This window comes from Prionailurus bengalensis, chromosome X (assembly GCF_016509475.1).
Source record: "Prionailurus bengalensis isolate Pbe53 chromosome X, Fcat_Pben_1.1_paternal_pri, whole genome shotgun sequence".
Taxonomy (NCBI): Eukaryota; Metazoa; Chordata; class Mammalia; order Carnivora; family Felidae; genus Prionailurus; species Prionailurus bengalensis.
In genome coordinates this window covers 116,499,858-116,571,946 of record NC_057361.1, presented here as the reverse complement: position 1 = coordinate 116,571,946, position 72,089 = coordinate 116,499,858, and the positions used below count along the sequence as shown (strand labels likewise).

General features: G+C 44.5%; 1 non-coding gene across 1 annotated transcript; it reads left to right on the top strand.

Annotated features, from left to right (window-relative positions):
- Positions 1–30,331: 30,331 nt before the first annotated feature.
- LOC122478100 lies at positions 30,332–30,433 on the top strand. The gene has a single exon (XR_006295860.1). It is a non-coding gene; the product is annotated as a U6 spliceosomal RNA (small nuclear RNA).
- Positions 30,434–72,089: the final 41,656 nt, after the last annotated feature.

Sequence of the window (72,089 nt, the reverse complement as noted above, 5' to 3'; positions counted from 1 at the left end):
GAGAGACTCTTGAATACAGACGACAAACTGAGGGTTGCTGGAGAGGTACTGGGTGGGGGGGATGGGCTAAATGGGCAAGGAGCTTTAAAGAGGGCACTTGTTGAGATGAGCACTGAGTGTTATATGTAGGTGATGAATCACTGGATTCTACTCCTGAAATTATTATTGCAGTATATGTTAACTAACTTGGTTGTAAATTTTTTAAAGTTAATAAATGAAAAAAAACAAATCAATAAACTTACAAAAATTAAAAATAAATAAATAAAAGTATTGTTGTTGTTGTTGTTGTTGTTGTTTTACTGTGACCTTGAACCTCTGGTTGGCCTGGCCAGTGACAAACCAAAGAACAATCATGGTTTTCTTTGAAAAAAAAAAAAATAGATCGAATTTAACATAATATCTTATGCCAAAAAGAATTTAAACTAATTATAGAGCAAAAAGTAAAAAATGAAACCATAAAAAAAGAAAATATTTACCTAATATTTAGCTGACCCCCTGATAGGCAAAGACTATCTAAGAAATTTTCCAAAGAAGACAACATAAAGAAAAGGAGTGGTGTATTCAACATTAGTAAATGTAGATCTCTTACAAATAAATAGACCATCATAAATAAAGTTAAAAACCAATAATATAGAGGAAATAATATCTGCACTGATATCCTTTCAATATAAAGAGCTATTACAAATATTATAAATCAATAAATTGAAAAATGAATAAAAGGCATGCAAAAGTAAATTAAATTAAAAAGGCATGTGCACATATAAAAAGATACTCAAGTACACTAATAATCTAATAGGTATATATTAACACGAAATTGAAATACAAATTTCAGCCTATCAAACTGAAAAAAGAAAAAAGTATCATTGGGGAGGTTGGCAGGGAGACAGAGAGATAGACACTCAAACATTGCTAATAGGAATGTAACTGTTACAACCTTTCTGGAAAGCAATTTGTAGTATGTCCAAAGAACCTAAAAAGTCTAAAATACCAAAAGCTTTTAACCCAGTGAATACACTTCTAGGAACACTAGGAATATAGTCTATTAAAATCATCATAGCTGTAGAAAAATATTTCTGTTGAAGGATATTTATAAAAAACATTATCTATGATAAGGAAAATTTCTTGTCCATATAAATGTCCAAAGATAAATGAATAATGTAAATAAATGTGGTATATCCATATAATAGACCCGTATGGGGTCATTAAAAACTGTAAAGTTCTGGGGCGCCTGGGTGGCTCAGTCGGTTAAGTGTCCGACTTTGGCTCAGGTCATGAACTTGCGGTTCGTGGGTCCAAGCCCCGCATCACATGGGAGGGCTCTGTGCTGACAGCAGGAACCCACTTCAGATCCTCTGTCTCTCTCTCTCTGCCCCTCCCTCACTCATGTGCACTCACATGCTCGCTCTCTCTGTCAAAATAAAAAAAAAACATTAAGAAAAACCCCTGTAAAGTTCTGCAGCCACCCAGTTCTCCTCCCTACAGATAATGATGCTACTTACTTTTTGTTTATTCTTCTCTAGATTTTTGTTACAAAAGTCAGAAGCATCATTGCCCACAGGGAAGAGAACAGAGTGGCCACAGAACTGCTGATTGTCTATCTTCTAATACTCTCTGAATTTTAAGTTTAATAAATTAATTCAATATATGTTTTTTAAATGGAAGCCTGCTTAACTCATAAAAGGACTGCTATACTTCATCTATAGTCACACCTATCCTTATGTCCATTTCCAGGGAATAGGGTGACCCTCCTCCCATTCAAGACCAACCCCTCATCTGTGTCTTTAACATCATCCCTTCTTTTTAAAAAAATTTTTTTAAATGTTTTATTTATTTTTGAGAGAGAGAGAGAGAGAGAGACAGAGTACAAGTGGGGAAGGGACAGAGAGAGAGGGAGACACAGAATCCAAAGCAGGCTCCAGGCTCTGAGCTGTCAGCACAGAGCCCAACGTGGAGCTCGAACTCATGAATTGCGAGATCATGACCTGAACTGAAGCCGGACGCTTAACCGACTGAGCTACCCAGGAGCCCCTCCCTTCACTTCTTTAAAGGAAAAATATATAGTCTACATTTGGCATCTAAGTGTTTAACACCTCATTCATTCTAAAACACACTACAATATGGCTTTTGGCCCCATTATGCTACTGAACCTGTTCTCCATAAAGAGACCACCGTCTCTCAACTATGAATTCAATAAATAATTTCCAGCCCTGATTTAACTGGAATTTCTGTTGACATTTTTGAGATTCTATTCTTGGTCCTTGCAACCTGGCTGCCTGGAGCCTAACAACCTACCATCCACTGCTGCACGGACTATCCCCGGGGACCAAGACTGCTGCGTTTCCCATCACTATGACGATTATTGCTGTTCATCATTCTCCAGCATCTAAACCAGAGACCCAAACCATAAGTTGGCACCTAATGGCGCGGTGACCATATATCCTACTTACCATAAGACAGCCTTTGTTGATACTGGTATAATTATTAATAGTCCCCCTGTGCATTCAAGTCTGAATGATAAATTGTGTCATCACCCTGCTACCTAAGGAACTCCAACATTCAGAAAGTGAAAGAGTAAAATACTGCCAACAGTAAAATAGGTAAAATATTCAGTAAAATAGGCCTCCTTTGGAGAAGAGGAAAAAAATCAGTACTTGATCAAAATAAAACATGTGCAGTTAAGAAAATCCAATTATAAATATGAAATATTTAAAAGACTTCCAGCACTAAAGAAAGTATATTTGATGTTTAAAACTCAGTTAAATTAAAGAAGGCAAATTCAGATAAATTGAAGGAGAAGCCGATTGCTTGTCAAGTAAAAAATCATATGCCAGGAAGACAGAGGAGAAGAAATCTTTCAAAAATAGACGAAAATACAAAAAGGTACAAAAAGGACTTAGAAAACAAACGGATCTAGAATACCTAACCTGTGAATGAAAGGAATTTCAGGAGGAAGAAAAAGAACATGCAAGAGGGGCAGTAATTAAACAATAGAAGAAAAAAATTGCCCTAAGTAAGGAAAACTAAAGTTTGCAAGCTGAGAAGGGCTCACTTGAGTTCTGGGCACGATTAATGTTTTATTGTATTAGAAATATAAATCACATACAGCAACATACCTAAATCCTAAAGGTACAACTTTATGAATTGCTACCTATGTAAGACCCGTGTAACCAATACCCAGGGGAAGACACAGAATGTTACCATCACCCAAGAGAATCCTTCATGACCCTTTCAGAGTCCAAATCCACCTCTACCCGGAGCTGATCATGACGATTTCTAATCCCATACGTTAGTGTTGTCAATACCTGGATTTAGAATCAATGGAAGCAGACAGAGTGTTTTCTCTGAGTCCAGCTTCTTTCACTATTTATGTTTCTGATGCCTCCATATTAATGTATCAGTAGTTTGCTTTTTTTATTGCTCCATAAAATTCCATTGTTTGAGTATACCATAGTTCATTTCTCTGCTCTCCTCTTGAGGAATATAAGGGTTGCTTCAGTTTTTGCTATTATAAATAAAGCTTCTACAAACATTCTGGACATATATCTTGACAGACATATACACTCGTTTCTCTTGAATGTTTGGGTAGGAGTTAAAATGCTGGGTTATAGTACAGATGTATGTTAAGTTCTGATAGACACTGCCAAACGGTGACTAAATGAACTTAAACTCACGCCAGCAACATATGAGAGTTCTGGGGACTCCAAATCCTTGCCCCAAATGAAGATTTTCATGTTTTTATAATTTTAGCCGAAAAATAAAAGAAATGGGAACATTCTCACCTCATTGTCATGAGGCCGTCATTACCCTGATACCAACACCAATCAAAGACATTGAAAGAAAACTACATAGCAATATCCCTCATGGATGTACAAACTTTCAGCAAATCAAATCTAGCAATACATAAAAATGTTACTATACTATGATCAAATGGGGTTTGTCCCAGAAATGCAAGGTAGATTTAACATTTGAGATTTACTCAGTGTTAGATACTATAGTAAGAGAATAACAAAGAAGAATTAAATGATCAGCCCAACAGATACTAAAAAAGCATTTGATAAATTTCAAATCTCATTCGTGGTGATTAAAAAAGCTCTTGGGACACCTGGGTGGCTCAGTCGGTTAAGCATTCAACTCTTGATTTTGGCTCAGGTCATGATCTTACAGCTCATGAGTTCAAGCCTTGCGTAGGGCTCTGCATTGACAGGGCAGTGCCTGCTTGGGATTCTCTCTCTCTCTCCCTCTTTGTCTGCCCCTTCCCTGTGCTCTCTCCTTCAAGATAAATAAACTTTTTTTTAAAAAGCTCTTAAGACTAGAAATAGAAGAAAACTTTTTAAAAATGTTTATTTATTTTGAGAGTCAGGGAGAGAGCATGTGGACAAGCAGGTGAGGGGCAGAGAGAGAGGGAGAGAGAGAAACCCAAGCGGTCTCAATGCTATCAGCATGGAGCCCAAAGCGGGGCTCCATCCCACAAACCATGAGATCAAGACCTGAATTGAAATCAAGAGTCAGATGCTTAACCGACTGAGCCACCCAGGTACCCAAAGAAAACTTCTTTAAATTGATAAAGGGCTTCTACCAAAAACTCAACAGTAAACGTTATACAAACAATTAAACACTAAATGCTTTCCCCTTCAGATCAAGGAAATGTCAAGGATATTGGCTCTCACCTCTTTTATTCAACAGTGTACTGGAGGTTCTAGCCAGGGTATTAGGTAAGAAAAGAAAATAAAAGCACAGAGATTGGAAAGGAAGAAGTAAAACTCTGTTTTGCAGAGGACATTATTTGTCAAACTCATCGAACTATGCAGTTAAAATAGATGAGTTTTGTTATATGTTATACTTCAAAAAAGCTAATTTTAAACAAACAAATGCTCCACAGAGAAAACTCCTGACTCAGAACTAGTGAGTTTCATGGTTTCACTGGTCAATTCTATTGAACATTTAAGAAATAAATAATATTCCTAAGAAAAACATAAAAATACCTTGGGACGCCTGGGTGGCTCAGCGGGTTAAGCATAGAACTCTTGACCTCAGAGTCATGAGTTCAAGCTCCCCATTGGGCTCCATGCTGGGTGTGAAGCCTACTTAAAAAAATGTTAAAAGAAACAAAAAGAAAAACATAAAAGACCTAAATAAATGGTGATATATACCAAATTCAAAAATGAGATGACTCAATATCATGAAGATGTCTATTTTCTCCAAATTTGGTTAATGCTATCACAATCAAAATCCCAGCAGACCTTTTGGAAGAAGTTGACAAGCTGATTCTAAAATTTTACATGAAATTGCAAAGGATATAAAATATCCAACACAATCTTGAAATAAAAGAGCAAAGTGGGAAAACACACAACATGATGTCCAATACAATCTTGAAATAAAAGAGCAAAGTGGGAAAACACACAACATGATGTCACTATTTACTTTAAAATTACAATCATCAAGATAATGTGCTACTTGCATAGAAACTATAAATTAAAAACACAGGACCAGGATACCAGGCTGGCTCAGTTGGTAGAGCATGAAATTCTTTTTTTTTTTTTTTAATTTTTGTTAACGTTTATTTATTTTTGAGAGACGGAGAGAGACAGAGCACAAGTGGGGCAGGGGCAAAAAGAGAGGGAGACACAGAATCTGAAGCAGGCTCCAGGCTCTGAGCTGTCTGCACAGAGCTCGACCCTGGGTTCAAACCCACGAACTGTAAGATCATGACCTGAGCTGAAGTTGGACGTTTAACTGACTGAGCCACCTTGGCACCCCTAACATGCAATTTTTAATCTCAGGGTCACGAGTTTGAGCCCCATGTTGGGGGTTGAGTTTACTTAATAAAAAAAATTTTTAATAAAAATATAGAACTGAATATAGAGCCCAGAAATAAACCCACACGTATAAATTTTTTTGATATTTGATAAAGGCACAATGGCAACACAAAGAAGAGAGGTTGAACACAGAGTTATATGATCCAGCTATTCTGCACCTAAGTATATACCCAAAAGAATGGAAAATATACGTGTATACAGGAACTTGTACAAAAACATTCATAGCAGCATTATTCATAATAGCTAAAAAGTAGAAACAACATAAAAGTCCATTAACTGACGGATAAACAAAATGTGGTATGCCCATACAGGGCAATCAATATTAGCCTGCCACAAAAAGGAATCAAGCACTGATACATGCTAAAACATGGGTGAACACTGAAAATATTATGCTAAATAAAAGAAGCAGACACAAAATGCCATATACTCCATGACCATATTTATATGAAATGTCAAAATAGGCAAATCCATAGATATAGAAAGTCGATTAGCAGTTGCCAAATGCTGAGGACAAGGGAGAATGATGAGTGACTGCTAATGTGTACAGGGTTTGTTTTGCAGGAGATGAAAATGTGCTGGAACTAGATAGCGGTGATACTTGAATAACCTTGTGAATATACTAAGATCTACTGAATTGTACACTCTGAAATGCTGAATTTATGGTATGCAAATTATAGCTCAACTTAAAAAATTCATTTGCGATGGATTATAGACCTAAATATAAAAACTAAATCTATAATGCTTCTAGAAAATAAAGGTGCGTATCGTCACAACTTTGAAGTAGATAAAGATTCCTTAACAAGAGTACAAAAGGCAGTAAAGCATCAAAGAAAAAAAAATGATAAATTGAAAGTCACTGAAAATTGTAAACACCTATTCTTCTAAGTACATGGATGAGAAAACAAACTTCCAGGGTGGGTAAAAATATTCTCAACACATACAACTGGCAAAACACTGACAAAAGAACTCTAACAAATAAATAATTAAAAAACAAATAACTCAGAGCACCTAGATGGCTCAGTCAGCTAACCATTCATCTCTTGATTTCGGCCTAGGTCATGATCTTGCGGTTTCTGAATTCGAGCCCAGCGTTGGGCTCTGCACTGACAGTGCGGAGCCTGCTTGGAATTCACTCTCTCCCTCTCTCTGTCCCTCCCTTGCTTGTGCGCTCTCTCTCTCTCTCTCAAAATAAATAAACAAAAATAAATAAAAGCAAATAAAAAACAAATAACTTGACTTTAAAAATTAGCAAAAGAGGATTACTTTGGGGCACCTGGGTGGCTCAGTCAGTTAAGCGTCATTCTTGATTTTGGCTCAGGTCATGACCTCATAGTTTATGAGTTCAAGCCCCGCATGGGGTTCTGCACTGACAGTGCAGAGCCTGCTTGGGATTCTCTCTCTCTCCGCCCCTCCGCCACTAACACTATCTCAAAATAAATGAATAAACTTTTAAAAAAATTAACAAAAGATTTTGGAACACTTCCCAAGGAAGAACAACAAATGGCCAATAAGTACATGAAAAAGTGTTCAACAGCAGTAGTCATTGGGGAAATGCAATTTAAAACCACAATGAGATACCACTTCACACCCACTAGAATGTCCAAAATTAAAAAGACTGACAATATGAAATGTTGACCTCGATGTAGAGTAAATGGAATTACCCTACAATGCTGGTGGGAGTGTAAAAATGGTATAAACCATTTTTTTACAGTTGGGCAGTTTCTGATAGAATTAAACATACATCCTAGGAGAATTTCCACAGGTAGGTCGTTAACCAAAGAGAAATGCAAACATATATCTGCGTTTTTAAAACCTTGTAAAAAGTTGTTCACAGCAGCTTTATTCATATCAGCCAAATGTCCATCAACAGGTGAATTGATAAATAACTTGTAGTACATTAACTACACAGAAATACCACTCATAATCAAAGTGAATAAATGCTTATATAAACAACAACACGGATGAATCTCACATACATTAAGTTGAGCAAAAGAAATCAAGTGGAAATGGGAGAAAATATTTCATTGACAATAGCATGCATATAAACATTAGGAATAAATATGGAAAGTGCAGAAACTAGATAAAGAAAACCATAAAAATTTTATTAGAGGGTATAAAATTCAATCTGAAATTATAGAAAGACATACTATTTTCTTGGATAAGCAAATATTATAAAAATATAAGTTCTCTCAAAAATAATATACAAATGTAACGTAGTACCCATGAGAACCCCCATAGGTTTTTGTGTTTTTAATTAAATAACTAATATTAGGAGTCCCTGGTAACTGAGTCTGTTAAGCGTCTGAGTTTGGCTTAGGTCATGATCTCACAATTTGTGAGTTTAAGCTCTGCATCAGGCTCTGTACTGATGACTCAGAGCCTGGAGCCTGCTTTGAATTCTGTATCTGCCTCTCCCCCACTTGCTCTGTCTCTCTGTCTCAAAAATAAATAAGTAAACATTTAAAAATTAATTAATTAATTAACTAATATTAAAATCCACATGGGAACATACATGTCTGAGACTATCCAGGATAATTATGAAGGAGAATGATGAGGCAGAATTTGATTCATTAGATATTACACTCTAACTAAACAATATGATGTTGGCACAGAAACAGACAACTAGATCAGTGTAACAAAGTGCCCAGAAACAGATCCCAGTATTTATGAGAGCTTAAGACAATGGCAATATTTTAATTCAATAGGAAAAAGATACTTTATGCATCCACTGGCACATATATCTGGCACTGCACTTGGAAGAAAATCGAGTTTATGCCCTCCCTCACGCCACATATAAAAATAAATTCTAGGTGGATCAAATATTTAGACATAAAAATATAATAATAACTGGTACAAAAAGAAACTAAGAAATCATATGTATATTCTAGAGGTGCAGGGAAACATTTTAATCAAGACCAGAAGAACAGACACTTGAAAAAAAAAAAAAAACCTATTGAGTATTTTAAATTTTTGATCATTTTTAATGGGTACGGCATTTCATTTTGGGCTGACGCAAAAGTTCTGGAAAAGGATAGTGATGATGGCTGCCCAACAATGTGAATGTACTTAATGCCACTGAACTATGTGCCTAAAAATGGTAAATTCTATGTTATGTACATATTACCACAATGGAAGAAAATAAGATTTTACATGACAAAATATATCCTAAACGAATTTAATAGACAAATGGTATATTAGTTAAATATACATATGCACCTACATACACATATATTTTAAACACTTACGAGACTAAAAGACTTAGCGTCTATAAATTTTTTAAATGCTCAAAGAACTTCAAAAGACATTAATAAGAGAAGATACATAAATGGCCAGTAAGCACATGAAAAGGTACTCAATGTCATGAGTTATCACAGAAATGCAAACTAAAACTATAATCACATGCCACTTCAAACCCACTAGAAAGGCTAAAATTAAACTAACTGACAATACAAAGTATTGGCCAGGAGGTAGATATTCTTTAAAATAATAAAAAGAGAGACGGGCATAGAAGGAGAGAAAGCATGTAGGGAAGCAAACAATTCACAGCAGAACAAATCCAAATGGTTGGTAAACATCTAAGATACTCACCAGTAGTGGAAGAAATGCAAATTAAAGGAACGGTGAGTAGGCCCATCCATTGTTACTGGAAATGAAAATTACTATTTCATTCTTGAAATGCATATCCCTGAGCCACTCCTAGGAATTTATCTCACAGAAGTAAAAGTACCAGTACATGAAAAGTATATATAAACAATTATCCTTATTTGTGGATCAGGAAATGACCAAAAAGTAAAGCAAGCATGCAAATTCTGTGTACGTGTGCGATTTGGAGCCAATGGGCCTAGGATCACCACTCTTTGCACTCTTTGTGGGTTGTTTCCTCTGTTTTCAGACTGCTCACTGCGCAGTTACCCCGAGGGCCCCCAAAGTAGGGCTAGGTAAATAATTTGCGGGGCCCAGTGACAAACGAAAACGCAAGCCCCGTGTTCAAAAAGCAGGGAAAAGTGCCATTTAAAGTGCAAAGATATAAAGCTTTTTCCTTTCCAAGTACTTCATTATTTATCAAGTGTAATAGGGCTAACAGTGACAAACTGGTAAAATAACTTCCTGATACCGCTGTAACATCTTACCGCAAACTTAGTGGCGCAAAGTAACACAAATGTATTACCTCCCATTTCCGGAGGTCAGAAGTCCTATAGCCAAACTGTCAGCAGGACTGCATTCCTTCTGAAGGCTCTAGGGAAGAATCTCTTTCTCTGCCTTTTCAACTACTAGAGGCATTCCTTGGTTGGTGGCCCCTTCCTCCATTTTCTCGGGTTCTCCCTTCTCCCTCTTTCCTTTGTAAGGATCCTTGCCATGACACTGGGTCCGCCTGGATCTCAAGGTCCTTAACTTAATCAGGGCCACAAAGTCTTTTTTTTTTTTTTTTTTTTTTTTTTTTTTTTTGGCACGTAGGGTAACATATTTACAAGGTTCCAGGGATTAGGGCATGGACATCTTTTGGTGTGTGTGTTGAAGTTGGGGACATTATTCTGTCTACCACAATGACTGACAACATAAATTCACAAGTCGCAAAAAGCATTTTTGAGGTCATATTATATAACACAATAAAGACTGATATTTTGTTAATGTGACGCCTTGATCAAGCACAAGATTCTTCCGGCCAAGTTTTCTAGAAGCTTGTTTATTAGGGCATCAAAACTTATGCTTTTAGCGAATTCCTTTTCAACCAACATAACCGAAAGTCTCATCAGTCTTTCTTGGCAAATGCAAGGTGGCAAATAATTTTGGATAATTTCAAATTTAGGGAAGGCTCTTCTTGCTGATATAACTGTTACTGGAGCTCATAAGAATGGTTTGTGGCCTGTGGCAACACTGGGATTAATATATAAATTTTAATACATCTATAGAGTTGATGATTCTCATGGAACAATTTCTCTGAAAAGCTTTCACTCCTAACATTAACCAGTTTCATACCTGAATGTAATTTTAAATGTACATTTATACAATAGTACTTTCATTTTTCCTCTGACATTTTCTATAACTGTAGGGGGTTGTAGAACACATTGAAAGTGGCTTCACCTGTTTCCTGTTTATGCATTCTATTGCTGCATATTCAGTTACAAGGAAAATTAATTTAAAAATCGTCTTATTAATAACTGTTTCATTCGAAGCTTCATATGAAAACAGCGCTATTTTCTGTTGAATGGAATGATCTTTAAGTTTAATTTAAATTTCTAAACCTGTGGGTATTTGCTTTCCAATGTTGCATCAGTTTTCAAAACCAAAGATTCTAAACTCTTTGAAGAATTCTAATAGGTCCTTTATATATGCATAATTACAATTCCGTGTGTATACTTTTATTTTGTAATAACTCACCGACAAAGTTCAATGCCCGAGTGCAAGCAGTTCTTGTCCCAGAACTTAGGCTGGAGAGTTAATATTTGTGTAAATCTCACAGGACTGGGCTCCGGGAACGGCCAGGCCAGCCCGTCTCCCACTGCGAGCCCCACTCCCTCCCCCTCTGCCCCCATCTGGATCCTGCCCCCATCTGGATCCAGTTCTTAGCCTGACTACCTTGGGGCCCCACGTGCCCCAGACTGCACAGAAGGCTGATTCGTGCACACGTTACCCTCCATGCCCGCACACACGCGTGTGCGTGGTGCCACCTAGCATATCTCCGCTGTTCATGTGCATGTTTCGTGGTCTCGTCCCAGACTTCAGTCACAAAGCACAGATCAACCGGTGACCGCACAGGTTGCACACCCAGGAAGACGGCCCTGGTGCCAGTTAGGTCTCTTGGTATCTAATCAGCTGATGCACATATATCAGGTCCCTGCCACAGAGATGGGTGTTCACTCGTGGTACCCGCTTCCAGCCTCTCTTAAATGTGCCCTACATAAGGAGGAGCATGGGAGTAGAAACAAGTGACTGTTTCTACTGCCAAAATAATTGTTCCGATGGCGGTATGCCCTTGTGTTTTCGTATCCATTATCTCACCAGAGCACCACAACTCACTGATGTAGCAAAAGAAAGGATTATTGGCGGTAATTAATTAAACCTCACAGCGACCCACAGTGGTCTGGAAGTATTTTTAATGCTGTCTGACAGACGAAGTCAGAGGTTAAATGACTCTCCTGTCTACCTCACCAGGCTGTTGGAAAGACTGGAGGAAAGAGTGGTTTTATCAACAGTGAAGTGAAGAGCACATGTAGGTTATTATTATTCTTCCTTAGGAAGAATCACATGGAGAGGATGGAAGAATTCAATTCTGGTTTACCTCTAACTAATTAAGATCTCACCTTTTAAGTGCTAAATCCTTTCAGATTGGGTTACCTGGCCTACTAACATAGGATCACTATACCTTAATCCAACCTTGTCTCCATGGCCTGAGTCCATTCAAAAAGTGCAATTTGCCAATTCCGGAAAAATAAAATTGTTACAACCAGCTAAAAATATCTCAAGTAAATTAGAAAAAGAGTCTGAGAGATTAAAAAAGACAACACAGTACTCTCATAAGTTTAAGTGACATATTACTATAAAAATAGTGGGGTAAAAAGGTAAATCAAATAAAATTATGAAATTCTTAGCACTCAAGGGCAAACAAAACATCATATGTCAAAAATTTTGGAGACACAGAAAGAACCTTAAGGCTTTCAATATACTTATCAGGAAACAAAAATTTTATTTTTGTTTAGTTTTGAGAGAGAGACAGAGCATGAGCAGGCGAGGGGCAGAGAGAGAGGGACACACAGAATCCAAAGCAGGTTCCAGGCTCTGACCTGTCAGCACAGAGCCCCACACGGGGCTCGAACTCATGAACCACAAGTTCATGACCTGAGTCAAAGTCGGATGCTTAACCAACTGAGCCACCCAGGAGCCCTGGGGAACAAAAATTTTAAATGACCGAAGCATTTACATCAAGAACTTGGAAAAAGGGCAAGGGTAAACCCAAATTAAAATATGAGAAAGAAAATAATACAGGTAGAGGAAGAAATTAGTAAAACGGATTTAAGAAAATGGAAATTAAAGATTAGAAAAAAGAAAGCTAGTCCTCGGAAAAATAATAAGACGGACAGGCTTCGGGCAATAATAATATTTTTTTGAGGAGAGATAGAGATACACACACACGTGCCACCTCTATGGCCAAAACAAAACTATGAGAAAAGACATAGAAAGTGAACTCATAAACAGAAAGCCATTCCAGCATCTTGGATAGGACAACTTCATACTGTCAATTGTCAATTCATCCCAAACTGATATACAAATTCAATGAAATTCCGATCAAATTACAGTTGCATTCTTTGAAGAACTGAAGAAACGAGCTCTAGAATTCACATGGAAAGATAAAGGTCCACAAACAGCTAAGTCAACTGTGAAAAATAAGGACTAAGAGTTAGGAACGTTCGAGGAGATATTGAGGCCTACTAAAAACCTTGCAATATTTTTTTAATGTATGGTCCTCTGACTGTAGTCTTCAAATGCCATTTCCCACTAAGCAAAACCAGGGCTCCTTAGGGAAATGGCTGGTTGTTGGTCTGAACTGACAATGTACAAGACAAAGCTGGAAACACCTTGGCCTGCCATGTAGGAAGGCTGCTGTCCAAAATCATTAGTCATGCTGAAAGGACTCACCTAGGAGCCAGCTTGAAGAGGTTCTCGATGATCAAAAGTAATCAAGTATGAATAAGAATAAGAACGGCAATTGACTGAAGGAAATACAATATGTTTAGGTCCATGAGTTCACAGTGATATTAAAAAATAAAACAAGAACTTTAAAACTTTTTTTTAAGTAATCTCTATGCCCAACATAGGGCTCAAAATCACAACCACAAGATCAAGAGTCACGTGCTCTACCAACTGAGCTAGCGAGGTGCCCCAAAAAAGTAAAACAAATTTAACAACAACTAATTGGCCACCTAGGAAGATGCTAGCAAAACAACTTATTATTTTGAAAACAGGGAAGTAAAAAGAGAATCAAGCTTTCTTTAAAATTTATTTACTTTGAGAGAGAGAGAGCGAGCACACATGCAGGGGAGGGGCAGAGAGAGACGAAGAGAGAGAAGAGACGAAGAGAGAGCCAAGCAGGCTCCACACGGTCAGTGCAGAGCCCGAAAGGGAGCTTGAACTCACACACTGTGAGATCATGACTTGAGCCAAAATCAAGAGTCAGATGCTCAACTGACTGAGCCACCCAGGCACCCCAAAAACAATCAAGCTTTTATCCTGACTTTCCTAAATGAATTACACCACTAACCAAATAGTACACAGGGGGTATTTCTCTTAATAGAAGTATTCCAGCTAATAGGGGCACCTGGGTGGCTCAGTCACTTAAACATCCAGCTCTTGATTCTGGCTCAGGTCATGATCTCACACATTGTGGTATCGAGTCCTGCATTGCATGGGGCTCTGCACTGACAGCACAGAGCCTGCTTGGGATTCTCTCCCTGACTCTCTGCCCTTCTCCTGCTCATGCTCGCTTGCTCTCTCTCTCTCTCTCTCTCTCCCAAAATAATACACTTTTTTTTAAAAAAAGGAGTATTCCAGCTAATAAATGAAGTACTGAAAGAATTAAAATTTCCTTATTTTGCATTCCTCAATAATGTAATTGGACACAGATAATCACAAAAATAAAGATAACTAGGCATCCTGACGGAAGAACACGCCATCACTTAAGAACTAGTCTTTTCAAACCAAATCTCAATCTGATGAAGCCTCTAGATCCCACTATGAATTTATAAGAGATACAGAGAACAGAGGAATTTATTGAATGATACCAGATGGATGCATTCAGCAAAATCAAGACAGGGCAGGTTTACAGGACAAAGACATTTCTTCTTCAAAGAAATACAAAGGGAGGGATGCCTGTATGGCTCAGTCGATTAAGCATCCAACTCTTCATTTCAGCTCAGGTCATGATCTCACAATCGTGGAATCAAGCCCTGCATCAGGCTCCACGCTGAGCATGGGGCCTGCTTGGGACTCTCTCTCCCTCTCTCTCTGCCCCTCTCCCCGACTCACGTGCTCTTTCTCTCTCAAAATAAATAAAATTTAAAAAAAAAGAAATACAAAGGGGAAAAAAGGTGCAGGGGAGAATCGGTAAATTAAAAGAACTTAAGAGACATATCAACAAATCACACTTTATTTTGATTCTGACTCAAACACACATTTATGAGGACACCTGGGTGGCTCAGTCAGTTGAGCATCTGACTCTTGGCTTTGGCTCAGGTCATGATCTCACAGTTTCATGAGTTCAAGCCCTGTGTCAGGCTCTGCACTGGCAGCGTGGGGCCTGCTTGGCATTCTCTCTCTCCCTCTCTCTCGCTCTCTGCCCCTCCCCCACTCACACTCTGTCTCTCACAAAATAAACTTAAAAAAAACCAAAACAAACACATTTATGAAATCATTTGGAATTTGAAGACCAACTAGATATCCAATGTTGCCAAAGAGTTATTGCTCTTTTCTTCTTGTGATATGGCATTGGATTTTTTTTAATTCTGTATCTTCTAGAGATACATACTGAAATATTTACACATAAAATGATATGTCTTGGACTTTCTACAAAATAATACACAAGGGGGACACCCCGGGTGGCTCAATCAAAGTGTCTCATTTTTGATCTTGGCTCAGGTCATGATCTCATGGTTCATGGGATCCAGTCCTGCATCAGGCTCTGTGCTGAAAGCATGGAGCCTGCTTGGGATTCTCTCTCTTCCTCTCTCTCTCTGCCCCTCCCCTACTTGTGTGTGCTCTTTCTCCCAAAATAGATAAACTTAAAAAAAATAATACAGAAGGAGTGGAGAATGGGTAGAATATAAATGTTAAAAGATCGACCATGAGTTTAAAATTATGGAAGTGTGGCAATGGGTGCATGGGAGTTCATTATCTTGATCTAGTTTTGGGTATGTTTGATACTTTCCTTAATCACAAAATGTTTAAAATAGTATGATAATTTTAACAAGACTATACAAATAAATCAATGGAACAAAAGAAAAAGATCAAACTCAGACCCATTTAATATATATATGTGATATATATCATAGAAGTGGCATTATAAATCAAAGGAGAAGTGATAAATTGTTTAGTAGATATAGGGAGGAAAAATGACTCACTATTATATAGAGAAAAATAAACCAGAATCCTCACATAACACTATGTACAAAGACAGAATCCAGATGGATTAAAGGCCAAAATGTAAAAGGTAAAACTGTAACATTAATGGAAAAAAATAATATCTTTGTAACTTAAAGGTGGAGAAGGACTTATTTAAAAATACTTCCGGGGCACCTGGGTGGCTCAGTCAGTTAAGCATCTGACTCTTGATTTCAGCTCTGGTCACGATCTCAAGGTTCATGGGTTCGAGCCCCATGTCAGGCTCCACGATGGTGATGCGGGGCCTGCTTGGGATTCTCTCTCTCTCCCTCTCTTTCTCTGCCCTTCCCCCACTCATGCTCTCTCTCTCAAAATAAATAAACATTGAAAAAATAAAAATAAATAAAAAGACTTCAAACACATAAAATATAAGGGAAAATATGATGAATTTGATATCAAACTTAAGGATTTATGTTTAATGAGGGACATCGATAACACAGTTATCAGATGAGAGACTGGGGGGAGATATTTATCATGCTGAAAACCAAACTGGACTGAGAGCTAGAATATTCAATGAACTCCTAGTCAAACAACCTAAATGAACCTAGTCAATGAACCTAGTTCATTGAACAACCTAGTCAATGAACCTAGTTCATTGAACAACCTAGTCAATGAACAACCTAGTCAAATTTTTAGCAGAGAAAGTACAAAACGCTAACAAGTTTATAAAGGATGCTCAAACAGACTGGTGATAAAAAAAAAAAACCACAAATTAAAACAACACTGAGGTATCACTTTATATCAACTACCTTGACAAAAACTAGAAACCTGGATGGTGCCAGGTGTTGGCAGAAATAAGGGAAGACGAAATACTTAATGAATTTTCTGATGGGATCTTAATATGTGTCGACCCATGGTGTGCCTACAGTGTTGAGCAACCAACTCTCCAGAAAGAATATATACACATAACATTTTGTTGCTATATGTATACCAAATACATACCTTGTATGTTTCTGTGTATATACTATATAGAATTTACTATAAACTTTATTGATGTCAAGGCATATAGCATCTAACTTACAAGTAATCAAACATGCGATACTTTTTATTGTACCTTCCATATAATCAATGGATTTTCACAGAACGCTTTCACTGATTCTTGCCAAACTCTTGTAACCATAGCCAGCCTGCGGTTGCAATGGAAGGAGCGTAGTTCTGATACGAATGTTGCTTGGTATTTCAGTTCATGTTCAGAAGACAAAAGGGAAACGGTGAAGATGTACACATGTCTGTCGACGATGTGAGCAACTTCCTTGCTGAATCACATAATACCTGTCAAATCCTGAAGGAATATTTCCCCCAAATTTTGTGCTATTCACAATGTAGCAGCTACGGACTCAACATGCTTTTAAACTTAATCGTATTGCTAACATCGTCTTCATCACTTTCCAAAGTCTAGACAATCAACAAAACAACAAATCAGAGGTCACCAAACTTTTTCTGCCAAGGGCCAGGGAGTCAATGTTTAGATTTTGTGAGTTAGGCGATCCCGGCCACCACTATTCAACTCTGCTTTTGTAGTGTAAGAGCAGTCATACGCGTTACGCAAACAAATGGGCCAAAATGGGAAGTTGGGCAGACAGTTTGCCGACTCCTGCAGTAAATCAAACCCTAATGTGTGGCATTTGCTGAGTTTTTCTACTAATGTGAGGTCACTGAACATGAAGTCGGGAAGAGACATGCCATTGCACGCCATTATACAATATCTCTACAACACAAATAGAATCGACATAAATGACTAAGGACAAAGATAATCATACAATATAGTGAAATAATTATGAAGTGATAAGTTTTGAGCATTTATTCCCTCTGATTTTGATATGACTTATCTAATTGTGATTACATATAATTTAATATATAAGACTGACTGTATTGAATAACCAGCTTTGCACAATTTCTGAAAATTAACCAGCTTTTGTGAGCCTGTATGAGTAAACTCATAGAGATTCTTGAGAAGAACCTGCCATACTCAGTCCAGCGACAGAGAGGGTCTTCAACAGGGAGTGAGGATGTGTGGTGGATGTAAATTATTAAGCGCTAGGCAGCAGTTAGAAGAACAGACCGGGCGGGGGGGGGGGGGGGGCGCCTGGGTGGCTCAGTCGGTTAAGCAGCCGACTTCGGCTCAGGTCATGAGTTCGAGCCCTGCATCGGGCTCTGTGCTGACAGCTCAGAGCCGGGAGCCTGCTTCAGATCCTATGTCTTCCTCTCTCTCTGCCCCTCCCCCATTCATACCCTGTATCTCTCTCTCAAAATTAAATAAACATTAAAAACATGTTTTAAAGAACAGTGCTGAATTCTGCTCCCGGCTACGATGGAATAACTGGGACCACATCAGTCCTCTTGCCATGAACACTTAGAAAGTTGTGCAAAAGAAATGAAATAAAGTGTTTAGTCACTGGTCAATAGGCAGCACAAGATTGTGTCTCTGCAAGAAGAGAGGAGGGATACAACGTAAGCCCCATAATTACCCTAGATTTTTAACCTGGAGGTTCTATGGAGACCACAGTGGGGAATGGGGTGAGGAAGATCCAAGCACAGCATGGAGGACTTGCTGACTTCAAGGGACAAAGATTAGAGTTCTGGGAGGTTGAAGCACTTGAAAGAGGGAATTACACAACACACACACACACACACACACACACACACACACACACCAGCTTCAGAACTCTACACTGGGAGAAACTGTAAGAACGACCAGTAACTAAAAGCTGAAGAATTTCCAGAGTTCATACAGACTGGACTATCATTTTGATTTCTGAAAATCCAAAGCGAAGAGTCATCACTGAACTTTGAGAGAATAAGAGAGAATCTATAAAGGTAATCCTTTAGTAGTAAAGGTAAATTAGCCCGAGAATAAATGCTATTTTTAAGTCTCTCAGACAAGACTTAAAAACAAGCTTTGACCAGAGGAGACGGGCAACATGGGTGAAGGGGAGTGGGAGTGCAGGCTTCCAGTTATGGAATGAATAAGCCACGGGAATAAAAGGCACAGCAAAGGGGATAGAGTCAAAGGTGCCGTAATGGCGTTACGTGGTGACAGATGGCAACTGCACTTGTGGTGAGCACAGCGTAATGTGTAGAGATGCTGAATCACTATGCTGTACACTTGAAGCTAACGTAACCTTGGGGCACCTAGGTGGCCCAGACGCTTGAGCTTCCAACTCTTGATTTGAGCTCAGGTCATGATTCCGGGGCTGTGAGATCAAACCCCGTGTCAGGGTCCGCACTCAGCCTGGAGCCTGCTTAAGATTCACTCTTTCCTTCTGCCCCTTTCCTCTGCTCACGTACTCTCTCTCTAAAATTTTTTTAAAAAATTAAAGAAACTAGGGGCGCCTGGGTGGCTCAGTCGGTTAAGCGTCCGACTTCAGCTCAGGTCACGATCTCGCGGTCCGTGAGTTCGAACCCCGCGTCGGGCTCTGGGCTGACGGCTCGGAGCCTGGAGCTGCTTCCGATTCTGTGTCTCCCTCTCTCTCTGCCCCTCCCCCGTTCATGCTCTGTCTCTCTGTGTCTCAAAAATAAATAAACGTTAAAAAAAATTTTTTTAATTAAAGAAACTAATGTAACATTGTGCGCCAACTGCACTCAAATAAAAATTACAAAAAAAAAAAAAAGCTTTGAAAAGATTGAGCTGATACACAAGTAAATTAAGTGCATGCCAGAACAGAGTCCAAAACACTTTTAAGGAATACACAAAATCTCACACTTGACAACATAAAAATGTCAAGCAATGCTTCAAAAAATACCTGACATGCCAAGAAGCAGGGAAATAGAAATAGAAACAGACTCAGAAATGACAGAGACAAGGAATTAGCAGTCAAGAACTTTGCATAAGTTCTTAAGAATGATCAAATATTGTTTCTAAAAGAACATGAACATAATGAGGAGAGAAATGGAAGATAATAAGACCAAAATGGAATGTCTAAAGCTGTAAGATACAATATTTGAAATGAAGTTCACTGGATTAAACACCACAGAAGATCAGTGAACTTGAAGACAGCAATAAAAAGCATCCAGACTAAAACACAGAGAGAAAACAGACTAAAAAGAAATAAACAGGAGCACCTAGCTGAATCAGTCAGTAGAGCATGCAACTCTTGATCTCAGGGTCATGGGTTCGAGCCTCACATTGGGTGTGGACATTACTTAAAAATAAAAAATCTTAAAAAAAAGAAATTAACACAGTGTTGGCTTATGGAACAATATCAAGCAGTTGGAAATACACGTCTTTATTTAGAATATCAGAAAGAGAAAAGGGTGAGGATAATGGAAGAAAATATCTGAGGGGAACAAATGGCCAAAATTTTTTCAAATTTAATAGAAACTCTTAGCCATATATTGAAAGGCCCAAAGAATCTGAAACAGGATATATACAAATGAAAACCAGACCAAGGCACATCGCCATCAAATCACTGAAAAATGGTTATAATAGGAAAATCCTAAAAGTATCCAGGAAAAGAAAACATACATCATGTATGAGATATGAGATATGAGATATGAGAACTATTGCAGAAGGTATAGCAGAAAACATGCCAGCCAGAAAAAAATCCGACCCATTCACAAGAGAAAATAATAATCAATGGAGACTGACTCCAACGTGACCCAGATGTGGTGATTATTAGGTAAGACTTTTAAAGCAACTATTATCACTACATCCAATGAAGTAAAAGATAGGAAATCTCAGCAGAGAAAAGCAAACCTATGAAAGAGAAGCAAATGTAAATTCTAAAACTAAAACTATCATATCTGAAATTTTTGAAATCACTAGATGGGCTTAACAGTAAAATGGTTTTGACAGAGGAAAGAATTGGTGGACTTGAAGACGGATCAGCCAGAATTCTCAAATCTGAAGTACAGAGAGTAGAGGTTTTCTCTTTTTTTTTTTTTTTTTTTTTTAAATTTTTTTTTTCAACGTTTATTTATTTTTGGGACAGAGAGAGAGCATGAACGGGGGAGGGGCAGAGAGAGAGGGAGACACAGAGTCGGAAACAGGCTCCAGGCTCTGAGCCATCAGCCCAGAGCCCGACGCAGGGCTCGAACTCACAGACCGCGAGATCGTGACCTGGCTGAAGTCGGACGCTTAACCGACTGCGCCACCCAGGCGCCCCAGGTTTTCTCTTTTTTAATGAATAGGACCTCAGTGACCCATGGATGTTACTGGATGATACAGACCTGGTGTCCTGACGAACCATGCCAAAGATGTTCTGCCTTTGGCATTTCTGGGCATGCATGAAATTGCTGATGAGGAGAAATCAGAAAAAGAAGAGTACAACTTACGGACCGAAGTTCGGCAGGAAAGTGTACCTGGTTCCTTTGGTGGCATTCAGTTACACCTGCAGGAGTTGACTGCCATTACCCAGAAGGCTCTGCAGTCCCAGTTCTGGAAAACGAAAGCCCAGGGTGCAGCTGCCATAGCATCAATTGCAAAACAAACCAACTCCCTGATGCTTCCATATCTGGGAATGATACCAACCACCTTACTGCAAGGTCTAGCTGGAAGAACATGGGCAGGAAAGGAAGAGCTATTAAAAGCCATTGCCTGGGTGGTGACAGCTTGCAGTACACAGCTGGAAAAGCCTGGGTCCAATCAACCCGGCACAAATGAAATTCTCCAAGCTGTTCCAAAGGAGTGCTACAAAGAGAATCTTAAATACAAGATCACAGCAATCAGCTGTGTAGCAGATGTCTTGAAGGTCACCAAAGAAGACAGATACCAGGAGCTTTCTGCCCCTGTCACACCTTTTATCAAGAAGAACTCACCTGGAAGCACTGGCTTTCAGCCAAAAATGAAGATGGGAATGAGAAGGAAAAAGAGCTCCAGTTGGAATCTCTGCTGGGAGCCTTCGAGAGCCTGGGCAAAGCCTGACCCCAAAATGTGGAGACCCAATGTCATTACCATCAGGAGCTGCGCAAGTTGATGGGTGAATGGCTAAAGCTGAGCACGTGGAAAGGGCAGTTAGGAGTCCCACAGTCAATGAATGCCTTTTTGTCAGGGATTAATGCTTTTGGGAAATGAACATGCAGATCCTGAGGCTTTGGCTGAAATTCTCCTTGAAACTTGTAAATCAATCACGTATTCTTTAGAAAATAAGACCTACTCATCTGTGAGAACAGAAGCTTTCTCTGTGACAGAATTACTGCTTTAAAAACTTGAAGAATCTAAACAGTGGGAAAGTTTGACATCTGAATGCACAGCGCTCCTAATTGAGTCTTTAGCTACTATGGAGACAGACAGCAGACCTGAGCTGCAGGAGAAAGTACCATTACTGAAGAAAACACTTAAAACTCTGGAATAAATTGGAAGGGAAAGAAAGAAAGAAAGAAACAAGTGCCATGTTCATTGGGGGTTGAAATGGTGGTATTCTTTGAAAAACCAAGAGGGGGAAAGTAAAGATTAATCTGCAGCATGAATCATTCCTTGGCTGAAATTTTTGAAATGCCTTAAAAAATCGAATGCAAGTGTATGTAGGTTTCCAGGAGAAGAAAGAGAGAAAATGTGGCATAAAGAATATTGGAGGAATAATGGCTAAAACTCCCCCTAAGACAGTAAAGACATGAATTTACAGATCTTAGATGCTAAGCGAAACCCAAACAGGATAAATATGAAGAACACTGTATTCACTAGTCACATTACAGTAATATTGGTGTTATTTTGAAACATACATGTGCACCTACACATTCACACTCACACATATAATAATACTATAGAAAAATAGCAAAGAGATGAATTTTTAAAAAAATCAAAGGAATTCACTGAAAACACTGTAATCCTTAATTTGAATTGGAAACATCAGTATAAACTCATGATTCATTTTCCTCTTTCTAAAACCCACATAGTTCCTGGTTCTGTTCAGTGGAAAGTCCTAGAAATAATGACAACCCAGTAGCAATGAGCACCCCAAAACACAGATAAGTGGTATCTAAATAGCATTTTCTCCCAAAAGGAGCCAAGTCTCCTTGGAGAAATAACTGATCCTAGGTTAGAGCAATAAATCTTCAAGATGGGTCCATAATACCTCATTTTGCCAGTAAGCAAGGACTCTATCAAACACTAATAAGATCTGTCAAAAGAAACCAAAACTCAACTTTAAGGAGCTCCCATTGGCCAAAAATGAGAACATTTGAGCATCAGAAAAAACAATGACTTTGGGGCACCTGGCTGGCTCAGTCAGTGCAGCATGTGACTCTTGACCTTGGGGTCATGATTTCCAGCCCCATGTTGGGTATGGAGACTACTTTAAAAATACAAAAAAAAAATTTTTTAATTAAAGAAAAACAATGGATTAAAAAATGGTGATTAACAAAGCCATGAATTCAAAATACTTTTACCAACTTCCAGTTATAAAATAAATAAGTCACAGAGATGAAAATTGTATCACAGGGAACATAAACAATATCATAATAACACTGTGTGGTGATTACATTTATCATGGTGAGCACTAAGTAATGTATAGAATAGTTGAATCACTCTGTTCTATACCTGAAACTAATATAACATTGTATATTGATTATACTTCAATAAGAAATCCCATTCTCACCATTGGAGTTTACTAGGGAACCTATCCATCGTCTTGAAAATTGTTAAATAAAAGGAAAGAATCAAGCATCTATCATGCCTTCCCTATATGAACTTCATTTCAGGGTAACCAAATAGTTGATAAGGATAATTCTTTCTTCATGGAAAACCTCCTGCCAATAAATGCAGAAAGGATGAATGGCTTAGAAAATCACCATTTCACAGAGTATGAAATAAGGGATCTAGGAAATCATCATCACCAATTATCAAACCATTAGGTGAAATCTTGACAGGAAATTTATAATGGAGGGCTCAAGGGGCGCCTGGGTGGCTCAGTCGGTTGAGCATCCAACTTTGGCTCAGGTCATGCTCTCATAGCTCGGGAGTTCGAGCCCCGCATCGGGCTCTGTGCTGACAGCTCGGAGCCTGGAGCCTGCTTGGGATTCTGTGTCTCCCTCTCTCTGCCCCTAATCCACTCGCATTCCATCTCTGTCTCTCTCAAAAATAACGTTAAAAAAAATTATAATTGAGGGATCAAGTTGCCAATACTCAAACCCACTGATCAATGTTAACAACACTACAAAGTTGGACAACCAAGCGATATGTACCTCCCAATAATTACAGGAAATGGGAAATGCACAGTACCAACTATGAAATTACTTTTCCAAACAATAATAGTAATAAAGTAATAACCTACTCAAGCCTCTATATCTACCTCATTAGAGGAAATATGGAAGACAGAGGAACCAGGTAGAGAACATACCAATGGACGTAATCAGCCAAATCCAGTATGTGGGCAATTGTAAAAAACAAACTGGTTTCTTCAACAAATAAATGGCATAAAAAATGGAGAGTTTGTGTGTGGGAGGTGCTGTTATTATAAAAGAAGCAAAGAGGGACTTAAAAGACGTGCCAAATGCAATGTGTTGACCACCCCTGATTCTAATAAACTAAATTTAAAAAGGAAACAACACATTTTTCATGCAATCAAGGAAATTTGCCTATGATATTACTAAGGAAGTATTATCTATTCTATTCTATGTCAAACGATATTGTGGCGCTGTTTTTTTTTAAGTGTCCGTACCGTTAGCCAAGTGGCCATATGTGACAGGCAGGACTGACTTGTAAAGGAATGAGTTATCCCACTCCTAGGCAAAGATTATCTGTGGCTGCTTAAATCATTATATGACAGTTTGCTGGGTGGCTGGATCACGCTGTCACCACCGAACCAGCTTGGCAATCTTAGCATCTCCCAAATGGGACAACTAAGCACTAGGTGCCTCACGGAACCAGACTTAAAACAAGGCTTGGCACACCATGGGCACTCGGTAAACTTTTGTTAAAAGCAGTCTGCCCTCGCGGCCCTGGTCCCACCCTCCTACTCCACCCGCTCCCCGCTGCTGAAATGCTTCCCTCTGGACCGCATCGCCGATCTTCGTGCCGGCTTGGGACCGCCAACGGTCCCCTGTATCACACTGCGGCTACTGCTTCTGCCACTGCTCCCACTCCCCCTGCAGCAACTATAACAGACTCTGCTTCTGCCCCGACGACCCACGGTTCTCTCTCTTCTTGCTGCACGTGGAGGCTGACTTCTTCCTTCCCGGCACGATAGCTCTCTCCAGCGACCTTAGGAAGTCACTCGAGTTTGGCCCGGAAGCGGTCATAGCTCCTCTAACGCCTCTCCAGGTGGACGGTTCCATACGTCAAAGGCGGGGCTGATGCCACACAGCCAGGCTGGGAGTGTCTACCTCCTTGTTGTCTCCCCTTGGACCATACCACCTCTACAGATCAACTCTCTACCAGGGCACCAAATGGCTCTGGGGCCCTTCAATCCTCTCCCATCTCAGTCTGACTTCTTTGACTTCTCCGGAAACCTCCTGCACCACCCCCCCAACACCTTCTTTGCGCATGGTGAGAGGAATGGGGGGGAAGTTTTTAATCTTAGCGTCCTTGGAACCCAAATATCAATGCCGAAAGCCTCTTTATTGCTTCTCCCGGAGTTCAGGCTTGAGAGCCTTCACAAAAAAGAACCCTAGGGATCTGCCTCCACATCACAGAATTCCAGAGCTCTGTATGCAGATAGGCCCATGCAGGACACACTACTCATAGAGAAATGAAAAGCCATCTCTTCCTGGAACAAAAATGAAACACAAGAGGAGGAGGCAGCAAGCACAGGCAGTGTTAAGAATGAAAGGAAAGAGCTGAGCAAGCAAATTAAGGCCTTTTCTCTGCAAAGTAAGCCAGGCGGAGGTACCATGAGGGCTTCTGATGCTAAAGCAGCGATTAACACCCAAAATGGAGCCAGAACGAGAGCTGAGCGCAGCAGCACAAGATTTCAGCCTCCAGGAAAAAAGTTCAGGGTGAGCGAAGGGCATTTTTAACTTAATCCTGGTGAGGAGCGCCGGTTAGATAAGACACAGTTTTTGACCGCCACAGTTCAGTCATTGATAAAATCGATAAATACATATGTATATTTCTATAGTCCATCTTTCCATTAGGTATGCACACGTGTTCTTAAATCATATCTGTGCCGTTACTTTGAGAGTTTATTTTGCTTCTCTGGAAAAAAAATCTGTGACTGACTAGTCACTAGTGCCAGGTTCCTCCTCCTTCGAAAAAAATCCACAGCTCCTAGCCAAAAGGCATCACTTCCACTGGGTTGTAGACAGCCATACTGCAGACACATTGCCCAGAAAACAAACCAAACGGATAACGAGGTAAGTGTACCAGGACCAAACCAGTGGTCAACGAAGAGTTAAATGGTCTGCACCCATTCTGTCCTCTCCAAAGGATATGACAAAGTTAGAATATCTCCCCCACCCCCACCCCCACGGTAAATTACGTGCCTGCTCCCATCCCACCCACCTGCAACTGAGAAAGGGGCCATTTGTAATCTATTAACATACGGAGCGTAGTGGGGTGTATTTTTTAATCGCGGCGAACACCTGATAGCACTTACCATGCGCCGAGCCCTGCTATAAACCCATTACAAATAGATATTAACTCACTTAATTCAACTGGGAAGGCTTTGTAAGTCCACGCAGGAAGCATACAGCTACCGCTCCCTACTGCCTCCCACACCGGTCCCCTCACACCCAGCTTGTTTGTATGTCATCTAGGGAGGGGGGGGGTATGTACATTGCCACCGAATCAGACCCCCACTTATTTGTAATAAACACTTGGCAGACAGAGAAATTCTCAAAGGCTATTTATTAAGCTCCCAATATCCTTGGGGTGCGGTGTTGGGCACTGTAATTACAGGAAACATTTTCGACTCTGTTTCTTTTCTGACCGCCCGGCTGGGAGACCCAGGGAGCGGGCCATGGTAACCACTCTTCATTTTTCTGGGCCATTGTAACCCTAATGAGATCCATTCTGATTGCAATTACAACAGTGCGCAGCAGGTGAAGCCATATGGAGTGTGGTCATCTTGAGGCAGGAGCTGAAAAGGGGCTTTTGTCTCCCCGACTCCGCACATGCATTTTCTAAAATCAGGTCCCACCTGGTCCCGCCACAGCCCTATAAAGAATGGCAATTGTCTCCGGGCCGAAGCTTCGCTCCGCGCCCACGTTACAAAAAGGAAGATAATTGCTGAGTGCCTACTGTGTGCCAGGTGCCGTGCTGGGATTTTTCTCACATCATCCCATCGACCTCTCAGTGAGCTGGCTATCATGAGCAACATTCTGCTGAAACTGAGGCCCAGAGACGTCATCAGGCCTACTCTAAGTGGCACAGCTTGGAACATAACAGCACCAAATATCCTCGCTCTAATGCTTCAATGTTTTCTGTTCCAAGGGAACGTTGCCATTCTAGGTCTTTCTTTTCTCGTTGCTTGCCTTGAATAAACAGATTGTCATGAAAGATTCCCTTTTCCAGGGGGTCTCTGAGCTCTTTTGGCACCATGTTACCTAACAACTGACTGGGGGCAGCTGCTGACCAGACAGGAGCCCCCACAGCCCGCCTACCCGTGGCATGTTCCATTCAGAAAAGCGTGGGGCTGGGGGGAACAAGACTGTCTGGGTTGGAAATCTGACCCCAGAATCACACATATCATTGTGAGGCTTACACTGCTCACCAGGACTATTGCCCCAATGTAGGCTGGATGGACTGAGGTATGAAAAACCCTTTCACTGCACATAATGGTTATTTTTCATCGGAACCACAGTGACTCTTCCCTTCCCTCCCCCACATCTTCCCCCACCATGGCTAACCCAGCCAATAGCGCAGATAAAGAAAACTTAGAGTCCGCAGTTCAGGGTCACATTGGTCTATTAAAGCCTAACAAAGAGTAGAGCTTTATGCTGAAGAAAACAGGTTTACCTTGAATTTGTGAATTGAGAGGCTTTTGAAGGAGGCAGAGAAAACCTTTAATATTAGGCAAACCTATTATTCCGTAGGCTGCAATAAAACAGTATTTAATTCCAGGTGGCCACGTGGCCTAGCATGCTAACGCTCACAAGAATGTGTACTATGCAAAGAAAGGGACTTAGGTTCTAATTGGAGACTCATTGGGCATAAACACCGACAGATGACAGAACTGTGCGTGTGCACGCAAATATGGATGATGGGAAATAGATAAAATAAAATAATTTACTCTTGTCATGACCTCTGTGAAGTCCTATCATCAGGGAAGCTCCGGTCTTCCTTATGCTCTCGTGCCCCTACGCAAGAAACCGGCCTTCCATCTCACCGTCTACGCTAGGCCCCAAATCTCCGCCGTCAATCCTGTAGCTGGCTCTCTGTTCTGAAACTCCAGCGCTCAATCTCAATCTTGGCCTGCTCAGTACTGCCGTCTAGAAATCTAGAGAACAAGGCAGGGCCCCGCTGGTCTCTTTGTGGCAGGGAGAGATGCGCGCCCTCAAACCCCGGCCCAGAGCCTGGGCCCTGTCTGTCTGTCTGTCTGTCGGCAGCCTGCCTTCCGGAGCTGTCGCCACGCTCCTCTGAGGCTGGGCCTTTGCCTGGCTCGTGGCAATCCCCTCGCCCCTCCTCCACAGCCTCGTCCACACCAGGTGGGCACGTCTGGCTTAATGTCGGCAGGCTCTTCCACGCCCGGCTTGGATGCCCACCCCTCCTAAATTTCAGTATCCAGTAGAGCTGCTCAGCAGGGCCACTACCATGTCCAGTCACATGGCTACGGGCACGAAGGACAAAGTGCAGCCCCATAGACTGAAATATCTGGGGGGGGGAACAGACTGCACTTTCTCCCGCGTCAAGCTGAATCACGGCAAGCAAACGGGTTCTGGGACGGAGGAATGTTTTGGAGAGGGTACAGTATTCCACCAGCCAAGTGCTCTAATAGCCCTTCCTGTCTGTGTTCATGGGATGTGGAAGCCAGAGAAACAGACCCAGGACTGTAGGTCAAGGAAGCAATTTGTGCAGCCAGCATTACAATTCCTACTGAGGAAAGAATACAAAACCACTCAAACATGCTTGGCTTTTTTTTTTTTTCTTTAAACATCTCTTTCTCTGTAAAACTACATAAAAAGATCACGACAATAACGCGAAATTCCAAAGAGCAGAAATTTGTTTAAAAAACCTATTGGGGTACATGTATCACGGTGAGCAATAGCAATGTATAGAATTGTCGAATCACTATATTGTATACCTGAAACTAATATAACACCGTCGTTAACTCTACTGGAATTAAAATAAAAAACTCAATTTAAAAAACAGGTTGCCCTAATACCCAACGCCAGGAACAATCTATTTTTTGATCCTTTTGTTGTCTCCAGCAGCTGAACCCTGTTTTGGAGTGAGACAATTTAGAGCATCTTTAATGCCCAATGAACAACCGACTCCTTTTCCTTGTCCAATGTCTACCGGGTATTGTGACGGCAATACCCATCACAATACCCGGGCACTGTCCTTCACCGGGGATGCATGCACCAAGCTGATTCAACAGGAGTGAATTTAACAGGTGTCCCTGCCTTGCCCCCCTACCCCACCTTCGAATTCCCCAGGATCAGGGACAAAGAACAAGGGCATAGACACAACTTCAACACACTATCATTTGCCATGTACTTAAAGTTCTTACCATTTTCAAAAAGCTCTCGGGGGCCGGGGGCGGGGGGGGGGGGCATCTGGGTGGCTCAGTCTCTTGAGCGTCTGACTCTTAGTTTCAGCCCAGGTCATGATCTCACAGTTCATGAGTTTCAGCCCCACGTCAGGCTCCGCACTGACACTTCAGAGCCTGCTTCCGATTCTGTCTCCCTCTCTCTCTGCCCCTCCCCCTGACGTGTGTGCTCTCTCTCTCTCTCTCTCTCTCTCTCTCAAACATTCAAACTAAAATTAAAATTAAAAATAACAAAAGGCTCTTAGGTTAATTCAAGAAAGGTAGTAACCCCCCCACCTTGATGACTGAACATTGTTGAATACTGATGAAGCAAAAACACCCAAAAAACACCCATGGACAGATAACGAGGCTCAAATCTCACCTCTGTCTCCATAGTTATAAATAAAGTCTTTGAACCTTTATCTTCTGGGGTAGAGATTCTTCATTTACAAGGTGGAGGGATTTCCAGTGCTTTCTGGGGAGCCGCCCACTTCTAGAATTTATTGGAATTCCAAAGGTCCAACAAGAGTTGTGTTTAAAGTTGTATTGGTGGTTGAGAGGACAGGTCAGGAATGACAACTGAAAATCAAGATCTGAGTTCTGGGGTGTAAAGTTCCAGGCTCCAACTTTCTGTAGCACATCATGACCCGGGCTGATGGAGCAAAGCCTTCATTATCCCAGCACAGGAAACCCAGTGGCCGGCTTTCTGGATGATGTCAGAAAACACAGGAAACCTGGAGAACAGATTGAATTCCCTCCCCGAGAGACCACTGACACCTCTTTCCGAAACACCTGAGAGTGCTCGCCTCTGCAGCGCATATGCTAAAATTAGAACGATAGAGATTAGCACGGCCTCAGCGCTAGGACGGCACACAAATTCGTGAGGCATTGCATATTTTGTGCCGTTCCCCAGCGAACTGCCAGCCTTTGTGGATTAGCACAAAACATGGGGGGTTTGGAGAGGTCGCTCAGGGTGACTGCTCTGAGTTTGTGCCTTGCTGCTCGCAGCCAGGGGCCCTAAGACACCTAAGAGGCCCTCCTGGCCTCCTACCAGATCCTCTGTCATTGGACGTGAGACCCTACTTTGATGGCCGCCCAGTCACATTTCCATTATTAGGTTACCTAGGTAATCCTAGTAGCTTCATCTGAAGGCTTGTTCTCATTGGTTAAAAAAAAAAAAAGAAAGAAAACCACCTGAGAGGCAGTGGACATAGTAATAGCTAACATCTGTTTAGCACTTACAATGTGCCAGGCACTGACCTATGAAACAAGACCCCAAGAATCAACCAACAACCCAAAAGTTGAACAATGGGGAAGCAGTGAAATAAGTGATAGAATATCATTCATCGCTTATTTATCTCTGAGACAGAGGAAGAATCTCAAGCAGGCTCCACGATAGTGGCACCGACACGGGGCTCGAGCTCACCAAACCGTGAGACCACAACCTGAGCGGAAATCAAGAGTAGGACCCTCAACTGACTGAGCCATCCAAGCTCCCCTGCCATTCATCAATTTAAAGTGCTTTCAGGGGTGCCTGGCTGGCTCCGTTGGTGGAGCATGCGACTCTCGATCTCGGGGTTGTGAGTTCGAGCCTCATGTTGGGTGTAGGGATTACTTAAAAATAAAATCTTTTAAAAAAAATAAGTAAAATGCTTTCAAATAGTTAATGAAATAGGAACATTTACTTACTGTAGCATTATGTGAAAAATTCAGGATTCAAAAATATACAAATGGTGTAATCCCAACCATTTTTAAAACTAACACATGGAGAGGGGGCACCTGGGTGGCTCAGTCGGTTAAGCATCCGACACTACCTCAGGTCATGATCTCACAGTTCATGAGTTCAAGTCCCGCATCGGGTGAGCTTGAGCCCCACTTCGGGCTCCGTGCTGACAGCACAGAGTCTGCATGGGATACTCTCTCTCCCTCTCTGTCTGCCCCTCGGGGGACTCTCTGCTCCTGGCTCACTCACACACTCTCTCTCAAAAATAAATTCATTAATTAATTGAAAAAACCTAAAAAGTCTCATTAAACCGAGTGTGGGGTCCTTCTAAACATTGAGCCCTGTGTGACTGCATAGGTAGCATGTCCGGGAACTTGGTCCTGGTGCCAGTTAGGTATTTCTGGGTGTTAATATTATCCGTGATGGTTTCCCTTTTTGTATTTGCCTATTAGCTCCAAGTTCTATTGAGTGAACATATTTTATTTTTAGAAAATATAATGACTGAAGAAAAAAAAATATATATATATACATATAAAATGACTGATTTGTAAAAGAACCAACAAAAGGGGCACCTGGGTGGCTCAGTCGGTTAAGCGTCTGACTCTTGGTTTCTGCTCAGGTCATGGGTCTCACAGTTCATGAGTTCGAGCCTCTAGCAGGGCTCTACACTGACAGTGCAGAGCCTTCTTGAGATTGTCTCTCTCTCCCTCTCTCTCTGGCCTTTCCCTGCTCATGCTTTCTCTCTCTCTCTCTCTCTCTCAAAATAAATAAATTTAAAAAAGAAAAGAACAAAAGTCAACAGTTATCTACCCATAAGTATAGAAGAGCATGATTTGGGACACCAGTCATACTATGTCACAGGTGAGGACTGAATCTGGGATGTAGAGACAAGTGGTAATCTGGCCAGAGGGGACAAAGTCAGAAGCTGCCACAAATAGAGGGAAGGGTAACCCTGTACCTGGGACTAGGCAGATGAGACCCCAGCTGCCTGCAAAAAAAGGTCCCTGCCCCAATGTGGGCAGGGGTGAATGATCAGCCAAGTGTACAGGCAAAAACAGATGGTTCCATAGTAAGGAAGAGTCACAGTGGTGGTGGAAGTGATACAGGCCAACAGAGTGGCAACGCACTAGCCCATGTAACCCATGATGGCCACAGCAAGAGAATGTGCCAAGAAGTTTAAAACTTAAAACTGCTAAGGAACAAAAAGCGGGGAGGAGAATCCGAGTTTCAGGAGCGTAGGTGGTCGAGGCAAGGCCCAGAATGACTCTAACTTACGATTCTCTTTGTACCCTCAGGCTCGTATGAGGAGAACCACATATATTTCACTAACTTATTTAAACTAGTATTTATTGTCTCTCTCTGCCGAACTAGAGTATAAGCTATACAAGGACTAGAGTTTCTGTTTCATTCAGTATTGTACCCCAGCTCCTAGGAACATGCTTCGCACACAGTAGGCACTCGAAAAATATTTGTTGAATTGCAAGTCTGCTCCAATTCTTATGTCATGTGTGTGAAGCAGAGAATAGGGTTAGTAACGGGATAGGCCAAGTCACAGGAACAATCGAAATGGAAAAGATGTCCTTGTTTTGAACTCCAACGGGAACATGAGGGATCCCCACCTAATTATTCAGTCCCTTAATCACTCAGTGTTCATCCCAAAGGGGATGGGGGAAATATACAACACACCTATCTACATCTCATTAAGATAAATCAATTCTTGGGAATTCCCCAGAAGACAGCCGGTCTTTCCTCTTAGTTTCACGAGGTGACCCCAGACACCACACAATTTCAGGGTCATTCTGAAATTGTATTCACAGCTCCTGACGCCACATCTTCTGTGAACAGGTGGAAGGGAAACAAAGGAAAGCGATTACTGAGATGCCAAGAGCTGCGAAAGGGTTAAATACGGGCCTGGGAATGAAAAGAGGCTGTGTGGGTCCCCGCCCCGGTGGGTCCCCGCCCGGCCCGGGCCCGTAATGCAGCACCCCAGCCCCAGTGCTGTCACAATGGCTTCCAATGCCAAGAGGCAGCTCCTCCACATTTCTTGCCTAACCCCGAGCACTTGAACGAGGGAAATGTAGCCACAAACAGGCTTTTCCCCCCTTCTTTCTGGGCGCCCCCTCTCACCAGCATAATAAACAGGAAATGCCTCCAATGTTCCAACAGCATCAATGGCAGGTATTTCTCTGAATCAACAGAGAAATGCATGCACATTTCTCTCCCTTTCCATTTTCTTTCCCTGAGGCAGCATTAAAGAATGCAGTTAACCCCAGGCAAAAAAAGAAAAAAAAGAAAAAAATAGCAGCTTGGAAGAATGTGGTTACCCCTGTGGAGAAATAGACTGTCTTCAACACTGGCTGAAAATGCAGGGTCTAAGGGGTGGAACTGGAGACTCATTTACCAAAGGGCAAGAAAGAGGGAAGACGGAATTTTTCTTGACCGTGGTTTCCAGTGATGAATTCTAGGCTGCAAGTGGAGACATTCTAAAAGGCCCAGCTACCCTCTGTCCTGGCCTGCAATTAGGACAGAAGATGACATTTGAGAGTGTCTCCGTGTAGGGGCAGAATCGTGGGGTACATGCACAGGAAACAGCACGCACGGGCTATGAAGTCACCAGACCTGGCTTTGCCACAGAGATCTTGGGCAACACGCAACGCCCACAGGAGGAATGAAGTGCATCTGAGCCCAGCGGGTAGCCACCCTCCCGACCTTTTTTAAAGACAAAATACAATTTTACCTAAGACAGCACACCTGAGCTTGTAGTAGGACAAACCACCTGCTACCAAGGAATTTGAGAGGTTAAACCCAAGCGTGGAAAATATTCAGGTTTTCTCACTGCAGACAGGTGAAAACGCAGACTTAAATGATCTCTGTTAGCCAAAATAAAGCTGGTAGGGCCAGCTTCCATCACACCAAGAGGGTTTGTTCTGTGAACTTGGCTAACAATGTAGCCGTAGTGTTTGTTCCCGTAAACCTTCTACTAGCTGGATGACCCCCAGGCAGGTTAACAACCTGTCGGTGCTTTCGTTTCCTCATCTGTAAAATCGAGGTACAACACCTAATTTATAGGGATGGTGTAAAAATTAGCAATGGGGGGTACAAAGCACCTAGAACATCACAGATAGGATAGTGGTAGTGCTACAGTTATTATGTGATAGAAGAGGTGATCGAAAAGGTAATTTTGACTTGTACTTCTGCCCTTGCCCTTAAGCACTGCCAGTTTATACAGTATTTGGAAGAAGGGAAAACACAAGAAGAAGATTCGAATCATCACCGGTCTAGAATGATGCAACACCACACACATGGGCATAACCAAAAGGTGTGAAAGAACTTCCCAAACCTAGGGACGCCTGGATGGCTCAGTAGGTTAAGCATCTGACTTCGGCTCAGGCCGTGATCTCAGTTTGTGAGTTCGAGCCCTGCATCGGGCTCCGTGCTGACAGCTCAGAGCCCGGAGCCTGCTTTGGATTCTGTGTGTGTGTCTCTCTCTCTCTGCCCCTCCCCTGCTCATGCTGTGTCTCTCCCTCTCAAAAATGAATAAGCTTTAAAAAAGGAAAAAAGAACTTCCCAAACCTCTTTTGAAGTATAGTTGACATAGAGATTATGGCGAGCCAAAAGGTAAAAAAAAATATTAAGGATGGACACAGGCTCATGAGCTGCCCATAAGCATAACAGCAAATTTGAGAAGTGTAGTGCAGAAGCCAACCATGACTGAACCCGGCTTTTGCGGAGGTATGAATGAAATGGGCAGGGGAAGTGTCAGTTAAGCCTCCGACTTCGGCTCAGGTCATGATCTCGCGGTTCTTGGGTTCGGTTCGAGCCCCGCGTCGGGCTCTGTGCGGACAGCTCAGAGCCCGGAGCCTGCTTCGGATTCTGTGCCTCCCTCTCTCTCTCTCTGCCCCTCCCCTGCTCGTGCTCTGTCTCTCTGTCTCTCTCTCTCTCAAAAGTAAATAATAAACATTACAAACATTAAAAAAAAAAAAGAAATGAGCAGGGGGAAAGACCACTGGTTTTCTAGTAACAAGGCTGGTCAGCGATCTGCAGACGCTGTGTGCCTGCTGCTAGCACCGAGCAGGTGGCTCCCATGAAGACCTTCCCTGATGCTGTCCTGCCTCCTGGAACCCTACTGCACATCCTGGCCCGTGCCTCTCAACACATCCTTTGCATGTTACCTCCCGCTGCTTCTTTGTGGATCCGTTTGCTGGACCACCATCATAGAGCAGTATTTGATCTTATACATCTTTATATGAAATGACCAACATAGGAAAAGTCCCTGGCCCTGAGTTACTGTAATGAAGGGCACGAGAGCCAGGCCGTCCTGATCTCTCATTATAATAGCATTAATGCCAATTCTCTGGCCAGTTCTTAACATTATTTTCCCTTCCTCCTCCCTTTGCGAACCCCACATTACTGAGCAGGGGACCGGTCAACAAAGAGATTGAATGCATGATAATCACACACCCAAGGTTCACACCATCACACTCTTTCATCACCATTTGGAACCTAGTTCTCCTACTTGCCGATGAGAGGTTAGGGGGTTACCTGTCGCAAACAATTCAAAAGGGGTGGGAAATTTGCACCCCACCTCTTTGTACATCAGGAGTAGAGACTGAGAGTCTTTCTCCCCTGACAAGGTTTGAAAATGGCAGTATTTCAACTAATAGTGAGACAGCATACAGCAGTAGTATGAACGAATGAGGTTCAGTCATAAAAGCCACATTGGGGGGCGCCTGGGTGGCTCAGTCGGTTAAGCATCCGACTTCAGCTCAGGTCACGATCTCGCGGTTCGTGAGTTTGAGCCCCGCGTCGGGCTCTGGGCTGACGGCTCAGAGCCTGGAGCCTACTTCTGATTCTGTGTCTCCCTCTCTCTCTGCCCCTCCCCTGTTCATGCTCTGTCTCTCTCTGTCCCAAAAATAAATAAATGTTAAAAAAAAATTTTTTAAAAAGAATTAAAAAAAAGCCACATTGGTTTGCGGTTAAATGAGGTGGGGAAGGGGAGATATTTAAAGTCAGGGAAAAAATTAACACCTTAGAGCTACTTCCAAAAAAATAAGACGGCTGAGAGAGGAAGGAATCAAAAACTTTTTTAAAAACTGTGTGTGTGTGTGTGTGTGTGTGTGTGTGTGTGTGTATTTCCACCTAGAATGTCAGCTCTTTGAGGACAGGAACAAAGTTGGCTTCCTCTAAGCATCCTAGTCCCTGATACGTGCTGGGTGCCTAACAGATGCTCATGGGATGTTAAGTAAGATTACTAAGTATAGATAAGGGAGAGAGAATTTGCCGAACATAAAAAGGAATCTTTATGAGACCTTTAAAGAGGGAAGGTGAAAACCAACCCCCAGCAGGAATGGGGGTTAATGTAGGATTATACGTGTCCCCCTTTCAATTAAATGTTTTAATCTTTAGCCTAAATCCCCACTTTGAGGATAAGGTACTTGCCCTTTTTTGGGGGGGAGGGTGGGACCTGGCAGCAAAGTGGTTAAACTACCAGCTGGCCCTCTCCCTGGGGGTCAGCCCCTTTCCCCAACAAAGCACTATGGACTTAAGAACCTACCTCATCTAAACACCCGGTAACAAGATATTACAGCCAGGTTTCTGGTAGGTTCCACTCTGGTTCAGCAAAACACAGAGTATCTTTTCCTATCCACAGAGCCAATGGGACACCTATAGCTCTATCTCCCTCTTCTGTCGCTGTCACTGTAGTCAGTTCATACAGAACCAATAACCACACTTCAGTTAATCTTTCTTTTTAAGTGTATTTATTTATTTTGAGAGAGGGAAGGCAGAGAGCGGGGAGGGGCAGAGAAAGAAGGAGAGAGAGGATCCCCAGCAGGCTCCACACTGTCAGCACAGAGCCCAACGTGGGACTCAAACCCACGAACTGTGAGATGATGGCCTGAGCCAAAATCAAGAGTCAGTTCCTTAACTGGCTGAGCCACCCAGGTGCCCCCAGTTAACCTTAACATAAGGCCTTGAAGTCGATATTATTTTCCCCATTTATAAACGAGAAAACTGAAGCTCAGTGAAGTGTCCTGATTGAGATCATAGAGCTGATAAGGAGCAAGTCTGACACCAAGACTCAGCCCCACTTTTCTCAGGAATGCATGGATTGTTAGCTTCCAGGAAGCAGCCGGGGTGGCCAACCATCCCAGCTTTCCCAGGACTGAGGAATTTCCCAGGATGCCGGGTCTCCAGTGCTAAGACCAGGAACGCTGGGCAAACAGGAAGGATGGCGGCCCTGGCAGGGACTGTGGTCTTCTTCACTGTTGTACACCCGTGGCACATCTTGGGGACTCAACGAATAGTTGCTGAATGAACAAATTAAAGCCTGAGTGAGTGATTTTGTGATAGCTCTGGGACATGTTTAAGTGCTCCAATTCCTTCATAAAAGGCCATTTAAGGCATCTTCTCAGCCCCCTCCCCGCCTCATCAAACAGTAAGTGAGGATCATCGCGTTACTACGCCTGAGGATTTCATTGTGAAAAAGGAAGACTAGAGAGATACCCTAACGAGCAACTGAAATTGAGTTCCGCTTGTCTTTGTTGCTTTGGGGGAAGAAAATAAATGAATGGTGAAGTTGATTCTTATTTTCAAATAAATTAAACATTCGGAAGTGGGTGTTTGTTGCCTACTTTTAATAGCCTGTTTCTTTCTCAAACCAGACTCCAAGCCAGCCTCCTGTCCAAGTTTTCTGTCGTGCCTTATTGTCTGGTCTGTTCAGCTATTTTAAAAAAACGTTGAATATCAACAATGGCTTTCAGGCAGGCATTGTCAACTTTTGTATGAAGCAATCTTGGTTGAATGAGAAGATCCCAGAGCTTATAGTCCCGTCCGCTGTGCTGCCCCGGGCTGGGCTTGAATGTGTGTGACTGATAACAGGACACATTTCTACCTTAGTTATTACATTCCTGCTCCATAATTCATTGGCCACTCTCTTTTTACGAAAGATCTTTATGGCAAAGTGGGCAGGAGAGCAGGTAAGTGTCCTCACTTAGGAGAAGAGTATGTCCAGCTGCTTCCTGGGGCTGCCCAGCTGGATGGGGGTCCCCCAGGGTCCGAGACCTCCGCACCTTGTCATCCCGACTGGTCCAGCCAGGTCCACAGGCCTCTCTGTAAGCTTTGCTGGAGCCCTCACAGAGGGGATGCTTTTCAACAATATGCAGTGACAACTAATCAAACTACTTACCTGCTGTGTTAAGGGTTAAGGCTCAGCGAAGAGGGCTACGTTCACAAGGGCTTTGGCCCACTTTGGTTTGTTTTTCCTTTTGCCAGGCTTGACTGAAAAATGAATATGCTGATGTGGACCTGCCTTTCTTTCCCAAGGCTGGCTTTTGCTCCTCCTGAGGGGTCCTCTCTAAGAGCTGCCAGCATATAATTTCCTGCTTTTGCAGAGGGCTCCTGAGCTCAGAATGGGCCTTTTTTCTCCACCCTCAGGTAAACAAGGTCCCAGCGGGGGCCAGGCAACTGACTCCAGGTTACTTTTATTTACGATTTCTGTTACTTCAAACGAAAACTTGTATTGAGTTGCTGAACTGCTCTGTGCTCCCTGTTAAGGTAAGTCATAGGGGATTGCATATCTTAGCATGCAAAACCCCAAAGGAGGATTTCTGGGGAAAGCCTTCCACTGCTTTGGGAACTGTCATGGTCAATTCAGAGTGCGTGACCTGCCTGTCTCTGGGGTGGCTGGCTTGTCAGAAAAGAGGAGGCCACAGGGACTGAGTCACTCTAGGCAAACAGACATGTCAATATCCAACTCGGGAGAGAGAGAGAAATAAACAAGGGCCCGTAGCCTGTCACCAGCTGGGAGGCCTGGGTAGAGAAAGGGAGGAATATTGCTGGGAAGGGGAAAAGAGCAAGATGTCCCACAGTATGTTAAGTCGGCTACAAAGCTATCAGACTCCTGGAGTTCATTCATGCATCTGCTGTGGTCCCTTTGTCCCAAATCCAGAGCCCTTGACAGGGTCTCCGCGTGCATGCGCTTCACTGTGGACACAGGATAAAGAGCATCAAAGGACTCGACGGTCAAATCTGCTGTGAGAGGAGCAGCCATCCACGGTAACAACACGTAGCATTCGGGTTGGCATGTAAAGGTAAAGTAAGGCGTCTCTGACTGGCCCGTGAAATACCTTCCACATCTGCAGCGCCCTCCCATTTTAAAGGCGATTTCTGAAGTAAATTTCCAAAGATGTACTTACCCCTTTGGGATTTAATAACAGCTTGAGTAAAGGCAAACGTTCAAATGGAAGACCACAGCTGCCACAGTGCAGCACCTAATTATTTTATTCCTTAAAAAAAAAAAAATGTTTACAGGGCACCTGGCTGGCTCAGTTGGAAGAGCATGCTGCTCTTAATCTCGGGGTGGTGAGTTCAAGCCCCACGCTGGGTGTAGAGATTGCTTAAATAAATAAGACTTGACAAAAAAATGTTTGGCTTGTGCAAATCAATCGATAACTACCATTTGTGTGGTCACTGACCAAACTATGACAGCAAGTTCTAAGAATATCCATATTGAGCTATAAGGAAAACCCAAAAAGGTAAATGAAAGATCTAACTTTGAAGGTTTCCACTTGAACGAAGCCACAAAAAACCATATACCCCCTCCCTGGCCCCCTAACTTGGTTTTCTCATTGGTAGAAAGCAAAATAAAATTATATGAAAGAAATAGTCAATATAGCTCTTCACCGGAATCAATCCTAATCGCTTTGGAAGAAAACAAATCCACTACTTAAAACGAAGCATTTTCTGAACTGTGACTTGTTTCTCACACATCCTATGCACCTCAGGACCAGGCTGAGAAAGAGCTCAGAATCCTCAGGCTTTTCTCCCTTTATATGTGGCCTCACTGAGAGAGAAACAAAGGAGCTAAGGCAGGAAGATGGCAGAGGGGGATTAGGTTGACCAGAGACAGACAGACAAGCAAATGCATGGATGCACGACAGCCTGGCTGGCTTTTCCATTTCTTTCTTCCTCAGGTTTAGGTTCACCATCATCCCGAGGTTTCACTGGCTTTTGGAGGTTTCATGGCAGGAGGTTGTTGGACTTCCATTATGTGTATTACAATCAATAGTCGAAAAAGTCAAACATACTTGGTTAGTGAGGCCTTCTTCTTCTTTGTTTTTCAAAAAGGATGTTATTTTAAAAATGTGTGTGTGTGTGAGTGTGTGTGTGTGTGTGTGTGTGTGTGTGTGTGTGTGAAAGATTAGCTGGGGAATTAGTAGATAGGCTGTGAAGAAAGAAAGCCACAAAAGTTAATGATGGTCAAGGTGTGTGTTAAAAAATGAGAACATGAAGATTACCACTGTTCTGCTTTATTAGTATAGTTATATGTACAGTAAATTAAAAAAAAACACAGGCAGGGGCGCCTGGGTGGCTCAGGCGGTTGAGCGTCTGACTTCGGCTCAGGTCATGATCTCGCGGTCTGTGAGTTCGAGCCCCACGTCAGGCTCTGTGCTGATGGCTCAGAGCCTGGAGCCTGCTTTGGATTCTGTGTCTCCCTCTCTCTCTGCCCCTCCCCCACTCATGCTCTGTCTCTCTCTCTCTCTCTCTCAAAAATAAATAAACGTTAAAAAAAACACACAGGCATTCACATTATTTTTCTAGCACATCAATGATTTTTAAAATGGAAGTACTTTATATGAGGTGACAGATTTAGCAAGATGAAAATTTTCACCTATTGTTCTTTTCAGATGGGTGAGGATTTTAGTCTTTCTCTGCCATTGAGTATGTGCTGCGTGACCTTAGGCAAATCACTTCTCTTCTCTGGGCTTTAGCTTCGGCCCTTATTTTGAGGCAGTCCTACCAGCTGAATTTCTTCCAGTGTTCACAGTCCATGATTCTCTTTCAATCACTGTGGAAATGGAGGGCATGGTGAACGGGAAGGCTTGTTTAGTGAGTGCAAAACAGAAAAAATTGAGAGAGGTTTGGCACAGGTGGGGCGAGAGAGTCCGAAGGATAAGACTGTAGCAAAAAGTGGCACTTAACTCTTCTGGGCCCCTGTCAGTCATTCAGCCACACTGACAGGACTTCTAGAGTCAATGAAGGTTGTGACAGCAAGATGGACCACACAACCAACACCAAAGTTGGAGGCTGACAGGTAGGAGATAGTCAGAGAAATTTATTCTCTATGGAGTAAGGACTGCTATGCTCCAATCTAGCCAAGAATGCTAACTTTTTTGAACTATGAAAGACTGCTGAGAACAAACTATTGTACCAAGTGATGGCTGTGGCATCTATGTAATTAATATGTAATCAGAATTTAGAAGACATTGTGTGCAACAGAAATGGAATAAGTCCTAGTCCTCATGCTTGGCATCTAAATCCAATAGATTAGACTCAAACAAGGACGGAACTGACCATACTTCTAGAAAGGGAAGTCCACGCTCTTTTTTTTTTTTTTAAGTAATCTCTACCCCCAACGTAGGGCTCGAACTCACAACCTTGAGACCAAAAGTCACATGCTCTACTGACTGAGCCAGCCAGGCGCCCCCAACCTCATTTTTTTTTAATGTTTATTTTTGAGAGAGCAAGTGAGCGACAGAGGGGCAGAGAGAGAGGGAGACAGAGGATCCAAAGCACTCTCAGCATAGAGCCTGATGCAGGGCTCAGACTCACAAACAACAAGATCATGACCTGAGCAGAAGTTGGATGCTTAACCGACTGAGCCTCCCAGATGCCTCCCTCACCCTCTTTCTAAAGCAGATTCCTGCCGTGCCTGGCTGCCTCAGTCGGTAGAGCAAGCAACTCTTGATCTCGGGGTCATGAGTTCAAGTCCCACGTTAGGTGTAGAGGTTACTTTAAAAAAGTAAAGCAGATTCCTGGGGCGCCTGGGTGGCGCAGTCGGTTAAGCGTCCGACTTCAGCCAGGTCACGATCTCGCGGTCCGTGAGTTCGAGCCCCGCGTCAGGCTCTGGGCTGACGGCTCGGAGCCTGGAGCCTGTTTCCGATTCTGTGTCTCCCTCTCTCTCTGCCCCTCCCCTGCTCATGCTCTGTCTCTCTCTGTCCCAAAAAAAATAAATAAACGTTGAAAAAAAAAATTTAAAAATAAATAAATAAATAAATAAATAAAGCAGATTCCTGACGCTCGGTACTGAGTTACACAATGAGTTGTGTGTAAATGGACTAGACCACCATACCAGGGAATGAGCAAAGGAAAATGAAGAAAGGTCCTGCTAGGAAAGTGAGACAAGGGCCAGGAAAGGAACAAAGAAGAGGCCAATGCAGAAGGCTGGAGAGCCCGGAGGAAGGACCCAGAGTCCACAGCAGATATGAGAGCCCAAGATGAAGGGAAAATCGGGCCTCTGTGGGAGACACTTATCGTGAAAGTGGAACTTGCAACTAAAGAGGCAAGAGGAAAGAGAACAACTTAGCCCAAATGAAGCAATGTGGGTAGGCCTCAAGGACACACTCCTGGCAGCCACGGACTAAGGCCTATTCTTCTCTGTCTCTTCATCGGTGCACGCCACTCTTGACATATGAAGCTGACAAACTAGAAGAGGTGGCAGGCAGAAGTTACCACCGCTTGGAAGGAAAAGGATCCAGGACGTCGTAAAGGTGAATTGCCGAATGTTTTCTTGCCACGAACCCCGAAAAGAAGTCCAATTCCTTAGGATACAGGCAAATGGAAAGCAGTCATTCGTGCCAGCTTCGTAAGTAAAGAGCGTGCTGAGGGGTATGGAGTGGGGTTGAGGCACAACCCGTAGGACTCAAGGTTGGTCCAAGGACCAGCCGCGCGGGTATCACAGCAGAGTGGTCAGACTTGCTTGCAGAAGGCAGGCCCTGCCCAGATCCACGGAGTCAGAATCTGCATCTGAACAAGACCCCCCCCCCCCCGGAGGATTCGTAGGCACATCCAAGTTTGAGGAGCGCTGCATTTAAACAGGGGTCAGCCAACGTTTTCTGTTAAGGGCCAGACACTGAATAGGCTTTTCGGGTCACATTCGGTTTCCCTCACTGCGGCTGCTTCCTCTTCTTTCTCTCCATCTGCCTTTCCCCCTCCTCCTCCTCCCTCTTCTTCTATACCAGCCTTTAAAAACGTAAACTGCATTCTCAGCTCCCAGGGACTGGTGAGATGGAACCCACAGGCCTTGGTCCTCCCCCCCCCCCCCCCCCACACACACAGGGCTGAGCTCAGGGAGGCTGGTGTCAGGGACAGAAAGCACTGTGCACAGAGTCAAAATCCCCGGAGCTTGCACGAGGGTCCTAACCTCTCTACGCCACAATTTCCTCATGTGTAAAATGGGGCTACTGACAGTCCCTACCTCACAGAGCCGTTGACAGGAGTAAATAAGATAATGTATGCTGACGCACTTCCGAAACCGTAAGACTATTACCCTGATAATGTCTGTCTCACTCAAAGCAAATGAAGAACTGGCTGTCCCGGAGGGTAGTGAGTTGGACTGAAGCTGTTCGTTCTCTCCACCCAGATCCCCAACCCTCCGTGCGTCCTCACCACAGACAGAGGCGGCGGCTCAGTCAGCCTGAGACTCCAAGGAACAAATACAAAACAAACCTAAGGCTCACTTCACATCATCAGGCCATAAAGTCTCCAGCTACATTCCCTGCCTTTGTATCATCCTTTTCTGGCAAATTCCAAAGTTCTTCCAAATTAGCATTCCACATGGATTCGCCTGTTTATTTATTATTAAGAGACAGAGAGAGACAGAGCATGAGCAGGGGAGGGGCAGAGAGAGAGGGAGACACAGAATCCGAAGCAGGCTCCAGGCTCTGAGCTGTCAGCACGGAGCCCGACGCGGGGCTCGAACTCTCAAGTCGCGAGATCGTGCCCTGAGATGAAGTCGGATGCTCAACCGACTGAGCCACCCAGGCGCCCCTACGTGTGCTAAATGCTTTATATACATAAAAGCATTACCGTCCTAACAACCCTGTTAAGTAGCTATGATCACTTATAATATGTTACAGATGAGGAAACATATTCAAAGAAGTAACCAGCCCAAGGTCACACAGCTGCGGCAGAACTGAGATTCCAACCCTGCAGTCTGATCCCAAAGCCCATGCTCTTAACTACAGAAGCAGGCAACAAAAGAAGAAAATGAATTTTAGGGCACAGACTACTAAAAATATGGGAGTGGAGTTCAGGGCAGTCTTTTTCAATGTCATGATACCCTGTGTGCAGACTGCAAGTGGTCAGAAAGGGTGTCTCGCATTTTTGAGACACAATGTGCAGAGGTGACAAAAGGCAGGATGTATTTCTAAAAAGGAAAAGATGCACACAGAAGGCGTCTCACCTTTCTGCACACATGGCACAAAGTTTTCAAGCCCCTGATGATGGATCCGCTTTGTATTGTATCCACGTCCCCTAGCCCAGGGCACCCACGTGTTGTTACCCAGAAGCTGAGAAGCAGCACGGGCCACTGTGGAAAATCGAGTGGCTGCACACAGGGCCCTGTGAGCCATATCACCCTCTCTCTGTGGTTGGTCAAGGTTACTGTTTGCCTTTTTGACATACTATCAATTATGCTGCCGACAGAGATCCCGGACCTTCAGTTTTCTTATAAAATAAGAAACTGAGTTTAATTAAACCATCAGTAACTTGAACCTAATTATTTCAGACAGTATTTAATTAATGTTTCCTGGGTACCTAATGTAATTAAGGTTCCTTTAATAAGACCTTCTGTGACATTAAAATATATGACCTTTATCTTCCTTATCTACCACATTCTGACAACTCAGATTTGTCATTTTCACGAAAAGGCATAGTTTGATTAAACAGAACAGACCATAAAATTAATCTGGCAAATTATACTTGTTTGTTTCTTTTTTCCTCCCCCCTCAAACCCTAATAAGTTAAGTCCTTTAATTAGCAGCACAGATACAAGTGTTTCTTTTGTACATGAATTTTTGTGACCAAAGCAGATAACAACTCTCCTTTATTAATCATGGTGAAGGGTTCAATCTTTAAGATATGAAAAATAATGAGCTGTTCGTGACTTTAACAATGACTAGTGATTGTTTTAAGATGTCTCGCCGTTAATAAAAGGGTTTAATTCCTGGTACTAATAAGCCAGTCTAAATATGAACATCCCTACTGGCTTTGCAAACCAACATAAACCGCATCCTAAAATCTAAGGTGATTCAAAGGTGCTCATGACCTTCTCTCGCAAAATTCAAAAGATTTTCATGACCCTATGGCCGAAATTCAGAAGGTCCCAATGACCTTCTCCCCGAAGGCTGCAAATACGTAAGACTTGACTGGGGGAAGGGAAGTCAGTCTCATGCTGGCTAAGTATATAATTTCCTAAGAAATAATCTTCTTCAGTGAGAGCGGGCAGAGGTAGGCTACAAGAAATAGGAATTCAAGTGAGAATCCTTGTATTCTCGTCTCATTTTCAAGACCCCCAAAGACCGGATCCCCTTGTATTTTAGCAATAAACAGACTGTTGCCTCATCTGAAACACAAGATCTGCCTCCACCTTCAAGGAAAAGAGCCAAAATTAGGAAACTGTCCTTCCCAGAGGCACTGCGATCTGGCTGTAGTGCTACATAATTGGGGGTGGGGGGCAGAGAGGGGTGGGGATCAAGGGTGAGTATCCGCAGAGGCTTGCAGAGTCTGGGATACGTCTCTCCTAAGTCTGCTGAGTGAGAATTCTGAACAGATAGGAAGACGGCTGTCACTGGTCTAGACCACTGCCGTCCAGCAGAACTTTCTGCAACGATGGAAACATTCTACATCTGCACTGATCGGGATGGTGACCACGTGGCTGTGAAACACACGAAATGTGGCCAGTGCAACGAGCCACCGGTGAAAAAAAATTTGTTTTCAATTGTATTCAATTCGAAGTCATCAAAATGGAAACTGAAATAGCCACATGTGACTAGTAGCTACCCTACTGGACAGGGCACGTCGAGACCATCTCCCCTCCCGGCCCCACTTCGCTCACAGAAGGGGAGAATACTCACGCCAGCCAGCCACGGAAGCGGGCAGCCTCCTTTGCTGGGCACTGCAGTACCTGGGGGCCGGTCCACAAATCCCCAGTTTCTCCTCTGAGCACGAGGCCAGACTCACTGGGACACCGCTTCCAGCTCCTGCTAATTCCTTCCTTCCACGGCAGGTCTGCGACGGTGTCCTTATGGAATCATTTGACCACAGGCTGCCACTGCCACTTCTCGCCGGTCCGATGACGGACAAAACCGCTGGAGGCCATTTTCCTGCGGGGGGGGGGGGGGGGAGGGGGGAATACGAAGGGAGAAAGGATGGCATTTTGGAACACAGAGCCAAGATTCTAGAAGCTCTTCTGCCGTGTTAGGTGGCTTTGAGGTCACGCTAACCTAAAATCAAAAGTAATAGAGTTCAAATACCTCCGCTTCCTGCTGTGTGCTACCGAACAAGTCATTTCACTCTCTGAGCTGTCGCAGCCCTCTCTGTAAAGAAAATGCTTAAAAAAGCCTAAAGCACTACATCAGTACGACACATTATCATTCCGTTGCCCGGTGTCACATGTGAAAACAGTTCTTTTGCTTTGTCCCCAGATACCAGATTGAAACCCAGAACGGTGGGGTGAGTCCGGGGGAATCTTGGCCCTGATGTGATTGGAGGGCCCCCAGGTGTCTCAGGAGGGCCCTCTGGCCTTTGACTTCACAGTCAGACTAGTCTAAGAATCAGGGGACAATAGGCTACTTAGGAACCCTTCTTGCTTAAGCAAAGAGACTACAGAAAAGTCAGAGTAAATCCCAAAGGAAAAAAAAAATGTGTGTATATACACACACGCACACACATTACACACACTTTCATATTTATACAAAATATTTATATATTTTATATACTTAATATAATAAACATTAAATAAAATGTGTATATTACAATAAATATAATGAATAATATTTATATATGTCAACTTTTATTAACCACTTATTGAGTGACTGGTATTCCAAACAGATTCAGCTAAATGAGATCAAGACTTTTACATATTAATGCCCAGCTCAAATTTCAATTAGTGAAACCAGTCCAAAGAGCAGCTGGGGAGCACGTGGTAGCTTGGCAAGGAAACGGGGGACTCCCGCATCCTGATCTGGGGGGTGGCTGCATGGGTGTATAAATATTTAAAAATCAATCCTTCTCCTAAGTTAAGATCTAGGCGCCTTACTGAATGTAAGTTACCTCTTAGTAATTGTAAAAAAGCCAATCAGTAAATTTTAAAAAGGATGAGCAACATATCTGTGAGGTAGCATAAATGCCCATCGAAAGAAAGGGACTCGGCCGAGGCCACGTAGCTACCTATCACAATGAAAGGGACAGTATTGGAGTCCACATCTCTGGGTTCCCAATCCAGTCTGCATTCCAATTTCCCAGGATGCTTCAACCACTGCCTGAGGAGGACACTTTAGGTTAGGACAGCAAAGACCCAAATGATATTCTGAGAAGGAACAACAGAACCGACTTTTTCACAAATCAGTACTAGGAGCATTTCTTTCTTTTTAAAAAAATTTTTTTAAATGTTTATTTTTGCGAGAGAGAGAAAGAGAGAGAGAGAGAGAGGGCACGAGTGGTGGAGGGGCAGAGAGAGAGGGAGACACAGAATTTGAAGCAGGCTCCAGGCTCTGAGCTGTCAGCACAGAGCACGACAGAGCACGACGTGCGGCTTGAACTCACCGACTGGACTGCAAGATCAGGTCATGATCTGAGCCGAAGTCAGATGCTTAACCCACTGAGCCACCCAGGTGCCCTCCCCCATTTTTAAGATTTTTGATGTCATAGTATTTTTTTAATGTTTATTTATTCTGGGGGGGGGGGTGAAGAGAGAGAGAGGGAGACACAGAATCTGAAGCAGGCTCCAGGCTCTGAGCTGTCAGCACAGAGCCTGACGTGGGGCCCAAACTCATGACCTGTAAGATCATGACGTGAGCCAAAGTGCTCACCCAGGTGAGCCACCCAGGTGCTCCAGTACCAGGAGCAATTCTTAGAGGGCAGTGCTCACTCACCCAGAAGTGTACTGCGGTCCCCACACTACAAACGCTACTAGCCTCGGGGCACCTGGGTGGCTCAGTGGGTTAAGCATCAAACTTTGGCTCAGGTCATGATCTCACGGTTTGTGAGTTTGAGCCCCGCGTCGGGCTCTCTGCTGTCCGTACAGAGCCACTTCAGATTCTCTGTCTCCCTCTTTCTCTGCCCGTCCCCTCCTCAAAAATAAATAAATGTTAAAAAAAAAAAACCTGGGAATGCAAGCTGGTGCAGCCCCTCTGGAAAACAGTATGATGGTTCCTCAAAAAAGCTACAAATAGAACTACCCTACGACCCAGCAATTGCACTGCTAGGCATTTTTCCACGGGATACAGGTGTGCTGTTTCAAAGGGACACTTGCACCCCCATGTTTATAGCAGCACTATTCACAATACTATTCACAATAGCCAAAGTCTGGAAAGAGCCCAAATGTCCATCGATGGATGAATGGATAAAGAAGATGTGGGGTGTGTGTGTGTGTGTGTGTGTGTGTGTGTATGTATATATATGTATGTATATATGTATATATGTGTACATATATATGTATATATACACACACACACACATATACAGTGGAGTATTACTTGGCAATCAAAAAGAATGAAATCTTGCCATTTGCAACTACGTGGATGGAACTGGAAGGTATTTTGCTAAGCGAAATTAGTCAGTCAGAGAAAGACAAAAATCATATGAGGACTTTAAGAGACAAAACAGACGAACATAAGGGAAGGGAAGCAAAAATGATATAAAAACAGGAAGGGGGACAAAACTTAATAATGGAGAACAAACTGAGGGTTGCTGGAGGGGTTGTGGGAGGGGGGATGGGCTAAATGGGTCAGGGGCATTAAGGAATCTAGCCCTGAAATCATTGTTGCACTATTTGCTAACTAATTTGGATGTAAACTTTAAAAAATAAAACAAGTTAAAAAAAAATAAAGATATGAACATTTAAAAAAAAAAACAACCAAAAACATTACGAGCCTCCTCTCAGTCGTGTCCTTCCTTGAGTGTGTTCCTAAAGTTCCCTCATAGCAACCATCTCGCCCTCGTCTGTACCCCCTTCTCAGGACCACACTGGGGTCAAGCAGCCTATCTCTGGGTGACAACCTTACGGGGAGACAGTTGGGGTCTCCTAGGCACCAGCTCATTCAGACTCCTGAGGGTTATGGCAAGAGAGTGCAGACATTAAAGAAATTAAAGAAAAAAAACCCCCACAGCTTTAAGAAATGAATGGTACAATTTCCTGCAACTCAGTTCCCAGTTCAAAAAACTGCCGAAGCCAAGATGTTTTAAACTCTCTGCGGGTTATCCTCAGAAAGTGGAATTATACACTGAAAAACAGAAGGTTTAGAAAAGGAACAAGAAATGTCAAAACCTAACAGAGGAGGGACTCTGGTAATGACTGATGATTTTTATTATGGCTGACTGAATTTCCATGAGAAACTGTGTCGACGAGAATGATGAATCTAACAAAATAGTTGCAGGATGAGGCTTCTGTGTAATAAAGGAGTTCTCATACCCTGATATGAAATATAAAGAAAATATCACCAACATAAGAAATCAAGTATATGTGGACTTGTAAACTGACCCTTTTCCCATTAATTCCCGAAATCAGACCATATGTTTGCCTTCTCGGCGGATTATTTTGATAAAGAAATAGTTATTTTGCTTACATCTTCTTCCTTGAAAAGTCTCTTCATTTTAAGAACTTGGGGGCAGGGCAATGAAGGAAAACTGGCCACCTTGACATAAAAATAAGATAAACACGGATGTGAAAAAATAAACTTAGGTGTTCAAATTAAAAAAAAAAAAAACACCTCCAATAGCTGCAATGGGATATTTCATCACAAACACAAATCAGGCATCGTTTTAATCAAATTGAATTTAGATTATAGACTTTCATGTAAAACCTAATTTACTTTGAATTCCCCGGTCACGACTTGGGCGCGCCTTACAGGACAAGGTTAAAGAGATTACATCTGGGTTCATGTCAGCAGCATCTGCTGGCGAGTCCTCTGCGTGCTGATTTAATGAGAGGTTATGCACAGTCTGTCGGAAGGACCTCCATTCCAGGCAGGTGCTTGAGAGAAATCTTCATTTCCATTGCGACCACTAACGGGGCTTTCAGAATCAGGAAACATGCATCACTATCTTCTGATGTGTAAAGCAGTCTGATATTTGTCACTACTTAGCTGAACTTACAAGCAGAAATGAGAGCCAGACCTTTTCTGGTTTGCAGTTCAAAAAGGAAAACGATGCTGTTATTCTGAAATGTAGCCTTTGCGAAAACTGGTTTATGTATATTTTGCCTAACACGACAGTCATCTTAAAGAGGTATAGTTCTATGTGACACAATGCTACACGTAATCGTATAAATAATACGCATATTATAAGGAAAATGCATTGAAGCCTGCTTATGCTTCATGAACGGAGGAGGGGAACACAGAAATCATTCATCCTGAAATTTCTAATACAAATTTTTAAATGATTTAAATTCATTAAAACATTTTCTATTTCAATTCCCAAGTTCTTCAGAGAAGAGCTTAAAGATGTTCCTGTAATTACTGTAACAGGAAGGGGTTGGAGCCATTAAAATAATCTTTGGCAATTCAGTGTGATTCCCCTTATTTACGCAGCACTCTTTTTTTCTGAGTGTGCCCAAGTCCCCTTTTGCCTTCACTGAAATGGTCACTTCTAAGCACTGTGTCACAAAGAGGTTCAAATTCCAAAATCAATCAAGTCATTTTGCCAAAGAAGGAGTCACAATCGAGTAATCTGTAATCATATAGATGCCTTATGATAATTATCTTCTTTTCGAGCATATATTTGTGACCAGGGATGTTTTTTGAAGGGGGGAGGGGCGGATATGGCTCGTGGTATTTCATTAGGAGGAGACTGAGAAATCCCAAGCACTTTATTTTTATATTAAAGCCCACTTTTGTGTATGCCCTACTCACATACCATTGTGCAAACCTAACAACTGGACACAGCTCTTGACAAATCGCAGTTTAAATATTCATTTTGAGTGTGCATAAAAATTATAATAAGAAGATGGGCAATTTTCTCAACAGGCCTATCATAATCATGAGAACTGATTATTCGTGGTAGGGGATACAGGATGAACAGGTGTTTGGGCTCAAGCGCATACATTAATTTCTCCAGTTTCAACCACCGGGATCTCGGCTGAAGATGACAGAAGTTCTTCCAGGGCGTGTGTATCTGGGGGAGGCGGGCGGGAGCGCCCCGGGGCAAACCGGAGTTGTTCTCCAGCGGCCACACACCGACGTGGGCTTACACCGGCTCCAGCACGCGGTCCCCTCTGCCTATTTGTTACGCAGCCATCGGGGAGTGGGAAATCTCCGGGCCAGTTCGACATCTCCCACACAGAGGGTGATCACCAGACTGCAAGCGCCACAGGAAAGGCTCTAACCCTCCTGGCGGCTGACACAACCCGGCGACTGCCCGAGGGAAAGCTGAAAGAAAATGGCCTCAGCCGCCAGGAATGCGAAGGATTAGGATGTTTAATGACTCAGAAGTTGAGCGATATTGACAATTCTCCCAGTGTTTAATCAAACATTTAAGGCAAGTTGAAGAGTCAGAGGGTAGGCTGAGGACAATAAAGGCAAACAAGCGGTCTTGTCCAGACAAGTCAATTGCTGGTAAAGTGACAGCCTTGCTGGAAAAAAAAAAAAAAGAAAAGAAAAGAAAAGAAAAAGTTCCTCCTACCTACCCCACAGCTACAGCAGTGAGTCGATCCAGTGGCCCATCTGACAAACGGCCACAGGCTCAAGTGCACATGGGTCTGAGCTGGTCCCTTGCCCGGTTTTGATACCAAATGAAGGAAGTATGAGTAGGTTACTGTCTCTTGGTTCTCGTGCGCATGTGCATGAACTATTAAGGGAGGTTCATAATTGTTTAGATTTCTAAAACGTATCCTTCGGGATTCTCCTTGTACCTCTCTGGAGGCTCACGGGGTAAACACAGCTCATAAAAGTCAACTGCATGAAGATGTTGGGAAAACGAGCGTGAATGATTTTTCCAGTATCAGGCAAGCACTTCTTTTGGTAGAAGCCTCAGCTCTTTGGTCATCCTACAGATCCATCACTTGTTGAAATTCTGTCCATTAGGGAAACCACAGGACGCGAAAAAAGAAACATTTTTTCTCAAAGAGGGCTTTCCCAAAGGTCTTAGTGGTGAGTGGGGCAGGTAAAACCTGGGGCGAGCAAACTAGAATTTGCATGTCAATGCATGGGTTTAACATACATTAGCACATCGGTGGGTAACGAGCCATTGTTTAAGTGTTAATGAAGACATTTTCCTAATGGTAGGTATGCATTTTTGCATATCTCTCACATCTAAAGTTTGCAGAAAATTTGACTTGGTTGGGGGGCGGGGCGAGTGGAATAAAACAGTGTTTTCCCTGGTAAGGAATCATCAAAGTTACCATCGCGGTGGTCAAAGCAGAATAAACAAAGGGGCACATCTAATAACTAACGATCACTAGATTAATGCAGCACGTTAATAACTAAAATGTCACTCTAAACCTATCAGAATTAGAAAAAAAAAGAACTATTTTCTTCTCCTGTGGCATGAAATTGTGACTGTAAATGCTGAAGAGATTTGTCCTTCTCAGCACAAGGCTGTAGATTCAAACATGAATGCTGACTTCCGGAAAGTGAGAAAGGTGACTGCCTTAAGACACCGTCACTTGCAGTGACCTGGCTTGCTGGCAGGGCCTGGGGTTGGGGGAGATGGGGAAAAAGGGTCGGTAAGTAAACTCGTCCATGATCGCACCTTAGAGCCTTGAGCTGGTACTCCAGAAACGCTAGTGTCCCCAAGGCCACATTCAACCTTTCCTAAACGTACCAATCGGAAAAACCCTTTTGGGTCAAGAGACAACTTCCTAGAATCAGAAATACTTCTGGATTCAAGTCCCCACTTAAAGGAAGAAACTCTTACAAAGAAGAGCTGCCCCTCCTCAGTTTAGGTCTAGAAATCCAGAAGGCCTGGATTCCAGGAGGTGAGAAATGCCTCCCCTCCAAAGTCATCCGGAAGGCTTGGAGGTGGAATCTGTGAACGCCTTGGTCTGTGCTCCCCTCTCCCCTCACGTCGTGCTTCTGCGTTCGCCTCACCTCTCAGCTCTTCAGGTCCACACGGTCTCCCAGGCGTGGGGCCGCGAAGTAGGTGGCACTGCGTGGTTAAGATTTTCCTCTGCGTCTCCCTGCCAGCGACGCCCCCTTATACTTCTTCCCTTCGTCCTCACATCTGAATAAGCATCCGTTCGTTCTCCGCAGTGTGAGCTGCAAGGCACTGAGGACACAGAGAGGCCATGTCCTCAAGAGGCTCCCGTTCCCCTGTCGGGGTGGGGGAGCTGGCAAGTATGGAACAGGCAATGAATGGCATCACACTGTGTCAGGGCTCTCGCTGAGCTCAACACAGAATGCTCTGCTGGCACAAAAAAAGAGAGCCGCTAACTCTGCCCCAGGAACAGGGAACTGAGCGCAATTCTTCTCAGGGTGCCTTACACGCTTCGGGGTAGCTTAAATGTTGTCTCCCCCAAAGTGTAAGGGTCTCGGAACTATATACTGAATTATATACACTCCTTGGAAGTGTAAACACGATGCCGGGCTCAGCAAAGAAACTGGCTTTTGCCAACCGAGAACACAGGGTGTCTGTCTCCTTTATTCAGACTGTTTTCATAGTGCTTAGCACAGTATTTCTTACTTTAAAATGGTATCCAAACAATGGTTTTTTGCAGTGGAATCTCTTTGCCTCCCACCCAAACAGAATCCTGCGAATAAAAGAACTGCACTGAGCTGATTCTGTTGGAGTCTTGGGGGGAAGGCATTCCCTGAGGCCCCTCCAAAGTCTCTGCAGGTGCTACCCAGCAGTCTCCCCACTAGACCGTGAGAGTCACAAGACAGCGACCCTTATCTTCCTCGTGTTCGTACTTCCAGAGACTGCCACACTGCCCGGTAAATGGCAGGCACTGACATGAACTGAATTGAAAAGGAACGCGGGGGAAGGAGAAATGAATGACATGTGCCAGAGGGATGCAGGGTGCGCCAGTGGAGACGCGAGGGGTAAGTGACTTCTGGTCAGGGGCAGTGACCAAAGGAATAAAACGGCTGGGGTGCAAAATGAATAATGCTTATCTCCAGTAAATTGAAACACTGGGCACAGAAAGAAGAGCAAGCAATTAGGAAATTCTATAATTAAAGCAACATCATGCATACAGATTATATACAGAACCCACCAAACGCGGAGCCATGCGAGGCGATCGGGATGGCTGCCCGGCTGGAAGAGTTAAAGCTTGAACTAGAACGGAAAGGTCTGGTCACATAACTGGGAGGGAAGGAGGGAGAGGGAGGCTGGGATCACATCATGAAGACCCTTACATGCCACACTGAAGCTCTAGCTTTATTCTACGGTAAGCAGACAGCCCCTGAATCATTCAAAACAGGTAAGTCGGACGGTTAAATCGGGTATTAGAAAGAGGTAGAATTAAGAAGCTATTTTAACAAACCAGGAAAGAGGCGATGAAGCAGTGGCTTTAGGTACAGAAAGGAGACCCCGTGGATTTAAGAGCTATAAATTGAAAGGCAGAAGTGGCAGGGTTTAATAGCTCCCTCTGGTTATTTCTGGTTTCTCCAGCAGAAAGCAAAGTGTCATTTCCAGCTGGATCTCCACCCGGACACTTAGTGCCCTGTGGCACTGGGAGGGGCGGGGGCGGGGGTGGGGGAATGCAGGATGGGAAAAATGGAGGGGCAGCTAGGTCTTTCTCCTAACGGAACCCGGGTCAGCCTGGCCTGGCAGTGTGACCGGGCTTCTCATCTGCCTGTCTTCCCAAGTTCCTTTCCAAGTTCCTCATCCGCACTTGCTCTTAGCTGATTAGCTACCTGCTACACAGTCTAGAGGCTGAGTGCGTCCTTCCTCAGCACTTCCAACTTGGACATGATGCTATACTTGTTATTAACTTAGTAGCTAGAATGGAAAAAAAAGCTAAGAGGTTCGACCATTCTTGTAATTTCCCTCACACTGTTCCTCTCTAATGGCGCGGCACATGACTTCACCTGACAAAGCTGAGGATTTCCATACACGGGGTCCTCAGTTATGTATGACAAAGCGTGACGGCCAACAACATCAACCTGCCTACCCCAGCAGCTGGTAAGAAAACTTCTTTGAAACAGCCACATCTTGAGTCCACCGAAGCCTTCTGATAAAGCAAAGGCACCAAAGGCAACAGAAGGGGACGCTACCCGAACTTGATAAACACCTGACCCTGCCAATCTGAGAGACGTCAGTAAACCCCATCACAGTCAGTCAGAGAAAGACAAATATCATATGACTTCACTCCTATGAGGACTTTAAGAGACAAAACAGATCAACAGAAGGGAAGGGAAGCAAAAAGCATATAAAAACAGGGAGGGGTACAACACAGAAGCGACTCATAAGTACAGAGAACAAACTGAGGGTTTCTGGAGGGGTGGTGGGAGGGGGGATGGGCTAAATGGGTCAGGGGCATTAAGGAATCTAGCCCTGAAGTCACTGTTGCACTAGATGCTAACTTGGATGTAAATTAAAAAAATAAAATTAAAAAAAAATGAGATTCTAGGTAAATAATGCTTGAAGCATAGTAGACACTCCGTAATAACAGCTATCCTTATCATCAGCAGCATTTATTCATTTGGCCAAGCAGGCATTCAGTAAATATCGACTGGTTGACTTTTTATTGTTTACTTTTAATTCCAATATAGTGAACGTACAGTGTTATATTAGTTTCAGGTGCACAATATAGTGATTCAACACTTCTTTGTGTTACTCAGTGCTCATCATGATGCGTGGACTCTTTAATTTGTCACCTGTTCCACCCATCGCCCCCTCCATCCACTAAACCGACTGACTGAACGAAAGAAGTGCCTTAAAGTGAGACAATCCTACAAAAAGACGCAGACAACTCCGGCAGTTTCAAACTTGTCGGAAAGTATAAATCTCGAACATTACGTAGGGCATTCCCATCTCCAAAGTCTTTTTTCGTAAGTTTTTTTTTTCATTTAAATTGCAAACTGCTCTCACACCCAGCACACCCAAACCCCCTCCCCCTGCCCTATTCTTCCCCAAAGCTTTATCAGCTTCTCATATACTACATATTGAACCTTCTCATATTTAACTATTGGTTGCCTCTCCTCCCCATGCACACACCAATAGAACATAAGTTCCAAAAGAGCAGACACGTTTGTTTTCTTCCCTGATGTACCCCAAGTGCCTAGAAGAGTGTCTGGCATACAGTAATAACACTCACAGAGTGAATGAATGAAAGAATGAATGAACGAATGAATGAATGAAAGCTCTACAGCTCACTCCGGAGAAAAATGTCAAAGATTGGGTTGACTGTGGGGGAGTGCAAACAGAACACCGTAAGGGGGTGGGGAGCTGGCCTGGGTGGGAAGTGAAGGTGGCCTGGCCCAAGGCTAAAAGGGCTGAAATGCCTGCAGAAATCTCTCCTTTGGAATGCAGCTTCACTGGAACATTTTTAAAAACCCAATTCTAGGGGCGCCTGGGTGGCGCAGTGGGTTAAGCGTCCGACTTCAGCCAGGTCACGATCTGGCGGTCCGTGAGTTCGAGCCCCGAGTCGGGCTCTGGGCTGATGGCTCAGAGCCTGGAGCCTGTTTCCTCAGAGCCTGGAGCCTGTTTCCGATTCTGTGTCTCCCTCTCTCTCTGCCCCTCCCCCATTCATGCTCTGTCTCTCTCTGTCCCAAAAATAAATAAACGTTGAAAAAAAAAAAACAAAAAAAACCCCAATTCTTTACTTACAGATGGTTTTTCAGAGATAACGAAAAGATTTCCTTTATTACATCACTTGATTAACAGAACCATCTGAGGGGCGCCTTGGGTGGCTCAGTCGATTAAGTATCTTAGGCTTGATCTTGGCTCAGGTCGTGATTTCACAGTTCCTGAGTTCGAGTGCCCCGCGTCATGCTCACAGCACAGAGCCTGCGTGGGGTTTTTCTCTCTCCCTTTCTTTCTGCCCTTCCCTGGCTTGCTCGCTCCTCTCTCTCTCTCCCTCCCTCTCTCTCATTCTCTCTTAAAACATAAATAAACATTAAAAACAAATTTTAAATCATAACCGTCCGAGAAGGCAATGTTCATCTCCCTTTCACAGATGAGCACACGGAGGCTCACAGAAGGGAACTGACGTGCCTCAGGTGACACTGTGGGCACAACACGACACCAGTGCTCGAACTCAAGTCTCTGGCTTTGGGGGCAGTACCTCACAGTTTCTCCACATTGCCTCTCTTGTGCACTAATACTTCACCAAGGCATGTTCGTGCTTGATTAACATCTCAGAAAACAAATGGAAAAAAGCCCAAATTTCTCCATTACAATGAATAACTGATTCTGAATCTTACTAGAATGATTAGTCTCCTGTTCAGAACTGTTGATGCGCTGTATGCAAATCCTACCTGAGGCTGGCAGGGAGGGGACGACTTTGCTAGAGCCCCAATGCACAGAGAATCAACTCCAAGTCCTCAGTTTGGCCTTCTGCGTCCTCCACAATGCCACAACTCCCACCTTACGGCGTGGTGACTTCGAGCTCTTAGCCACACCGATCTCACCGTTTCCCAAACCTGCCTCACACCATCCTACCCACAGGCCTTTGTGCCAGCTGCTTCTGCCTCAGGGACCCTTGCCATCTGTATCTTTCAAGGCACGGCTCCCAGCTCGGAGCCCACCCTCTCCAAGAATCCTTTCCAAAACATCCCACACAAATTGGCTCACTCCCTCTGTCCCCTGTCCTCCCACAGCACCCGATACCTTTGCAAATGCCCTCAGGAGAGGCTGGCTTTTGTTTCAGTTACTCTCCTAAGGGACTGAGCTCCTGGAGAGCAGCACCCGTGGGGCTACCGCACCACGGCAGAGTAACCGATTTACAAAATGAGCATTTAACAAAACTAGCGTCAGCTTAGCTTCTTGACCCAATAGAACAGTAAATGGCTGAGCAGTCAATTATTTCCTTCCTACCAAAATGAAAGTCTACGATGTCAGACAATACGTCGAGTCTCTACCTATACCTTGAGTATACCTCCTCAAAAGTAAGGGCTAACTTGCTAAAACAAGGACAACAGGCAACGACAAAGCCTGTTAAAACGGGGTCTTTCTCATTTACAGGGTTCTCCCTGGAGGCCACCCACTATGACTGCCTCTTTTCTGAGAGTACCATTATGTATTTTGAAAACCCAATTGAAATCCCCAAAATCAAATGGAAATTATGTCAGGTGAAACACATTAAAGCTCTCATGAAATAGACTGGAGGAGAACCCAGCTTATCTGCACTGAGGGTCACTGAGAGGAAGGAGAGAACCAAAGATCACAATGAACCAACGAATGAACAAACTACCAAACAAAACAGATCACCTGCATTTTACAGTTGAAGACACTGAGACCCAGGGTCAGGAAGCGATTCCTCTAGGGTCATGCTTGAGCTGATAAGAAACAATTTAACAACCAAAACAATCCAGTACCGAGCACATACCGGCTGCTTTCACATGTATTATTCTATCTAACACAACTCGTCCTGGGATAGATACTCAACCGCCAGAAGGAACTTTCCAATCCACAGATCTAACCATGTCACTCCCCTGCTAAGAACTCTTCAAAGAGACTTAGTGACTTAGGGAATAGGTTGGATTAGTCGTCCTCTAGAGAGACATCTATTAAACTAGTCAAAGGTAGCAAAGACAATCATCCAAAGATACTTAAGATGGATCAAAGGCTTACAACAAACTGGGAAGCATTTGTTCAACAGGATCCTCTACCAACATGGGAGACCATAGCATTCAAGCTAAGGGATGCCACACACACACACACACACACACACACACACACACACACGGAGCTCTACTTTATAGATTTGAAAACTGAGACTCCTATGATTTCAATGACATATTAAGTGGAACTTGAACTCCGAATGTTTTCACTCCAATTTAATCAGGGCGCGCTCCTGACTCAGCACTAATGCGCGGTGTGAGGAGAGCAGTGCTGGAGCCTATGGAGATTACTGTGGGCACCCTTCCTAGTTCTCATCTCCAGTTTTGACATTCCTGCTGTCATCAGCACGGAGGGAACACCTCTCCTTTACAGTCTCAAAGACTATCCTCACATCCTTAGGGCTGGAAGTCTGAGGACAGACTCAGGATGACAGTGCCAGGTTTAAGAAGTTCTAACACACACTAGTATCCACCGTTCTGTTTACTCTGAGACCCAGAACATCAGGGCCACCAATAACACCACAGGACTCCACTGTGCAAATTAGAACAAGGCACCTCCTTGGGTGCAAGCTGCTTAGGTGTATGGCTTGGTGAGTAGAGAATGCCTTTGTAACAAAGGAAAGGAACGTCTTCCTGCCCGCAAATGGAGGCCTATGCCGAGGCACACAGTTCAGCAAAGGGAACGTGGGACGTGGAGCCATATGAGCCCCTGTCCCCTTTCCCTACCGCCTCCATGGATAAAATGAGTAGGATGGCCAGGGCGTCCCGTGTGTACAGGTCGAGGAGGAAACATTAGCAGGAAACCCACGGCCAATCAGTGTTACGTTCCTGAACATGCCTTCATGCTTAATGCTTTCCCAGCCCCACAAGCGATGCCAGTCCTGCTTCCTGGAGGACCAGCTACTTCTTAGGGAGCTGAGAATTCCTTGAGGGCAGGATCCAAATGTTATTTGTTGTTTCAGGGTCTACCGTGGATGGTCCTAATCACATCCAACTGTTACACACTGATTAAGTGCCTCCCATGCACCTGGTTCTGGACTAGGGCTAAAGAAACCAGGAAGGAAGAAGAAGGTCCCTGCCCTCCAGGCGCTCAGCTCACAGTGACGCGGTCAGGTGGACACATAAACAGATGGCGATTAAACAGTGCGGCAAGCAAGAGCTCTGAGACAATGAACACACAGGTGGGCTGCGAGGAGCATCTAGTTCAACTCCCTCATGGGGCTAGGGGAGCATCGGGAAAGATGTTATGGAAAATGGGACTACAGCTGAACCTTGAGGACTGAGTAGCATCTAGTCATATAATGGAGGGAGGAGGGGAGGGGGGTTAGGGAAGGAGCTCCAAGTAGAGGCAGCAGATTTGTAAAGAAGGAGGGGAAAAGAGCAGAACTTGATCAGGAACATTAAGGAAGCAATTCCTCACAGTGCATGAGAGGCAAGGCGAGGTGCGGAAAGAAAGGTGCAGCTAAAGCGGTAAGAGACGGGCAGGCGTGTGCTCCCTGGATTCTTCCTCCTCCTGGAATCCCCACAAAGCTCATGTCAGGTGCAGGGCACGGAGCTGGCAATGCTTGATTGCTTTAGGTCACCTTTCGATCCCTCTCCCCTTCCAGCCTGTCTTAGCTCGGGCTGCCATAACCAAATGCTACGGACTGGGCAGCTTAAAGGGCAGACGTTGATTTCTCACAGTTCCGGAAGCTGGGAAGTCTGAGATCGGGGTGCCAGCATGGCCGGGTTCTGGTGACAGCCAGCCTTCTTCCTGGCTGCAGACCGCTGGCTTGTCATTGCATCTGCGCTTGGCAGGGAGGCAGCTCGCTCTCTGGCCTCTTCTTACAAAGGCACTAATCCCACTGCCATGAGGGCTCCACCCTCATGACCTAATTACCTCCCCAAGGCCCCAGCTCCAAATACCATCACATTGGGGATTAGGCTTCAACATATGAATTTGAGATGGATGCAAACGTTCCGTGTGACCACAACCTCCAGGCTTTCCTCCTGCCCTCGCCCACAGCAGACTGGAATGCCTTCTCTTGTAGATAAAGATCTGGAATGTAGCTTTCCTAGCCTGGTTCTAGTTCTGCGAGGTTTTGCTTGCTGCCACAGGAGGTGGAGCTGATAACTTTCACTACTACATTTAGGAGACTGATCATTTCATTTACTTAGTGGTAAAAATGGCATCCCATGAGAACTTTTGGGATCTTCAAAGCCTTACAAGGCAAAGGGGCCTTAGAAATCATCTAGTCCAGGGACGCCCGGCTGGCTCAGTAGGGTATATGACTCTTGATCTCAGGGTCATGAATTCAAGCCCCATATTGTGCATGGAGCCTACTGTAAACAAAGAAAGAAAGAAAGAAAGAAAGAAAGAAAGAAAGAAAGAAAGAAAGAAAGAAAGAAAGAGAAAGGAAAAGCATGTAGTTCAACCCCCTCATTCCACTTATGGGGAAAATGAGATCCAGAGAGAGGAAGGGTCTTTGTCCAAAATCACACAGGGGAACCAGGCCCTCTCAGGGCAGTGCAGAAGAAAGAACCCATCATTTGGAGATAGATCAAATCTTAAAGTTTGTCACTGTGTGTGTAACCTTAGACAGGCTGCTAAGATTAAACAGACACGATAACATTCTGTAAAGGTAACGTATAGTGTCTGTCAGCCTATAGTAGGTTTCAATAAACAGTCGCCATCCTTACAATTTCCTGGAACCTTTGGCAAACCCACCCTCCCATATCATGACATAAGCCAAGAGATCAACTTGAAAACTGGGAAAAGTGAGACGTCACTGCTGGTGAAGTAGATGCGGGGTCACCAGACTGCTTTGTATGAGTTGCATTGCGAGGCCCCACCTGCAGGGCTGATGAACAAAATATGAGATTCCTTTAACTCATAAGAATGAAAGGAAATTAGCATCACCACGAGAGATTAGTGTGCACTGTCTGAGAAGCTCACACTGGCATATTGGTTTACCTACTTAATCCTGAATCTGAGTCAATGTCAATTTGAATGTTTCTAATTAGTGCATCTGGGGAACTGGTGATGTCTCTCTCCAGCCCTCCTCTGGGGAAACAACCTAGGAGACGTAGGGTCCTTTCTCATTCTTCCTCTGCCATTTGTCCCTGCTTATTAAGACATCTGGCCATCATCAGGGACTTGACTTAAATACAGGCAGAAATAATTACATGCTTCTCAATACAGTATCAATAACACTGTATGCCGTGCGCTCCAATACACTCATTGCCAAAGTGCAAACAAACTATAGTTTGGTGGAAAGATAACTGGACAAGGAATCAAGAGGAATCCTTCCCACGCCTGATTTGGCCAACAACAGGCTCCACCATTTTGGACGAGTCACTTGATCCTGCTAAGCCTATTTCCTTGTCTGTTAAAATATAAATAAGTCTGCCCCCCATCTGTGCTACAGAGCTCATGAGGTTGTTGCGATGATGATGATAATCTAAAATTTACTGAGTCCTGTAACTATGTACTAGGCACTGAGTTCAGTATTTATTTACATGATCTCGTTTATTTTCCACAATCAACTTACAGGGCAAGTATCACCAATTCCTATTTTTATAGATGAAACAAACTCAGAGAAGCTTAACTTCTATTAAGGGCCAGGGCCAGGATTCAAACCCAGCTCTGGGCTCTTCACCATCCCTCTGTGCTGCATGTTTATGCATTAGAGCCCTACCTAGTCTTTTGGCAACAATTTTACTAGGAGTTGGGGCATCTGGGTGGCTCAGTCGGTTAAGCGTCCGACTTCAGCTCAGGTCATGATCTTGCAGTTTGTGAGTTCAAGCCCCACATCGGGCTCTGTGCTGACAGCTCAGGGCCTGCAGCCTGCTTCAGATTCTGTGTCTCCCTCTTTCCCTCTCTGCCCCTCCCTCACTCACGCTCTGTCTCTCTCTCTCTCTCTCTCTCTCAAAAAGAAAGAAAGAATTTTACTAGGAGTCAACCAAATTTCATGCTCGATCTCTTTCTTCAAATGCAATGGCTCAGACTAACTGCAGAATTACTCTTAATCTGAACTGAAGTCTAATTTATTTATTTTAAAATGGTGTTTGGGGCACCTGGGTGCCTCCGTCAGTCAAGCATCTGACTCTTGGGTTCAGCTCAAGTCATGAACTCACAGTTCATGAGTTCAAGCCCCACATCGGGCTCTGTGCTGAAGGTGCAGAGCCTGCCTAGGATTTCTCTCTTTCTCTCTCTCTTTCTCTCTCTCTCTGCCCCCCTCCCCCTCCGGCTTGCTCTCTCTCTCTCTCTCTCTCCCTCTCTGTCTCTCTCTCTCTCTCTCTCTCTCTGTCTCTCAAAAAATAAACATTAAGAAAAAAAAATTTTTAACTGAAGTGATCCTAAAAAAATGGTTTTTATAAATCTCTAAATCTTTTTAGAAGCCACTGTGAGGAACAGTAAGACTTTAATCTCGGCAGGTGATTAGTACTCCTTTTTTTTTTTTTTTAATTCGGCTTGGCCAATTGTGCCTATTTCTGAGACCTCAGAGAAAACAGAAAAGCCATGAAATCTAAACAAGACTTCTCTCCTAATTCAACACGATTCCTGATGCAATCTGTAGAAAGAATGCACTTTCTATTGAGCTTGGAAAGACAAAAAAATTAAAACTTACATTTCAAGCAAAAGTAAAAGATTTAAGATCCATATAACACTAAATGTGTATTTTTCAGGGCAAGCATGTCTCCGTTATAAAGGATATTTGGTGTTATCTTGGAATTGAAACACGAGAGGCCCCCCTGTCACAAATCAAAGCCCCCACCATCTCAGTGAGGGCTCTCTAGGGAGCCTTGACAGAAAGAATCTCAAGAGACAGTCCCAAATGTGGGAGGCCATGATGCAGAATTGGAACCATGGAGTAATTAGTTCATTTTTTTTCTTTCATTCAAAAAGGACTTTCTCAAGGACTATGATTCATTCCACAAACATCTGTGCAAAGCCATGTAAGGGGTAAGAAAAGTGGCATGGTTCTCTGTCCCCCACACTAGAGGAATTTTCGGTCCTGCTTCAGGGGAAGAAGAAAGCCTAGTTGAAAAACAAGACAGCTCTTAATTGAGCTTGCTCTGTGCTAAAAGGAGTGCCAGGTGCTTTCAACTGTATTATTTCATTGAATTTCTGCCCCAACCCATTGAAAGGGGCCTGACCACCCACCCCTTTAGGACGAGAAAGCTGACGTTCAGGGAGATTAGTAAACTTGCCCACTATAGTTAATAATACCGTATTGCATATTTGCAAACTGCAAAGAGAGTAGATCTTAAAAGTCCTCATCACAAGGAAAAAAAATTGTAGCTGTATGTGGTGATGGCTGTTAACTGGATTTATTGCGGTGATCACCTTGCAATATAAGCAGATCCCAAATCATTATGCCATACACATGAAACTAATAATAATATTATATGTCAATGATACCACAATAAAAAGAAAAGTTGCCCAAACCATACAGATAGTATATGCAGCCAGCCTCTATTTCATGTCAACATCCTGAGAAAAGTTTCTTTCTATTCCTCTCCAGAATATACTGTCCCCTTCCAAAGCTGCAGTTAAAGCTCCAGGTATCTTTGCTGGTAGTTACAGTACTCCCTCAAATTTCAATCCAATTGCCCGCAACGTAACATACTTGATTCCTCCTTCCGAAATGAAAGCTAAGTGCTGTAATACATAAAACCAGATCCAACAGAATGCTCACGCAACCCTCAGTCTAGACAACTTCCAGGTTATTGATATGCAACCGCACATTGCCGACCTCTGCTACTAAACCTCACCTTTTGAAGGTGGCAATTTCCCCCCCCCAGCTTCTGTAACATTCTTTCTGAAGACAGGCACCATTCACATGCAATAGATAAGAGGAACAGTCTCACACTTGCATTGTGGCAAGACTTTAGCCTCTATTGTAGGAACCCACAGGTAGAGAGAATCAAGGGATTGGATTTGCCGAGAAAGAGTCCCTTCTTGGGGCTGCCCAGGAAAATGGGATGTCGCGACTCTGTGCTCTTGGGCAAAATGCCCTTGGTAACTATTCTGACATCCATTTGCACAAAGCAGCAAAAAAAGTGAATGCTCAAAGGCAAAAAATAAACACACTAATTTACTCACTATCAAAAAATGGTGGTAGCAAGCCATCAAATGGAAGCATCCTCAAGGAATGCGAGCTGAAAACAGGGGCAAAAGGACCATTTTGGTAACAATGTTTTGTAATTGCTCTGTAGAAACACTCTGAGCAGCCATCCTAGTGGCTGTGCTCTAGCCCATTCCCTCCTTCTATGTTAGCAGACGATCTCTAAACTATGTCGTTTAAAGGATAAAAAGAATACCAGGCCTCAGGGACAAGTCCAGAGTTACCGTGTTATTTTATTTACGTGACGTGAGAGTTGTTTAAGTGAATTTTTTAAAAAAATGATTCTAAGGCCTTTTATGAGCACAGCTCCACAAACAGTAAGCTCCCAGGCCAACCTTACAGGATTGCACTACTGTTTAATTCTTCAAGGAATGTACGTAGAAGCTTATAAAGATCAGCTAGATAACTGAGTTACTCTAGTTCGAAGCGAAGCAAAACCTTCCCAGCCTATAACTCTATTTTGATGCTTCTAGAACACGCATCCCAAGGCTTAGTAAGATTCTCTGGTCTCACGGCCAAATATTTTTCTCATGTTATTACTTCACGTACGTTGAAGGTTTTATTTTGCAGCCCACCCTACAAACAGGACTTTTCTTTTTGCAGGCTAGATAATTTCTCACCAACCGATGAAGACTTTGTACTTTTTTTAAAAAATGAAATTATATCTAATGACACCAAACCAATGGGGTCAGCAAATTTCAAAATCCGTATTTTTAAAACATAAAGATGTATCAACCAAATCGTGGTCTAAAAGGCCCAGAAAAATTATCTGGAGATGGATTTCGCTCTGTGAACAATTAGAAACAATACTGAAAGCTGCTCATTTGTGTCCCTCCCCTGTCGTCACCTCGTCTGGGTCTTTCAATAATGGACTAAGAAATATAGGGGAAAAAAACAAAGCAGGGTTTTCAATATGGTTTTTCTTTGGGGAACAATAAAAACATTAAACTTTATACATTGAAGTATCTGTGCACCGAATGGTAGCCTTTTCATGGGAGTCCAGCTTGGGTTTTGTCTGGGTGGGGAAGAGGGAGGGAGTCTGTGAATACCCTCAGAGTCATTTAAAATATATAGTATTAGCTAATTGATGAGAGGCCTAAAAACAATAGTAAGTAGGCAGCCTGGCTGCGTGCCAGGAGCAAGGCTTTATGGTGAAAGCGAGTTTACATTAGAGGCCTGTTTTTCCCCCCTTCCTTATATGAAATGAACAGCTGTAATTGAAAAAGCAAGGAGCTCTATGGTTTATAGAAATAGGTGTTGTGAAGAGCCTCGGCCGTCTAATTTTCTTCCTATTGCAGGGGCAGGCTTTCATTGTCTGTTTTTTAGAGCTAATTTCTTTTCTGATCAAAAGGCCCACGTCGTTGAAAAGGTAGTAATGACTATTCATTTGGCTGAAGCCTCCATTCTCCAGACTGCAAGCTTTATTTAGAAATGGCTATTTCTTTCTAAAAGGAAAAGCTCATTTATGTCCTCTCTAATGTCAATTAAAGTAGAATATATTTTAATTATTTATCCGGAGGAGAAACCTTTTAGGAACTTAATTTAGTATGCCTATGCTATGCAGACACTACAATATGTGAAGGTGGAATGATATCTAGGCACATGGGTTTTATTTTATTTTACCACTAATGAATAGTTTATTTGCAACTAATTAACAAGTTAAATCGGCACAATTAGTGTCGGATTTCTTTAATAATATAACTCATAAAGGGATAGCCATTGGAACTAGAAAATAAGGTTGGTTGTTGGCTTTGTAAAGAAACCATTTCACAAAAGGGGCAGTTTTTTCCCATTAGAAAGGGTTATTGGGACGTTCTTCCCGTTGCTTTTTCACGTCAAAGCGGGGCTGTGCTGGGGGAGGAAAGACGTTCAGAAACAGGGGGAGACGGTGTTAATTACACAAACACGACAAGAGAAAAGTCTCGAGGTCGTAACCCGGCGCCGCTTTCCGGAGAAACGGAATTGGGGGGTCGGCGGCCCGGGCGCCAGGACGCCGGCGCGGCCGGGCCACCGGACAGACCTCGCTCGGTCGCCCCGTCTGGCCGCCGGGCCGCACGGGAACGAGTCGGCGGCCCGAGGCCGGGCCACCTCCATACCTGGCAAGCGGCGGCACGCCGGCTGTCCCCGGGCCGCGCCCTCCGCCCGGCTCTCCGTCTCCAGCCGCGGCACCGGGGCCTCGCGCGCCCGCCGCTCAGACGGCGGCGCCGAGGCGCGCGGGAGCCGGGGCTCCGGGCACGCGGGCGCCCACGAGTGCGCCGCACGGCCGGCGCGGGAAAGCGCGCGCGCCCCAGGGAACGCGCGGGGCCCCTGCGAGCCGGGCGCACGCGCCACGCCGGCCGCCCCGCGAGGCTCTCCCGGCCGCCGCCGCCGCCGCCGGCCGCCGCGGGACCCGAAAGAGCGGCGTCCCGTGCGGTGCCCCCACACGGCGCACAGTAGGCGTGCAGCGAAGCTTGAGGCAAGGGGAAAGAAATGGCCGGAAAGCGAGGCGAAGAGGACACGGAATGTTCGCGCATCGGATTCCACAGCCCTCCACTCTGAAAAGGGGGAAAAGAAAGAAAAAGAGAGGGGGGAAGAGAACAGGTGGATGCTGCCTCGAGACTGCCAACGCTCTCCGGAACGCCCTCCCCTACCCCCGGCCCGCCATCGTCTTGCGCCCCCAGCGGTGGGGGCGGATGGCGTCGCCTGTTGGTCCGGTGCTGTTCCGGACACCCTTCCCCGGGGAGTACTTTCCCGGCCCGGCGGACCCGTGGCCCCCAGCTGGCGGCACAAACGTGTGGAGTAACTCAGACGACGTTACGTACCGACAACGATTTTTAGATTGTTGTCCCCGCCCCGGCTTCCGGCAGGCCACCCTCGCCGCCGTATGGGGCGTTGCCTTTGCAGCCACCGAAGGCGGTGGTGGGAAAGGCCAGAGGCCCGGTGGGAGGGCAGGCCTGGCCGTAGGGTGCCGGGTTCCCGGAGGTTGCTCGGCCGCCGGGATACTGTTCGGGCGGCGTGAAGGGCTGAGCGCGTGCGGAGGGCTGCGGACGAGGAGGGGTGGGGGTGGGGGCGGGGAGGCCGACAGCAGTGACCCGGAAGACCCTCTGGAAGTGGGACCCGTTTCCCGGGCAGGGCCTGCCTTCCTTTGGGAGATCGCAGTGTTCGGGCTGTAAGGTCGGCGAGAGGGCGCCGAAGGCAAAGGTGGTCAAATTCCCTGCAGTTGCTCCGCGCCTACGGAAAAGAGGGCTGGCCATTAGTGTCCTGTGATACCCTGTGAGAGTGGAAGGGGTCTTTGCAACTGCGCGCCAAGGCGTGGGCCAGGGGGATTCCCAGTTTATCTGTCCAGCGCAGCTCAGCTAAGCAAGTGAATCGGATTCGGAAACTCGCCTTTAAAAAAGCTCACGCTCCCTCCCCCAAATGGCTACGCCATAGAGCAAGTGAATAACAGTTGTGCTGCCTGCCCACAGGAGACTTTTTGGCACGCCCAGGACCATGTCACCACACACCTCGGTAGCTCCCAGTAAAACCTTCCTCTAGAAAGCATCCACTAGGTTACTGTTTGCCACCTCCACCTACCAGCCTAGAATCTTCAGTTCCTTCCCAAACCTGTGTGAACACGTGTTTCATTGGAAGCTGCAGAGGGGGGAGGGGGTTCCAGCGGTTGGGGGAGGAGGAACCAACTGAATGATAGGGGACCTAGAAGGTCCTGTGCCTTGCATCTCCTTGGAGTGCTGGTGACCTTTCCAACCTTTAATAAGAGATGGTTCTACAACAGACGCCAGCCTCCGATTTCTTGATCAAGGCCCTCCATCTGGCCTAAATACACAATCTTGGCTAGCAGCCAGAGTAAATAGTCAAGGGATGTTCGGAAGACAGAGGATAAGCAAACTTTTCCCGCCCCCCCCCCCAGCTGGAAAGCAAAGCGTTTCTGAGGGTCACCAGGATAAGTTTTAACGCACACTCAAAACCAGACTGCTTTCTGGGTTCTGCTCCCCTTGAAAAGGGCTACTGACTGTTCGATCCTACGGTCAGGCCTCAGTCCCCCGAGCAGGTACCGACACACAGCCGCCCCTTCTCTAGATGGACGCAAAGGACATCTCTTCCAAGAGTTGGGTCCTAATGGAGCCAAAGACCCCGAAAAGGATCCCCCATGAGCTGAGAAGGAATCAACGCCCTACCCCAGGCCCCGCGAGTGATGGGACAGCCCCTCGCCTACTCTGCTCTCTCTACCAGTAGCTCTAAGGCACAACTGCTCAAAGTGTGCTTTGCAGGTATGAGGCCCCCGGGACACCCGATTTCTGCCAAGGCTCAAAACCGGAGGACGGGAGAGTGCGAGCGCACTATGCACCCCGAGCCTGCCTGGCCAACGCGCTACAGCCTTTTGTGATAACCAGCCCTCTAAAGCTAAGCACCACTTCTGCCCTGCGGCGAAACCGGCTGCCTCTCCTTGAAGGGTTGGGGCGACCTCGAAGCCCCGGAGGGCGGGAAGGGGCGCCTCTAGGTGAAGTTTCCAGCCGAAGCCAACAAACGGCGCTGTTGCCACGCCCTGGGTCTTGGGAGTCCCAGCCCCAGCCCCAGTCGGAGGGAGCCCGAGCTCTCATGGGAGGGCCGGGGGAATGGGGAGGGGGTGCTTGGCCGGATTCCCAGCCCGCCATCCGGGGCTCTGTGTGCCGCCACGGGTTCCTGGAGGCCCTAAAGGGCGAGAGAGCTGCCGGACGCGCTCTCCTCTCGGGAAGAGGTTCGAAAGGACTGGTCCTGGATCCCGCTGTGTCCCTCTGCTTTCTCCACTCGGTGCAGAGTTCGTGTCGAAGACACAGATTCTGGCGCCGCTGGCGGTCTTGCCTCCCCGCAGCCTCCGCCTGCATCGAGGCCCCTCGGGCCTTAGCACCTGCCGCACCACTTCTCCTCCCGCCCAGCTAAGGTAGCGCCCAGACTTCCAGACTTCCCCCCACCTCCCCACGCCTGTAATGGTAACCTCGCTCGACTCTTGAGATGGTAGTTTGCGTTGAGGACGCTTCCTCGGGAATGTTTTGAAGGAAATTCGGCGTGACTCCTACATGGGGCTGTGCAGACCACCCCAGAGCCACCAGGCACAGAGACCGGTTTAATCGCGGCCTCCGAGGGAAGCCTGGGGTGTGGGAGATGTCTGTCCCGGCTGGATACTGGCGGAAGGATGTAATGGGAACGTGAACTCACCTAAGCCGCGGGCTAGTTGTGATCAAATGACAAACAGCTGGGGAGCAGAGACTAGTCCCCAGATAATCTGCTGCGGGGAGGAGAACAGACCCAGCACCGCATCCCTCGGCTTGGGAAATATGCAGCCCAGGCGCTGTCACCACAACGGCTTACTTGGGTCCTAAAACTTGGAAAGAATCCTGACATCTGTCAGGCTACTGGACGCCAGGCCGCGCGTCGGTTGGGTAGTTTCCTAAAACGCGCTTCACTTAGCAACAGCCTCGGAGGCCCAGAGAGCAGGAAAGGCGTTCTGGAGAAGGCGGCAAGGGGCAGAGTTACCGCACGTTGACTTCTTTGGGAGAAGGTGGGTTTGCCTAGGAATATTTGACTTTGTGAGCTAGTTTGAAAAAAAAAAAAAAAAAGCATGTGCAGGTGGAGATTGCCAAATCATTCCGTTTTCTGAGACACGTTTTCCAGTGTGTCAGCTTAAGTGTGCACACCCGTGCGCGTGCGCGCGCGCGCGCGCACACACACACACACACACGACTCATACACAGAACCATTCCAGATAGTTTACTTTAAAACCGTAAGCCGTACACCCATTCAAATGACAGCAGCCCTTGACCGTGGACATTTGCTTCCTTCCATCCAGAAAAGCAAGAGAACGTAGACCAGGTGGAATCCAAAATTAAGGGGCTGGTTTAGGGACTCCAAACTTCGAGGGGATGATGCCTGCTGAGAGCCAGGATTCCAGCGCCACTGGTCCGCCCACCCCAGAGGGGGCTGGCCTGCTCTACGCCACCCACACCCCCCCCCCCCAAGTCACAACAGTATACTTTTAAATTCGTGCAGGAAAGGGGGGAGTTCCCAGCGTGCAGGTGTCCCAGGGTCTCCTGGTCTTGCATTAGCACTAAGGAGCTAAAAACCTGGGTTTTTGTATTTTTTTTTTGGTCACATTTAGGATTTACGCTTTTCTTTCGGTTCCCCATCTTTCCACGAAGCTGGGGGGGGGGGGGATCACACCAGTCTCTGCCACTTCTGCCTGGCCGGCTACTCCTTCCCACCCGCCGCCTCGGGCGGCTCAGGGAGTTTCAAACGCTGTGCCACTCGCTTGGGCTGGCGAAGGCGATTGTCCGGGTTCCCTCTCCCTGCAGCCCGGGTTCCCGAGACGTTAGTCTTTGGCAGACAGCATGACATGCGGGTGAGTGTCCCGCTCCGAGTCTCGAGGCTCTGGCCAGGACGGCGGCTGTAAAACAAAAAAGAAGAAGGACGCAATCCGTTAGCAGAGACTGCTCCCCGGGGAGGCGGCGCGGCTGCGCAGCGAGAGCAGCGCTCAGTGGTCCTGGCAGGTGCGCGGCCAGTGGAGGGGGCCCGGCGGTCCGCCCCGAGGACGGCCTCGGCTCCTCTCCGGCCACCGTCCCCCCCTCCAAGAAACTTTTCTTTCACTTGGAGAGGCTCCGTGTTGCCATGAAAACGGATTTTCCAAGGGGCCCGACCCTCCCCCTCAGGGGCATCGGACTGGAAAAACCGAAATGGCCAGAGAGCAGAGACAAAAAGGGGCCGCTAAGCGGGGGCCTGGAGCGAGAGAGCCGAGGCCGGTTCACCCCCTCCGCCCCACACACACTCTCCGCACCACCGCTTGTGAGCGCCTCGGCCCGGCCCCGGCAGCAGGCGGCTGACTGCTCGCCTTCACTCAAGCCAGCGGAGAGCCTCACAGCCCCTGTGCGCTCCGCGGTCCTGAAGCCTGTCTCCCGTGCCCCGGTCCCTGACCCCCGCTCCATCCTCGGCGCGCAGGCCCGCGGCTTCCCCGCAGAGGGTCCTGCTGGGCCAGGGGCCGATTCCTGGGA